The 72,089-nt window shown below is 37.9% G+C and overlaps 1 non-coding gene and 1 pseudogene across 1 annotated transcript; both read left to right on the top strand.

The window, feature by feature from the left end:
- The first annotated feature begins 39,485 nt into the window (after positions 1–39,485).
- Positions 39,486–39,591, top strand: LOC145637671 (small nucleolar RNA R71). Its single transcript, XR_014114414.1, has one exon. It is a non-coding gene; the product is annotated as a small nucleolar RNA R71 (small nucleolar RNA).
- Positions 39,592–41,570: 1,979 nt separating this feature from the next.
- On the top strand, positions 41,571–67,628 carry LOC145636846 (uncharacterized; annotated as a pseudogene).
- Positions 67,629–72,089: the final 4,461 nt, after the last annotated feature.

Genomic DNA, 72,089 nt, shown 5'->3' with positions numbered 1-72,089 from the left:
TCATACGGGAAACATTCCCGGGACACGGTGTATAGCTGTGTGACGCGGGAAATATTTAGTGAATGGGGGAGAAAACGCGTTAAGGGTTTACGCGGAAAGGACACGGGGAATTTACCTTCCCCTAAATTCGTCAAGGAAATTTACCTTCTTAAAAGGGAAAGAGGGCATACCTAGGTGTAGATACCATAATGTGTCTCCCCAAAACCAAACCCATTGATTAATACATTTCATGTCATTTGACTATCGAACAAAGCGAAAGTGTGAAAAGTCTAGTGATGAGGATGTTTTTATTAAAATATCACTTCTTTCTGTTTTTGAAAATATTTCTTTTCTTACCTTATTTATGAAAAACGTGCATTCCAGTTTATTTTGGTCCAAGATAAGGGTCCAATAATAGTGTAGTTGGATGGGGTTTGAAATGACCTTTCCAACGATATATTATAATCCCAATTTTGATGAATAATGAGGAAGTTATGGCCAAAATACTAAACTGGGCTCAAACCGGATTTTACCTACGACCCAATGATCATGTGGAGGGTCCAAAGGTTTAATCCTATTCCTAAACTAATTAGGATTAATTATAACCTTCTATAAGTTTCTAAAAGATCTTAATTATCCTTTTTGAAAAGATATGATTAAAGAATTTGAGTCAAATAAAAACTTTCCATTTTTAAAACCTTCCTTTTTCTTAAATCCTAATTCTATTCGAATTTAAAGATGTTCAAAGACAGTCAGATTTTATTTTTGTGCCTCATAATCTTTATCCAAATTTTATATGGTTGATATATCTTGAAATTATCTTTCTAATGATATATTATAATATTAAATCCGAGCTATAACGAAAAAGATATGAAAGAGATACAAAACTCTATCCAAAACTGACACACTTCCACTATTTCAGCCTTATTTTTAATCTACAAAAGATTTTAATCTGATTTTAATTTTGTTATAAAGTAGACTTCAATATCTTTCCAACAACATATTAAATGCTTTATTTGGACTTCCGAAACAAAAGATATGATAAACATAAAAAACGCGTGAAATTGATTATTAGCGCCTGACGACAAGCATTAGCACATGGCGCAAACCTTCAGCGCCTGGCGCTAATGACCAGCGTCTGGCGCTAATCGAGTTTTATTCTCATTGAAACTTTGATTCGTTTTTTTATCCATTCGACTGATTTTCTCTATAAATAGCCTCTTAAAACTGCCGTTTTTTGTCATCAATTTCCATCAATTCTTCTCATCAAATATCATCAATTCTTTTTCTTTCTAATTCTTTCTTCTCAACAACTCTCATCAAGAATTTCTTTATTCTCTCTCCCTCTTTCTAGCCTAGCCTTTTACAAATACAATTCTTCATACATTAGCACTAGACACACCTAGCCAAGTTTGAAGTGGCCTTCGCCCTAGACGTGAAAGGTTTTAATTTCTAAGGGTTTGGTCCCAAATATCTCTTTCTATTATTTAATTTAATTGTTTTGATTTATTATTTTCCTTGAAGTTACTAACGCGTGTATTTTGTTATTAGAAAGAGATACGAGGCATCCAAGTAAGTGCTTTAATTGTTTGCATTGTTATTATGACATAGAATCATGTCTAGGTTGTTATTATGATTCCTAGTGTCATGTTAGGATGTTTTGATCTTCCTAGTATCATGTTTAGGGTAATAACTATAATTTCTAATATCAAATATGACAATTGTGATTTCTGCGATGCTTCTTATTCTTTCCTAATAGCATGTTAATAGCATGTTAGGGTTAAAGATTTGATTTTTATTGTTTAGTAACATGCTAGGGTTTGTTATTAATCTTGTTAGTATCATGTCTAGGATCTTGCTATTATTATGCTTTAACATGAACATGTTTATTTTTATGATTATTATTATTATTACAATTATTGTGATTATTATTATGTTGCTTGATATTATTATTTATTGTTATTGCTTGATCACACCTTTTATGCATGTTTAAAGGGAATTGGTACTTGTAATCATGCGTAATAAGATAATTAATGATATTGTTTAGGGTTAATTTGATTATAATTCAAGTGATCGCCAATAATAGTTTTATTTGTTCATTAAATTCAACCAACATAGATAAACAGGTTTAGGGTTAAACCTATTGATTGCATGTTAGTCAGAAAGCGCACATGAATACGATCAGAATAAAGTAGAGGCCTATTATTAGGGCAGGTTCAATCTCTTTTAGGTTGGATTTGTACCTTCATCCTTGAACCACCACTCATGGTTCCAGACTTATTGGAGTTGACAATCACCTGGATCGTTAAGGGGTGTCACCTTCACCTCGTGAAGGGTTTACAAGTTCCTAAAACTTGTTGGCGACTTTTTTGCTCTATCTTCTTTCCCTTTGGACGCCACCGTACTTTAGTGTATGATCACAGTGGGGTTCAAGCTAGGGATAATGCTTGAAATATTCCCTACAGTTTCTTGGCAACTCCACTAGGGAGGATTTCTATTTTAATTCCTGAAATTTATTTCGGCTATGATTTAGAATGAGTGGATGAGACTCGAAAAGTTCTAAATATTTCATGTGCGTAATATTGATTAACATTATTATCATATGCATAAAAAAGATCTCATCGGAAAGACCATCCGTAATTAGTTAAAAACATAGGATTTTTACACGTAGGAAATTTGAGGAATATATTTCACAACTAGGATCGAAATAATGTTGCGTGATACTGGAAAATTTTATCGAGCACAGAAAGCAGCTGAGGCATGTAGGAACTAGCGTTAGGGAAAAAAGTCTAGCGCCAATTATTTGACTTTAGCGCCAGGCGACAGATTCTGTAGCAGGCGCTAAAGCCAAATTGTGGCGTCGGCCTCTGTTTGATGGCGCCAAGTTCTTCCAATACCGAGCCAGAAATATGGGTTCTAATTTTGACTAGTTTTTAGCACTGTTTTCTAGATCCTACTTCCTGATTGAGTTTTTCTCACTTTCTGAAACCCATATGTGTTTTACATATGGACATAACCTCTGGGAATCCATCTACCTGGTTGAACGCTGTAGGGAATAATTTCAAGCCTTTAAATCCCACTAGCTTGAACCCCACTGTGATCATACACTAAAGTACGGTGGCGTCCAAAAGGGAAGAAGATAGAGCAAAAGAGTCGCCAACAAGTTTTTAAGGAACTTGTAAACCGTTCACGAGGTGAAGGTTACACCCCTTAACGATCCAAGAGATCGTCAACTCCACAAGGTCATGAACCAAATAAGGGTCCGGGGATGAAGGTACAAATCCAATCTAAAAGAGATTGAATCTGCCCTAATAATAGGCCTCTACTTTATTCTGATCGTATTCATGTGCGCTTTCTGACTAACATGCAATCAATAGGATTACCCCTAAACCTGTTTATCTATGTTGGTTGAATTTAATGCACAAACAAATCTATTATTGGCGATCACTTGAAATTATAATCACAATTAACCCTAAACAAGATTATTAATTATCTTATTAAGCGTGATTGCAAGTACAAAATTCCCTTTAAACATGCAATAAAAGGTGTGATCAAGCAATATAATATCAAGCAACAATAATAATAATCAAAAATAATTATAATCATCATAAAATTATAATCATAATCAAAACAATAATAATCATAAATAAAATAATCATTATCAAAATAATAATAACAATAATATTCACAATCATCATAAATTATAACAATTATAATCATAATCATGTTCATGTTAATATTAAAGCATAATAAAAATAGCAAGATCTTAGGCATGATATTAACAAGATTAATAACAAACCCTAGCATGTCACTAAGCGATAAAAATCAAATCTTTAGCCCTAACATGATACTAACAATCATAAATATTAGGAAGAACATAGGAAGCATCGTAACAATCAACTTTAATATATTTGATATTATAACCTTTTCCCTAAACATGATACTAGGAACATCATAACAATATAAGCATGATTTATATATCATAATATCAATTAATCAATTAAAGTACTTACTTTGATGCTTCGTACCTCTTTCTAATAACAAAATACACACGTTAGTAACTTCAAGGAAAATAATAATCAAAACAATTAAATTAAATATTTGAAATAGAGATTTGGGACCAAACCCTCGGAATTAAAACCTTTCACGTCTAGGACGAAGGCAACTTCGAATATGGCTAGGTGTTTCTAGATCTTGCGAATGCGGAATTTTGTATGAAAAAACAAAGTTAAGAAAAGAGAGAGAATAATCAAGAAAATCTTGATGAGAGTTGGTGATTTAAAAAGGGGAGATATGACCTCTATTTATAGGAAAAAAGAGGGTCGAAGAATTAAGAAAAGAATCCAAATTCGAATCGAAATAAAACTCGTAGAGAGCAGTTTTTGCGGATTTTGTTTTTATCATATCTTTTGATCCAGGAATTGGAATAAGTTGAATAAGATGTCGTTAGAAAGATCTTGAAGTCTAATTTCTAAAACAATTAGAATCAGATTAAAATATGTTGTAGAATAAAAGATATGAACGAAATAGTGAGATGGTGTCAGTTTTGGATAGAGTTTGATATCTTATTCATTTCTTTTCCGTTATAGCTTGGAATTATTATTATAATATATCATTGGAAAGATAATTTCAAGATCTATCCAACCATATAAAATTTGGATAAAAAATATGAGGCACGAAAATAATATCTGACTGTCTTTGAACATGTTTAAATCCGAATAGAATTAGGACTTTAAAAAAGGAAAGTTTTATAAAAAAGGAAAGTTTATATTTAAATCAAATTCCTTAATCTTATCTTTTCAAAAAAGGATAATTAAGATATTTTAGAAACTTATAGAAGATTCTAATCAATCCTAATTAGTTTAGGAATAGGATTAAACCTTTGGACCCTCCTCATGATCATTGGGTCGTAGGTAAAATCCGGTTTGGGCCCAGTTTAGTATTTTGGCCATAACTTCCTCATTATCCATCGGAATTGGGCTTATAATATATCGTTGGAAAGGTCTTTTCAAGCCCCATCCAACTACACCATTATTGGACCCTTATCATGGACCAAACTAAACTGAAATGGACGTTTTCATAAAATAGAGTGGGTTTTCGAAAACAGAAAGAAAGAATTTTAACAAAAACTAACCGCAACACTAGACTTTTCACACTTTCACCTCATTCGATTATGGTTCGACGTGAAAGGTATTCATCACTGGGTTTGGTTTTGGGGAGACACAAATGGGTGTCTACAGAAGCCCCCACTTTGACTGTGGAGAAACGCAAGTTTCGAAAACAAAAGTCAAAGTATCGATAGGGACGGAGAATGATTCAGAACGTTCTGCGATCCTAAATAAATCTTGTAACGCCGATACCTGCAAAACTAGCATTAGTTAAACAGATAAAAGAGTTAAGAAACGCGTATCTTGCATCGTCGAGCACACGTCTCTGGAAGTAACCGATTGTTTTGATGACCTCCTGCAAGCTAGAGAATGTCATCCCGCTTGAAAACCGCTACGCCCGTAACTGCTTCCAAATTAGAAGATTGCTTCGCCTGAAACTATCCTCCTCCGCAATGATAATATTCCACATCCTAGGGAACATTATCGAAAATTATTTCTCTCGAAACAATCCTCATCCGCATTGATAATATTCCGCGTCCAAGGGAATACTATCGAAGATTACTTCTCTCGAAACAATCTTCAGCTGTTTGTGACAACTCTCCATAATCCAGGGAACGCCACCTTGCTGTTTCGATGTTCACTCGGCTCTGAACAAAGAGCTTCTTTTTGATATGATCTTCTGAATGATGTGTCCACGCGTCTCTGAACGAAGAGCTTGATAATAGGATGCCCACGCGTCTCTGAGCAAAAGAGCTTGTAGGAAATTTCCACGCGTCTCTGAACAAAAGAGCTTGAAAAGGATTGTCCACGCGTCTCTGAACAAAAGAGCTTTTGAATGATATGCCCACGCGTCTCTGGAGCAAAAGAGCTTGAAAATAGGAACTGTCCACGCGTCTCTGAACAAAAGAGCTTGAATGAAATGTCCACGCGTCTCTGGAGCAAAAGAGCTTGAATGAAATGTCCACGCGTCTCTGGAGCAAAAGAGCTTGAATGAAATGTCCACGCGTCTCTGAACAAAAGAGCTTTGATGATATGCCCACGCGTCTCTGGAGCAAAAGAGCTTCTGATGGAAATGTTCACGCGTCTCTGAACAATAGAGCTTCGGTGCTTGAATGTTTGTTGCGATAATGTTCTGAAGAAAAATTTCGGAAGACCAACGTTTGTCGATCTCTAAAGCTCGCCTGAACTTTGCTTTCGCTAAAACCAGTATGTCGGTGTTTCCATAATGAGCCATATCTTAGGCGCTTTAAGTTAAGCGAGACGATCTTTCATCAGGTCGACCCCTTATTGTGATTGTAATCAAACTGACTACTTAATCATGTCAAATTACTTATAGGGGCTAACTGGCGCACCAAGGAACCCAAAATTGCTGTATGAAGTCGAAATCACCTTTCTGAGAGGCTTCGAGCTCTGTTGTTGTTGAGATATTTCTGGCGCCAAGAATTGATTCTGTCGCCGAACGCTGTGATAGGGTCTTCCCTGTTCTGCTACACCTGTATTTATTTTTGACTATATAACTTTGGCAATTTCTTTTATTATCTTAGGGTTGACCTAAGGCTTAATGTAGCTTGACTCATCGACTTGACACGACTCAAGGTATAAACTTGACTCGATATGTTTGACTGACTCGAGGTTGACTCGACTCGAAGTAACATGACACATGTGACTCGTGACCCGTGTGTGCATTGTAATGTGATCGTGCGACTCGAAAATGCAAAAAGCAAAAATTTTCCGTCATTTTTGTGGAGGGTACCGACTTTCTCCCGGGAAAAAAAAAAAAGGAAGCGAAGTTTGAAGATGCATGTTGAATGAGCTTAGTCAAATGTCATTTGATACTATCTCTCAAGGTGCAAGGATTAATCCATCCTAGGCTATCTCAATGGTTGACTCAATGATGAAAGTATTTGGGTATCTTAGGCACGGATGCTAAGCACTTCATACTTCGTGATGCAATGACAATTATGGGTGATGTTGATATGATAAGGTATGCTTCAACGTTGTGTTAAGATTTCATGACAAAGGGTTCCTAAAGGGAAGTATATTTGGTCATGTATCTGTGCAGTGTGTGATAGTGACACTAAAGCTAGGCCACAAGAGCTCAGTGTGTGGAAAAACATATTGTTAGAAGAGCCAAATAATGGTGACTCTTAGGCTAGGTAAGCTAATGATGTAAGGACCAAGCCCCCAAGTCTAGCGCTAAGTGAAAAGGGATAAGCATTGGAGATTCCTTGATATGATCATGGTGCAAGTGTGTGAATGTGAATATGAATGCATGTTTATTACGGCCGCACCTCGATGTGAGGTTGCCTACGTATCCGTTAGGAATCAGGCCGAACGTAGCTCTAGCCGAACCTCGCACAAGTGTGTGTACCTCAAAAAGGTCTTTTAAGGGTTGTAACGCGGTTAGGCTAAAGGTTATAGAAGAAGGGGATAAAGGCTCAAGACCCTAGACAAGCCCCCAAGGTGTGCAACCTTGCTTCTGAATCTTTGTATTTTCATGCTTGAGTTTCTACTGTTTTTTTTTTTTTAGCTCTCTTTGATTTAGCATTTATTTTTATTTTTATAAGTGTGAGCAATCTCGATCATGCGGTCTATCACTCACTTGGCATTCATGTTTCTCAGGCACGGTACCGAGCACTTGATAAGAGACGCAATCTGAGACGTGTTCTTATCGAAGATATTTTCATATCAAAGACATTGGAACACTTGCCCTTTTGTACACTTTTTTTTTTTTTTTTTTTTGCTTATTTTAATTTTCTGAATTCACTCATGCTTTTTAGAATTGCATAAGTTGCACACCATCCCATCCCAAGGTTAGGTAGATGTAGGTTGAAAAAAAGAAAGGTCTATCGTTAGACGAGGCTCAAAGTGGTTTATGAAGAAAGAATGTATAATTGAAAGGTGAAAGAAGATATGATGTGGCTACAAGGGGTGCCTTAAGTCATTGGTATACCTTGTGCTTAAGTCGACATAGCTTTTTTTTATTATTTTTTTTATTTTTTTATTTTTATTTATTTTTTTAATGCAATGCAATGTGATGATCATATGCAAGGAAATAAATGCTCATTTTTATTAAAGGAAAAGGAAAAAAGACTACAAAAATAATCTAAAGGAAAAGAAAAGGTGCCTATGCTAGACTTATTGAGGAAAGGGTAGATAAAAAAAAGAAATAGAAAAAAGAGGTCACAAAATCTTGTCGTTGAAGCTCGCCTCTTGTCTTGTGTTGTTTCCCTTATCATCACTCGCTCTTCTTGTTAACTAGAGGTATGGGAAGCTTGTTGTTATCAATCAAATGTTGGATAGCCTCCTTTAGCTTCCAACAGCTCTCAGTAGCATGACCTTACCTTGGTGGTACTTGCAGTGCTCGTTTGGATTCCAACTAGGCAATATTTTCTTGAGTGGGGGATCTTTAATAAGTCCAATGGGAGTAATGATTCCCTTGGCATGGAGTCGATCGAAAGCATCATCGTAGCTAATTCCAATAGGGGTAAATTCCCTTTTCGGTTGCTTTCGATTACCCATGGCTAGGATCTCACTAAGGTCGAAAGTACCAACACTATTACTAGAGTAGGTGTTTTCGGAAGAAGAAGGATAGTCGTTCTTCTTCCCTTTACAGCCACTGATACTATTGTTACTAATCTTCGCCTTCTTGTCGCGTGGAGGAACATGAAGGAGATTTGAATCAATGAGATCTTGAACACGATCTTTGAGGGCGAGACATACTTCGGTGGTGTGACCACGACCTCTATGGTATCGATAATAAGAATTTGGATCCCAATCAGGAAACCGCTGTTCAGGTGGAGGGTCTTGACTGGGAGCAACGGGGTGGATAAGATCTTGATTGTGAAGACAATCAAAAGCTTCATTGTAAGTCATTCCGATTGGTGTGTATTCTTCAATGGTCCGTTTTGCTTGTGGCTTAGGAGCATTGAGTTCTTCATTAAACCCTTGGCGAGAACTTTGTTCAATGGCCATCACCCGATTTGCTAATCCTTCTACCACATTCAAGAGCATGGCAATGACATCTTGCAGTTTTCGAATTTCCTCTTTTAGACTTGACGAGTCTTCCTTGGTATTATCTAAGAAAAGACTTTCATCCTCCTCAATTATGGCCACTTCATCGAGAGAGGTCATATAAGCTGTCTTGATCATAGGCTCTCCTACAGGGGTGATAAGAAGTGATGGATCAAAGGATGCTTGGTCATCTTCGATGGCTAGAATCTCGGGAATTTCATTGTTATCGATCAGATCTTGAATAGCTTCTTTGAGTTTCCAACACTCTTCAGTGTCGTGACCCTTTCCTTGATGATATTTGCAGTGCTTATTAGGGTCCCACTTAGGTGGCCTAGCTTCTGGAACTGGATCTTTAATGGGCCCTATGGGCATGACTAGTCCTTTGTGATGTAGCTTCTCGAAAGCCGTTTCATAACTCATACCAAGTGGAGTGAACACTCTTTTTGATCTCTGGATTCGTGGTTTAGAGGCGTTCATGGCATGTACTTCATTAATGGGAGAGGAAGAAGAAGGATGGTCGTTCTTCTTTCCTCTCGCACCATTGTCTTTCAGAAGGTCATCTTCAATGTCAATGCCTATATTATAGACAGCTTTGAAAGTATCTAAATTGTGTTGGTACTTTAAGTGCTTTGAATACTTCCCTTGGAGATTCTTGATAAACATCCTCACAGATTCTTTTTCGGTAGGAGCCTTGACCATATTAGCAGAAGTTTCCCTCCATTTAGTGAAGAAAGAAGTGAACCCTTCGTTTTCCTTTTGTTTTAACATCTCAAGTTGTCTGTAGTCTGTTTCGTCTTGGATGTTGCACTTATATATATCTATGAAAGCGTTTGTGATCGACTCCCAAGAAGAGGTTTTTTCTTTCTCGAGAGAAAAGAACCATTGTTGACAAACGGTCTCGAGAGATAGTGGGAACAGAGAGGGGAAAACCTTCTTATCGATACCCTTAATGCTCATTATAGTTTCAAAAGCTCTTAGATGGAAGTAAGGGTTATCTGTTGCCTTGAATTTTGGGATGTCGTTGGCATTGAACTTCTGCGGAAGAAGATCTTTATCCACCGAGACCCCTTGTGATGTAAGTTCTTGAAACTTGTAGTCGCTAGACAACTTGCTTAAACTCTCTTGCATGAGGTCCATTTGTTGTTGCTTCACGGGATCATCAATCCTGAGTGCGAGAAGCTTCAGTGTCTCAGTCACAGTAGCCAGCTGATTCTTAAGATCATTGACTTCTTCTTGAGTTGCCATTATCCTTTTAGCCTTCCTCTTTTGACGAATCGGTTTATCAAAAAGCGAGACTTGAATAAAGCGGTTGTCCTTGATTAATCGCCCTTCTCTCCTCGACTAAATACTGTGGGAAAAGAATTTGGGGATACTTATTGTTAATTATTTGACTCAGACTTTATTCAACATGCGATTGATGGAGGAAGTGAAGAAAGATGGAAGAATGCGAAAGAAGATTTAGATGGAGAAATGTGAAGAATTAGGAATAGAATGTACCCCCAACTTAAACGACGGAAAAGACCGACTCATGCATGAACCTAAGACATGGCCATGGTGATGTGTACTCAAAGTGTGTGCTAAGACTAGTGAGTGTAGGTGACATGTTGAGACTTTTGTCATGACCATGTGGCTAGACTATGTGACTAGACTCAAGTAAAGACTAACTAAAGACTTCACGTATATGTATTAAACTGGACAGACTGTGGTATTTTAGTCATAACTTTTGATCTGCGACTTTGATTGGGATGAAACCAACGCCAAATTAAAGAAACAACTCGGGGCTACAGATCCATATGTTGTAAGACTCGCAGTTCTTTCTAGAACTCCAGATATGACCAAAACAAGTTGACGTTTGTGCAGTATACGGGAATAAAAATCCGGGTTGACTTAAAGGAACTATGACTCGATTTTATGTTTATTTATTAGCTCAAATTAATTAATTAATTAATTAAACAAAGTCCTTTAGTCATTAATCAGTTTATTTAGTCTTAACACAAGTCAAACAAACGGTTAGGAAAAATCACATAGAGTATGCACAACAAATAATGCACAATTAGTCAAGTAGGCACAATATGATGCAATGAGTTTGCAACCTAACCATGGCTCTAGTTCTCTAAAATTCGGGATATGGGTTAGTCAATAGAGGGTCCATGGTTAATTGTCCGGATGCACCGCGCGGAAGCCTAACCGTGCAGGGTTGGCGCGAGTGGATGGGACACCGCGAGTTTTAGAAAAAAAACTCGCTTCCATGGTTTGGTGAATTCAACATCTCGGATGTACCCTTTGTTGCACGGAGCGTTCAATCGGGTAGATGGAGCATGAATTCCAAGAGGGTTATGTCCATATGTAGAACACATATGGCACTAGTAGAAAAATACAAATAGGCAACCCCCAATTGGCACCGGTTCAGACCAAACCGGTGCCAAAAACCGGCCTAAAATTGGGCGGGGATTTAGACCAAGAACAATGGAACCGGTTCAGTTCAAACCGGTGCCAAAAATAACAAGGCCACCGGTTTGAACCGGTGCACAAAAAAAAAAAAAAAAACGGGTTTGTTCATTTATAAACCTTAACGTCCTTATCTCTCCTCTTAGCTTCTCTCTCCTCTCTTTCTCCTCCAACTGAGCGCCTCTCCTCCTTCTCCTCCAACTGAGCGCCTCTCCTCCTTCTCTCTCCTCTCTTTCTCCTCTCAGCTTTCCGACCTCTCTTGTCTGTCTCTCTCCCCTTTCTGTCCTCTTCTTCTGACCTGAAAACTACATCTAAGCCCGGCCTTAAGACGCAAGGCGCCCCTCTCGCAGTAGGTGCTTCTTGCTCGCCTCGCTCTTGTGACATGCATGCTTTGTTTCCCGGTTAACCGCCTCGCCTCGCCTCGCCTCGGATCTCTTTCTAGAACCACCTCCTTAGAAAGAGCTTGTTTTTGCGACTTTATCTTCTAAGTGAATTGGCGAGTTATAGGCGACGAACTCAATGGAGTGAGTTATAGGCGACGAACTCAATGTTTCTGGGTTTAATAATTCGGGGTAAGGGTTTCTGGGTTTAATTATTTATTGTATGTGCCTTAATTTTTTTGGGTTTGATTGTTGTAATATTGTTCGAAATTGATTGGTGTAATTGATCTTGGAATTATTTGGGTTAATTGATTTTGTCATTTTTTGCACTTAATTGATTTTTCGAAATTTCTGGGTTTAATTGATTTTCGAAAGTTTTGGGGTTAATTGATTTTCTGGGTTTGCTGGGTTTAATTGATTGCTGGGTTTGATTTTGGGTTAATTGATTTTGTCATTATAATTCATTGTTTGTGCGGTTTTTCTGGGTTTTCTGAATTGATTTTCTCTTTCTCGTTCATGCATTAGTTTTCTGGGTTTACTTCTCGTTTTTTTTTTAGTTTTAATAATTTCTGGGTTTTAATTGATGCAGGTGTTAATTCATGCAACAAGGATTTAAGATTTTGATTTTGGAATATTATTTTGATGTTGTAATTTTTTTTTTTATTGTTTTACAATTTCAATTTCTAAATTAAATTTCATTGTAATTTTTTTTTTGTATGGTACAATAACAATTTACTTGTTGAATATAATGTGATTTACCATTGTTTTGAAATTGAATATAATAATTTCAAGAATCCGTATTTCACCATTTATTTTTGTTTGGTTCGTATTTCATGTTTGTTTGTATATTATTTTTATTATTATTGCAAGAAAAAAGTAAAAAAAAAAAAAAAAAAAAAAAAAAAAAAAAAAAAAAAAAAAAAAAAAAAAAAACCAAAAAGGCACCGGTTAACCGGTGCCTAAAACAACTTCCACTAACAAAAAATATTCCGCGAAATTATTTAAGGCACCGGTTAACCGGTGCCAAAACCGGTTTATGGCACCGATTTTGAACCGGTGCCAAAAAGGGGTGTAATTGGCACCCCCCACATAGGCACGGGTTCAAACCGGTGCCTTAAGCCGGGTTTGAACCGGTGCCATTTGCTATTTTTCTACTAGTGTGGGTTTCAGAAAAGTGAGAAAAAATTCAATCAGGAAGTAGGATCGAGCAAACAATACGAAAAACTGTTCGAAATTAGAACGCATATTTCTGGCTAGGTATTGGGGGAAATTGGCGCCAACAATCATAGACTGGCGCTAGCTTTTAACTGTAGCGTCTGGCGCCAATACTGGCGTCTGGCGCTACGACTAAAATGCTGGCGCTAAGCTCTGGCCCCTGACGCTACTTCCCACATGCCTCAGCAGCTTTCTGTCCTCGATAAAATTTTCCAGTTTCGCGCGGTGTTATTTCAGTCCTAGTTGTGAAAGATATTCCTCAAATTTCCTACATGTAAAATCCTATGTTTTTAACTCATTACGGATGGTCTTTCCAATGAGATCTTTTTTATGCATATGACAATAATGTTAATCAAAATTACGCACATGAAATACTTAGAACTTTTCGAGTCTCATCCACTCATTCTAAATCATTGCCTAAACAAATTCAGGAATTAAAATAGAAATCCTCCCCAGCGGAGTCGCCAAAAACTGTAGGGAATAATTTCAAGCCTTTAAATCCCACTAGCTTGAACCCCACTGTGATCATACACTAAAGTACGGTGGCGTCCAAAAGGGAAGAAGATAGAGCAAAAGAGTCGCCAACAAGTTTTTAATGAACTTGTAAATCGTTCACGAGGTGAAGGTTACACCCCTTAACGATCCAAGAGATCGTCAACTCCATAAGGTCATGAACCAAATAAGGGTCCGGAGATGAAGGTACAAATCAAACCTAAAAGAGATTGAATCTGCCCTTATAATAGGCCTCTACTTTATTCTGATCGTATTCATGTGCGCTTTCTGACTAACATGCAATCAATAGGATTACCCCTAAACCTGTTTATCTATGTTGGTTGAATTTAATGCACAAACAAATCTATTATTGGCGATCACTTGAAATTATAATCACAATTAACCCTAAACAAGATTATTAATTATCTTATTAAGCGTGGTTGCAAGTACAAAATTCCCTTTAAACATGCAATAAAAGGTGTGATCAAGCAATATAATATCAAGCAACAATAATAATAATCAATAATAATTATAATCATCATAAAATTATAATCATAATCAAAAAAATAATAATCATAAATAAAATAATCATTATCAAAATAATAATAACAATAATATTCACAATCATCATAAATTATAACAATTATAATCATAATCATGTTCATGTTAATATTAAAGCATAATAAAAATAGCAAGATCCTAGGCATGATACTAACAAGATTAATAACAAACCCTAGCATGTCACTAAGCGATAAAAATCAAATCTTTAGCCCTAACATGATACTAACAATCATAAATATTAGGAAGAACATAGGAAGCATCGTAACAATCATATTTAATATATTTGATATTATAACCTTTTCCCTAAACATGATACTAGGAACATCATAACAATATAAGCATGATTTCTATATCATAATATCAATTAATCAATTAAAGTACTTACTTTGATGCTTCGTACCTCTTTCTAATAACAAAATACACACGTTAGTAACTTCAAGGAAAATAATAATCAAAAAAATTAAATTAAATAATTGAAATAGAGATTTGGGACCAAACCCTCAGAAATTAAAACCTTTCACGTCTAGGACGAAGGCAACTTCGAATATGGCTAGGTGTTTCTAGATCTTGCGAATGCGGAATTTTGTATGAAAAACCAAAGTTTAGAAAAGAGAGAGAATAATCAAGAAAATCTTGATGAGAGTTGGTGATTGAAAAAGGGGAGATATGACCTCTATTTATAGGAAAAAAGAGGGTCGAAGAATTAAGAAAAGAATCCAAATTCGAATCGAAATAAAACTCGTAGACAGCAGTTTTTGCGGATTTTGTTTTTATCATATCTTTTGATCTAGGAATCGGAATAAGATGAATAAGATGTCGTTGGAAAGATCTTGAAGTCTACTTTCTAACCCAGTTGGAATCAGATTAAAATATGTTGTAGAATAAAATATATGAACGAAATAGTGAGACGGTGTCAGTTTTGGATAGAGTTTGATATCTTATTCATATCTTTTCCGTTATAGCTCGGAATTATTATTATAATATATCATTGGAAATATAATTTCAAGATCTATCCAACCATATAAAATTTGGATAAAAAATATGAGGCAAAAAAATAATATCTGACTGTCTTTGAACATGTTTAAATCCGAATAGAATTAGGACTTTAAAAAAGGAAAGTTTTATAAAAAAGGAAAGTTTATATTTAAATCAAATTCCTTAATCTTATCTTTTCAAAAAAGGATAATTAAGATATTTTAGAAACTTATAGAAGATTCTAATCAATCCTAATTAGTTTAGGAATAGGATTAAACCTTTGGACCCTCCTCATGATCATTGGGTCGTAGGTAAAATCCGGTTTGGGCCAAGTTTAGTATTTTGGCCATAACTTCCTCATTATCCATCGGAATTGGGCTTATAATATATCGTTGGAAAGGTCTTTTCAAGCCCAATCCAACTACACCATTATTGGACCCTTATCATGGACCAAACTAAACTGGAATGGACGTTTTCATAAAATAGAGTGGGTTTTCGAAAACAGAAAGAAAGAATTTTAACAAAAACTAACCGCAATACTAGACTTTTCACACTTTCACCTCATTCGATTATGGTTCGACGTGAAAGGTATTCATCACTGGGTTTGGTTTTGGGGAGACACAAATGGGTGTCTACAAACGCTCTGTGCAACAAAGGGTACATCCGAGAATGTTGAATTCACCAAACCATGGAAGCGAGTTTTTTTTAAACTCGCGGTGTCCCATCCACTCGCGCCAACCCTTCACGGTTAGGATTCCACGCGGTGCATCCGGACAATTAACCATGGACCCTCTTTGACTAAACCATATCCCGAACTTTAGACAACTAGAGCCATGGTTAGGCTGCAAACTCATTGCATAATGTTGTGACTACTTGACTACTTGTGCATCTCTTACTTATGCATACTTATTATGTGACTAAACTAACTGTTTGGGTTGAATTGTGTTTGTAAATAAGTCTTAATAAACTAATTAATGAGTAAAGGACTTTTCTTAATTAATTAATTAATTTGATCTAATAAATATGTCTAAAATCGAGTCATAGTCCCTTTAAGTCAACCCGGATTTTTAATCCCGTATACTGCACAAGCGTCAACTTATTTTGGTCATAGCCGGAGTTCTATGAAGAACTAGGAGTCGTAAAACCTATGGATCTGTAGCCCCGAGGTTTATCTTTAATTTGGCGTTGGTTTAATCCCAATCAGAGTCATAGATAAAAAGTTATGGCTAAAATACCACAGCCTGTCCAGTTTAATGCATATACGTGAGTTCTTAACTTAGTCTTTGTTCGAGTCTAGTCACATAGTCTAGCCACATGGTCATGACACGAGTCTTAGCATGTTACCTACACTCACTAGTCTTAGCACACACTTTGAGTATATGTCACCATGACCATGTCTTAGGTTCATGCATGAGTCGGTTTTTTTTCCGTCATTTGAGTTGGGGTACATTCTATTCCTAATTTTTTCACATCTCTCCACCCACATTACCTTTCCATTTTCTACATGATCCCTTCATATCACAACCTTCATTCTTCTTGCCTTCTTCCATCTGTGCATGTTGAATAGAGTTGAGTCAAATAATTAACAATGAATATCCCTAATTTCCCTTTCCACAGTACTTGGTCAAGAAAGAAGGGCGATCAATCAAGGACAACATATTTGTTCAAGTTCTACTTTTTGATAAACCAGCGAGTCGGAAAAGAGGAAAGCTAAGAAGGTAATGGCAACTCAAGAAGAAGTCAACAAACTTAGGAATCAATTGACTGGTGTGACTGAGGTGTTGAAGGCTTTAACCCTCAAAATCAATGACCCTATGAAGCAACAACAATGGAGATCATGTAAGAGAGCTTGAGCAAGCTATCTAGTGACTACAAATTCCAAGGCATTAGTTCACAAGGGGTCTCGCTGGACAAGGAACTTCTTCCGCATAAGTTCAATACCACTGACATCCCTAAATTCAAGGCAACAGGTAATCCTTATCTTCACTTAAGAGCCTTTGAAACTATAATGAACATTAAGGGAATTGATAAGAAAGTCTTACATTCCTTATTTTCTTTATCACTTGAAACAATTTGTCAACAATGGTTCTTTTCTCTTGATAAAGAAAAAACCTCTACTTGGGATGCTATTGTAAACGCTTTCATTAATAGATATAAGTGTAATATTCAAGTTAAAACCGATTATAGACAACTCGAGATGCTAAGACAAAAAGAGAATGAAGGCTCTACTTCTTTCTTCAATAAGTGGAGGGAAACCTCCGCTAAGATGGTTGAGGTGCCCAATGAGAAGTATTCAAAGCATTTAAAGTATCAACATAATTTGAATACTTTCAAAGACGTTTATGACATCGGAATTGAAATCAAAGATGACCTCGTAAAGCAAAAAGCTACTAACAATAATAACCACGGTGGCTGGAAAGGAAAGAAGAACGACAATCCTTCTTCTTGTGAAAATGCCCACTCTAGTAATAATGTTAGTTTCTTTGACCATAATGGTGTCTTAGCCAGGGACAATCAAGGATATAAACAGAAACCTAGGAGAGAACTCATACCCATTCGAATGACCTACGATGCTGCTTTCGACCGTCTCTACGATCGAGGATTAATCAAACCTATTGGCCCTACCGAGGATCCAACACCAGAAAATCGATCTTCGAGATGGAATCCCAACTCCTATTGCAAGTACCATCGAGGAAACGGTCATACCACTAATGAATGCTACAGGTTTCAAAATCTCATTCAAGATCTCATAGAAGCAAACAAGATCCCATTGCCTCTAGCTAGCGAGAAGATTGGGTGATGATGAAGCAAACAACACAAGACAAGAGGCGAGCTTCAACGACAAGATTTCATGACCTATTTTTTCCTTTTATTTTTCTTTTTTTTTTTCCTTTCCTCAATAAGTCTAGCATAAGCACCTTTCTTTTCCATTAGATTAATTTTGTAGATTCTTTCTTTCCCCTTTTAACGAAATGAGCATTTATTTCTTTGCATATGATCCTTTCATAACATTACATATAAAAAAAAAAAGAAAAAAGAAAAAAAAATAATAATAAAAAAAATCATTGTCGAATTAAGCACAAGGTATACCAATGATTTGAGGCACCCCTTGTAGCGACATCATATTGCCTTTCACCCTTCCAATTTACAATCCTTTCTTCATAAACCACTTTGAGCCTTGTCTAATGATAGACCTTTCATTTTTCAACCTAAATCTACCAAACTTTGGGATGGGATGGTGCGCAACTTATGCAATTTTCAATTTCATAAAAGCTTGAGTGATTCAAAAGATTAAAATAGCAAATATAAGCAATAAATAAAAGTGTACAAAAGGGCAAGTGTTCCAAATGTCTTTGATATGAACACGTCTCAGATTGCGTCTCTTATTGAGTGCTCGGTACCGTGCCTGAGAAACATGAATGCCAAGTGAGTGATAGACCGCATGATCGAAATTGCCCACTCTTATAAAAATAAAAAAATGCAAAAGCAAAAAAAGAAGAGAGCAAAATTAAATAAAGCAAAAAAAAAAAAAAAAAAAAAGAGAGCTAAACCTCAAGCATAAAAATACAAAGATTCAAAAGCAAGGTTGGACACCTTAGGGGCTTATCTAGGGTCTTGAGCCTTTATCCCCTTCTTCTTCAAACCTTTAGCCTTACCACGTTACAACCCTTCAAAAGACCTTTTTGAGGTATACACACTTGTGCGAGGTTCGACTAGAGCTACGTTCGGCCTGATTCCTAACGGATACGTAGGCAATCTCATATCGAGGTGCGACCGTAATAATCATGCATTCATATAAAAATTCACACACTCACACCATGATAATATCAAGAGATCTCCAATGCTCATTCTTATCTACTTAGAGCTAGACTTGGGGGCTTGATCCTTACATCATTAACCTACCTAGCCTAAAGAGTCACCAACATTTGACTCTTCTTGAAATAATATTTTCCCACACACTTAGCCCTTGCGGCCTAGCTTTAGTGTCACTATCACACACACCACATATACATGACCAAATATACTTTCCCTTAGGAACCCTTTGTCATGAAATCTTAACATAATGCTGAAGCATGCCTTGTCATGTCGAAATCGCTTATCAATCATTATTGCAATACAAAGTATGAATTACTTAGCCTCCGCGCCTAAGTTACCTAAATACTTTCATTATCGAGTCAACTAGGATAGTCTAAGATGTTACAATCCTTGTACTGTGATGGACAATGTTAACGGATTAAGCTCATTCAACATGCCTCTTCAAAAAACTTCACTTCGATTCTTTTTCGTGTCTTTCTTTTTCGGGGTACCCTCCACAAAAATGACGGAAAATTTTTGCTTTTTTGCATTTTCGAGTCCCACGATCACGTTACGATGCACACACGAGTCATGTAAACATTGAGTCATGTAAGTCGGTACCCTCCACAAAAATGACGGAAAATTTTTGCTTTTTTGCATTTTCGAGTCCCACGATCATATTACGATGCACACACGGGTCATGTACACATTGAGTCATGTCGTGTTATCACATTGAGTCAACACTATGCACACACGAGTCACATAAAGCGTGTCATAATGAGTCAAGTTTATACCTTGAGTCATGTCAAGTCAATGAGTCAAGCAACACTAAGTCTTAGGTCAACCCTAAAGAAAGATAAGCAAAGTCCTATGGTCAAAGATATAAATGCAGGTGTATCCCAGCAAGCGAGGAGATTCCCAGATTTTTTTTCGAAAAAAACCGCGAATATGATATTGGAGATTCCTCCAAGATAAGAGGAGTTAGATGGATCAGTAAATTAGAGATAAAGAGCTTTAATTTACAAAAGATTTGAGCGGATTTGGTTGAAAGGAAACGACCAAGCTCAAATTTTGGAGCAAAACCAAGCAACAACGGCAGCAAGAGTAGAATAAGGAAGACCCGACTCCAACGCCAGACGACAAGGCTGTCGCCTGGTGACAACATCTGTCGTCTGGCGACAAAGTTCAGCGTCTGGCGCTAGATCCCAGCGTCTGGCTACAGAGCCAATTCTTGGCGCCAGCGATATTTCAGCAGCGACAGAGCTCGAAGCCTCTTAATGGTTATTTCAACCTCATACAGCAATTTCGGGTTCCTTGGTACACCAGTTAGCCCCTATAAGCAAATTGACATGATTAATAGTCGGCTCGATGATAATCGTAGTAAGGGATTGACCTGACAAAAAAAATAGTCTCACTTAGCTTAAGCGCCTAAAACACTGGCTCATAACTAGCACCAACGTATCGGTTTAAAAGCAAGCACTTAAACGACAATATTTCCAAATATGGATTGTCGCGCATTCTTCTTAAACTACAATATTTCCAAAATATGGATTGTCGCGCATCTTTTTCAACTGACAATATTTCCAAAATATGGATTGTCACGCATCTTCTTCAACGACAGTTTTTCCAAGATTGGATTGTCATCCTTAACTGACAATATTTCCAAATATGGATTATCACGCATCTTCTTCAAACGACAATTTTTCCCAGACTGGATTGTGATCTCTGGCAAAGTTTCTAAGCGTGGATTGCCGTGCTCCTTCTTTGTTTAGCAAGTTTTTCCAAGTTCGGATTGTCATACATTCATCGACTCATTGGCAAGTTTTCTGAGATTGGATTGTCATACACCCAGTTCCCTATCGCAAAATTTCCCAAAGGAGTGTTGTAGGTCTGTACTCATAATAAGTTTTGGCAAAGGTTCTTCAACGTGGATTGTCATTCATTTTAGTAAGTGGCAGATTTTCCCAAAGTGGATTGTTGGTCGACTCTTTGTTTGCAAATGTTCCAAGACACAGATTGTTAATTGTGGCAATATTTTCCTAAAAGGATTTTCGCATAGCACTGGCAAATTTCCAAGGTGGATTGCTTTCAAGAGTTATATTCCAAGATGTGGATTGTCGATCGTACCAAAGTTCTTATGACAGATTGTTACGAAGCATTGGCAACTTTTCCCAAAAATGGATTTTGGCAAATTTTCCGAGATACGGATTGTCGCTTCATCGTGGTAACATTTCTAGGGATGGATTGTTACGTAGCTTTGACAAATTTCCCTAAATCGGATTGTCATACATCATACAAGAGTTGTGTTGGAAACTATTCCCAAAGAAAAGAGGATTGTCATCACTGCAAAAGCACCGACATACTAGTTCACAAGCAGCAAAGCGCCGACGTACTGGCATAGCAGCATTAAGGATCAACAAGCAGTGATCTTTTCGAAGACTATCACAGCGGAAATTTGAGGCAGTTGCAGGCGTATCAGTCTTCAAGCGGTATTCTCTAGCTTGCGGAAGATCATCATAACAAATCGGTTACCTTCAGAGACGTGTGCTCGACGGTGCAAGATACACGTTTCTTAACTCTCTTATCTATTTAATTAACGCTAGTTTTTAGGTATCGGCGTTACAAGAGTGATTTAGGATCGTAGAACGTTCTGAGTTATTCTCCGTCCCTATCGATACTTTGACTTTTGTTTTCAAAACTTGCGTTTCTCCAAACTCAGTCAAACTGGGGGCTTCTGTAGACTCCCAAAAGTGTCTCCACAAAACCAAACCCAGTGATGAATACCTTTCATGTGATTTTATTATCGAACAAAGCAATAGTGTGAAAATTTTAGTGATGAGGATGTTTTTATTAAAATATCTCTTCTTTCTGTTTTTTAAAATATTTCTTTTCTTACCTTATTTATGAAAAACGTGCATTAAAGTTTAGTTTTGTCCATGATAAGGGACCAATAATAGTGTAGTTGGATGAGGTTTGAAAAGACCTTTTCAACGATATATTATAAGCCTAATTCCGATGAATAATGAGGATGTGATGGCCAAAATACTAAACTGGGCTCAAACCGGATTTTACCTACTACCTAATGATCATGTGGAGGGTCCAAAGGTTTAATCCTATTCCTAAACTAATTAGGATTAATTAGAACCTTATATAAGTTTCTAAAATATCTTAATTATCCTTTTTGAAAAGATAAGATTAAAGAATTTGAGTTAAATAAAAACTTTCCTTTTTTAAAACTTTCCTTTTTCTTAAATCCTAATTCTATTCGAATTTAAAGATGTTCAAAGACAGTCAGATTTTATTTTCGTGCCTCATAATCTTTATCCAAATTTGATATGGATGGATAGATCTTGAAATTATATTTCTAATGATATATTATAATATTAAATCTGAGCTATAACGAAAAAGATATGAATGAGATACAAAACACTATCCAAAACTGACACCCTACCACTATTTCGGCCATATCTTTTATCTACAAAATATTTTAATCTGATTCTAATTGGGTTGGAAATTAGACTTCAAGATATTTCCAAAAACATATTATATGCTTTATTTGGACTTCCGAAACAAAATATATGGTAAAAATAAAAAACGTGTTAAACTGACTATTAGCGCCTGACGACAAGCATTAGCGCCAGGCGCTAACCTTCAGCGCCTGACGCTAATGACCAGCGTCTGGTGCTAATCAAGTTTTATTCTCATTGAAACTCTGATTTGTTTTTTTATCCATCCGACTGATTTCTCTATAAATAGCCTCTTAAAACCGCCGTTTTCAATCATCAATTTCCATCAATTCTTCTCACCAAATATCATCAATTCTTATTCTTTCTTCTCATCAACTCTCATCAAGAATTTTTTGATTCTCTCTCACTCTTTCTATCCTAGCCTTTTACAAATACAATTCTTCATACATTAGCGCTAGACTCACCTAGCCAAGTTGTAAATTGCCTTCGCCCTAGACGTGAAAGGTTTTAATTTCTGAGGGTTTGGTCCAAAATCTCTCTTTCTATTATTTAATTTAATTGTTTTGATTTATTATTTTCCTTGAAGTTACTAACGCGTGTATTTTGTTATTAGAAAGAGATACGAGGCATCTAAGTAAGTGCTTTAATTGTTTGCATTGTTATTATGATATAGAATCATGTCTAGGTTGTTATTATGATTCCTAGTGTCATGTTATGGCGTTTTGATCTTCCTTGTATCATGTATAGGGTAATAACTATAATTTCTAATATCAAATATGACAATTGTGATTCTTGTGATGCTTCTTATTCTTTCCTAATAGCATGTTAGTATCATGTTAAGGTTAAAGCTTTGATTTTTATTGTTTAGTGACATGCTATGGTTTGTTATTAATCTTGTTAGTATCAGGTCTAGGATCTTGCTATTATTATGCTTTAACATGAACATGTTTATTTTTATGATTATTATTGTTATTATAATTATTGTTATAATTATTGTGATTATTATTATGTTGCTTGATATTATTTATTGGTATTGCTTGATCATGCCTTTTATGCATGTTTAAAGGGAATTGGTACTTGTAATCATGCGTAATAAGATAATTAATAGTCTTGTTTAGGGTTAATTTTATTATAATTCAAGTGATCGCCAATAATAGTTTTATTTGTGCATTAAATTCAACCAACATAGATAAACAGGTTTAGGGTTAAACCTATTGGTTGCATGTTAGTTAGAAAGCGCACATGAATATGATCAGAATAAAGTAGAGGCCTATTATTAGGGCAAGTTCAATCTCTTTTAGGTTTGATTTGTACCTTTATCCTCGAACCACCAGTCATGGTTCCAGGCCTATTGGAGTTGACGATCTCCTGGATCGTTAAGGGGTGTAACCTTCACCTGGTGAACGGTTTACAAGTTCCTAAAACTTGTTGGCGACTCTTTTGCTATATCTTCTTTCCTTTTGATCACAGTGGGGTTTAAGTTAGGGATAATGCTTGAAATATTCCCTACAATAGGCAAAAAGTCCACGGGTACTGTACACGGGGAATTTACGGTAATGTAGACGGGGAATTTACCTTCCCTTAAAGGACACGGGGAATTTACCTTCCCCTAAATATTTAGTGAGCAGGTGCCCTGTTTCACAGGGAATCTCACCGTCAGACAGGACAGTTTCCCGTGACACGGTAAACATATGCCGTGACGCGGGAGTCCTGGTCCGATTTTCCTTCTAAATTCATTTTTAAGCCTAATTTTGCTCAGCATTTTAAGTGTCGATTGATAATTTCGGGTTATTTATGATTTATTATTATCATTTGGGCTAAAATAAAATAAATAAAAGGTCTGGGCCAAAATAAATAATAAAACAATTAAATAGAATGGGTTTGGGCTGAAATAAAAAACTATGCTTTGACTAAACATCAAGACTGATCCATGGACTATTCAAAAATTAAATTTAATTAAATACGATTTTTTAAGCACTCTCGGGATTAAATACTGAACCCGACCAATGGTGACGGTGAAAGGTTATTCATCATCGGGTTTGGTTTTGGGGAGACATTTTTAGATGTATACAGTACCCTAAATTCATCAAGGAAATTTACCTTCATAAAAGGGAACGAGGGCATACCTAGGCAAAAAGTCCAGCCAAACTTAAAAATTATAAAGATATAACTTGAAATTTCCTGAGTATGTCCGAGCGACATAATTAATGGACGACTCACATAAGGCCAATATTACGGCCGCAATAGTAGTTTATTCGGCGTTACACCTAGTCCAAGGGCAATCATTATTATGATTTGATTAACTTGATAGCAGTCATACCCTTTGAGGTATAAAAACTACCAAGCCAATCAAACCATTTAGAATATGGACTAGGCGAACGCCGAATAAAGGGGCATACCCCTCAATCGTACGAAATCGCAAAACATGTAAAAATACGTAAAATTGGCTAATCACTAAATAGATGAAAAGGAAAATCGCTCTCAAGGCGGCAGAAGTCGCATTAACTAAAACTGCTCAAAGGGCGGCAAAATATCTTACAAAAAAACCGCTCAAAAACGGCAGCACTTAATAAAAAGAAGAATTGTTCAACAAAAGCAGAAAAATAAAAAGATGAAATCAAGGGACGACATAGGCTCTAGTTAGCTGGGTCTTGGCCTTGGACGGGCTCCTCGGAGGCAAGACGGGATGTAATCAGTGGGCTCTTCTTTCCTTTCCTCTTCGCCCTCAGCTCTGTCCTCCCCTCCTTATTTTCCTCATCTTCTGAGGTAGCTGGTGTAACATCTAGCTCGGGAGAAGGCTGGCCAACATTCTTAGCCTCTTCCATGAAGCAGACGAAGTTGAGGCGTTTGGTGAAGCGCTCCTGATAGTAGGCGGCCTCACCTTCATCCACCATGAGCTCGAATGACTCGAAGAAGTGGCTTTTCAACCTATCCTCAACATTCTGCTCGATGCGGACAACCTCGTCTGCACTAGGGGACCGAGGTGTTTTCAACTGTTGAGTTAAGTCCTCAACGGACTTCTTTAAAGTCTCCACCTCGGCCCGTAGAGCGTCCGCCTCATCCAAGGCCTCTTTCAGAATCTTTTGGGCTAAGGCCACATTTCTTTTAAGCTTCTCAGAGGCCTCGAACCCTTCTTTCTAGCGCTGGCCGTTCAGGACAGCCTGATCCCTCTCCTGTCTCATGGTATCCCTAGCTAAGGTCTCTTCTTTGAGAGCCTTGCCAAGCTTGACCAGATCTTCAGCTTTCCATGTTGCCTTGTCAGACAGCGCGTTGATCTTGGTATCAAAGTATTGGCGCTGGACGACAACCTCCCTAGTAACGGCGTCCTGGGCCTCTTGGACCTTATCCCAAGTTTGCTTTAGCTTCTCGTTTTCTTTATCCTTCCGCTCAAGGAAGTCGGTCAGCCGCCAGAAGAGCTGCATACAAGACAAAACAAGTTAGCAAAATAACAATGAAAAAATTTCCTAAGTATGAAAGCTGGGAAAGCTACCTCAGCGCTGCAGTTAATCATAGGGCCGAGGAAGCCCTCATGAATCCCCCGCAGCCTATCTCGCTGCTAAGCAAGAACGGCCCTTGCCATGGCTTCCCTCATGGCCATCCTGTCCGCCCAGTAAGAGACTGGTCGGGCAGCTTCATATTCAGCTCCTCCTTAATATCTGCACATGGTCGCAAAGAGTTTAGCTTGAGTAAGCAGATTTAAAAAGAAAGGGAGTGCAAAGCAGTTTAAGCTGGCCGTCTAAGAATCTTGGAGGAGAAAGAGGTTTAAAGGTGAATGGAGGAGGCGGTGCAGGTTCGTCACCCTCCTCATCTGTGAGGCCAGTTTGGTCACTGGCCGACTGAGAGGCCTCAAGCCAATCAGATTTTTGGACTCTTTGGATGGGCGGAGTCACTTGGGGCCTGGTCGGTTTTGCTGGGGTTGACTTACCCCTATCATTCGATTTCTCGGACTCATCATGGACCGGCGTGGTGGCCGGATCCATGGACTTAAAGACCCCGCTATCACCCAACCGGGGTTGCTCTCCTTTGGACTGCTTAGAAGCAGTTCGCGACGTAGTCTCTACCGCGATGGTGGAAGTGGTCTTAGTTGAGAGCGTCTTCCTTTGCTTGGACGCCTTCCCGTCCTTGTCATTGTTTGCAGCCGAGGACGGTTGCTTTCCTTTGGCCCTTGGGGTTGGAGTTGACAGCTGTGAAGAGCAAGCAAAAGTTAAACACAAATAAAACTTTGTCAACGTCTGTGTAGATACAGCTCGGATCCAGCTCCCATCATACCATCTCGGACAAAAAATAAAAAAAAATGCACATATACATATTCGAAGCAACGTCTTTGTAGGCTCAGGAAGAAGCCTCCTTCCAACCTATCAACACGAACGCTAGACTTGGAAAGGTTTTATACCTCCTTGGTTTGCTCGTACATCCTTTGATGTGCCTTGTAACGGACCAAGGCATTTTTGGACATGTCAACCTCCCCACTTCGTTCAGATTCCAACATAGCGTACGCCTCCGCTGCAAAATAGTAAAGGGAAAAAGATTTAGAAAATTTTTCAAACAAAACAATAAGCGTACAAGAGAAACCAAGACATCCCACCTTGGGGCAAGTTCTTGTAGAGGCCGCAGGCTGACATTGGCAGCCACCTAGTGGCAGCCACCAAGTGGCAGCGTGCCACGTGGCAGCGCCATGGTGGCGGCGTGCCACGGTGGCGAAACATGTGGCAATGGCCGTGGACCCGGGTTGATGGGTCATGGACACGGGCCTAAATAAAATGGGCCAACCGAACCCAACTTGGGGCTCAAGGTTGGGTGACACATGGTTAGTTCACATTGCATGTGAAATGCCTTGGGGACCAAGTGAGAAAGTGGTCCACACCTAACCATGTGACACTTGTTACTTGTTCCTTTGTTTATTTAACTAAGGGTTGAATTCACCAATCTTTCCATGTGGGATCTTTTTGTGAAAAGTCCCACATTGAAAGATGAGTGAAATTCACAAGGCATACTTCCTTATAAATAGTCATGGCATGGCTTGAGAATTCTTTGCTTGAGTGGGAGTTAAAAAGAGCATTCCATAATTTTTGGGAAAACTCTTAAACTCATATAACACTCGGGTTTTGGTCGGACCTTGCTAACCCCAAGGTAGCGGACCTTAAAGTTGTGTTCGCCTTTTGTGGGTGGATACCGTCGGAGGCGCGGCGCTTAACGTGCTCGTAGCTTTCAAGTAAGAGCCCCGGTTTTGGGCGAAGCTCGCTTCGAGGGTAAGATTCGTTATCTTTTCTTAATTTGTGATTATTTATTTATGCTTTATGATTTTAATTATTGCAAGTGGTTCCTCGGGTCGGGGTTGTTTCCGCGGTGAGTCGGACTCACCAAACCCCAACAGCGGTATCGGAGCCCCGCTCGTTTATTTTTATAATCATGTTTTTCAAGGTTTATTTTGGCTTAATTTTCTGGTTGAAGTTGCTAATTAGATTAGTAACTCGGTTTTATTTATTTTAATCCCGTTTTTAATGTCGAGTTTGGCGCAGAACCCAGATTTTCGCCCAAGACTAGTGAATTTTGGGTGGAAAACGTGTTCTGGTAAGGTTTTTAGCCCAAGGGGACTGTGATTTTAGCCAAATTCTGACCAAAAATGCCTTTTTCGAGGGGTTTTTCGTTTTTGACGAAAAATTTTAAGTCTTTTCTAACCTTGAAATTAATGGCATAAATTGTTGATTATATGGTTGATTATTTGCATTATTTTCTGCATTTTTATGTCCCCTTAAAGCACACTTACTTTGTAGTATTTGATGCTTAAAGGTTGATTTATTTTCACATAATTGCAAACTAATTGCTTTTTAGTGTGAAAGTTTTAATTTTGAGGCTTCCTAAGTGTTAAAGATTCAATCTTTATTTGTGATAAGTGATTGAAACTTTAAAAACCACTAAATTCCATGTTATTTTGTGTTAAACTTTGTTGTTTTAATAATTTTGAGTTGATTGAAAACATAAAGTTTCGATTTTTGTGATAGAAATTTGGTTATCTTCATGTTGGAAGAGATAATTTTCAAGGATTCACAAAATTTAGATGTTGGAATTTTCATTTGAACATTAAAGTTCATATTTTTCGAACTTCCCTTTACTTTGTCAAATTCTCAAGTTTAATTTAAATTGATTAAATTGAAAGTGAGAAATTGCCTCAATTTTATGTTACACCAAGCTAAACCAATTTAATTAAGAATGGTTCTTGGAATTATTTTGGTTATTTGCACTTTGAAAATTTTATTAAGTTAGACTTGTTTAAAATTTTATTTTGCTCTCTAAATTAGTTCTAAAATTAATTTAGAATTAATTATTTTTGTCTCGCGAAAAGGGATCAAATCCCGAGGCTGTCGCACGCAAAACGAGGCAATGCACCACCTTAGCGAGCCGGGCTGCATAGCAGCCCATATGTGGCTGCCAAGGTGGCAGAGCCGCCTTGCTTGCGGCCACACGCGCGGGAGCAGACACGCACGACAGCAGCACACGCGCGGCAGCAGCACGCGGGCTGCAGCAGCCACGCGCGGTTGTGCCGTGGCAGCAGCTCGCGGCCGTGTGCCGTGGGTCGTGTGTTCGTTTTTTGGCGTGTGCGTATGCTTGGTGCGGTGAGATGAATAGCCGTAGTAAGGCTTGATTTTAATTTTTTGCCGTTTTACTTATTTTAATTAATTTTGTTTATTTTAATTAAAATTTAGGGAGGCTAGGCCTCGGTTTTGAGCGGCATTGGGAAAATTTCATTTTGACAAGTTTGGGTGCTACCGACTTAATTAATTAGATTAATTAAGGAAATGCGGAATTTAGTGGGAGCTTCAATTATTAATGACGTAAATTATATAATCGGTTAAACAACTTTGACTAGTTTTAATTAGGCGTGTTAATCGGATTAACCACCTAGATTAGTTACTAGTGCGCGCGTTGTTTAAATGCATTTTACTTGTTTGATTTTGTAAATTGCATGGGCCATTCACAAATAGTGAATGGATGAATGGAATGTATAATCTCTCTCACAGGTTTTATGAAATGGCAACTAGTGAGACCCGACTAGGATAGAAAATACGGACTACGTGCCGTTATGTATTTTTGTAAATCTAAATACAGTCTACGCACCGTTAAGTATTTTTTGTACATTAATATTTAGATTATTCCTAGTTGTAGACACTAGTTTTTGCATAGTTTGGTTAAGTCTTGAAGACGGCGTATCTTGGAAGACAAAGCCTTGAATTGCAAATGAAGACCTTTTGAAGATATGAAGATTTCAAGGGGTCATGCTAGTTGCCAATATGCATCTATAATTTCGCTCTATATTTTATGCTTATATATATATGTGTGTGAATTATTCGTTAGATGCATGTTTAGGTTTTCTTGATGTTGCGATGATTAGTTAAGTTCACTTAAATCAACCAACATAGAAATCCTAGGTCCCTAATAATATTGAGTCAAACTTGCCTTTCCAAAACGACACTTATTGACCGGACGAGGATGATGGTAGGCTACGCCAAAGCGAGGTGCCATCACTTCTCCAAGGCGCGTAAGGCACACCGGGTGTGCACGTTGGTTTTGGTTTAACTCATCGGTATGAGTGAGGAGTCCTCACATGCCGTGGCAAAAGAGATACATCGTCAAAGATGCATTAGATGCGACGATTGTCTAACCAAGAGTGCCTTAGAGCCATTAGCAAGGCAATGCTTACCCTAGAAGATTGAGTGTTTAAGACAAGCCAAAGCATGCTTAACCACTCTTTGTTTCTTCGGATCTTGGAATCACCTTATTTTCACCAAATAGGGACAATTATTATGCGTAAATAAGACGTTTAATAAGATTGAAGTTTGCATGAATGCTATTAAATTTCAAAATTATTATGTTCTTGATAAATGGTTATACTTAGCACTTATATTTATAGTATTCTAAATCAAATAATATTGTTTCCATGATTGATAAAGGAAATCCTTGAGAATAGATCTCAAAGACAGGAAAAGCATTTCTAAAATACAATTCTCATAAATGACTTTTATAACTAAGTCCGAAAGGACGGTTGGACATCATGTATTCAAAATACTAGGTAGTTTTGATAAAACATGAGGAATTGAGTTGCAATCTCAAGATTGACAACCAACGTATCCTTTCGCATCATACATAATTGAGTAGGACTCATTGATGTAGTAATTCGAGTAAGAATTAATGGAAAAGATGGAACTTTGTTTTACGGCGCACTAGGTGCTTGATTATGCCTAACAAAGTATAAGAGTCAAGGTACTTAAAGAAATGATTCTTAAAGTAAGATTATGAGATATTGTATGATAAGAAATATAGGAAAGAAGGAACGAAGAAAAGGAATTAGATTTCATTTCAACTCATGAGTTCATGTTATTGTAGTTAACTTAGCAATTCGTTATCTTCACAAGTATCGGATACTGCTTGAGTGTTCCACTATGATAGTGACCTCAAACTATTGAAGTTAAGCTAAGTTATCGACTTACAAGCTTAGAATGAAGCAAGAAGAGCTACATCAGTTGTAAGGTCGTATGTTTTGTTTAAAGACCTATTAAGCCAAAGGCTGGAACAAGTAATGGTTATTATGTCCCATAATCAGCAATTGATCCGTTTACACACGGAAAGACTCACATTCAAAGTAATGAGCAATAGTTGCGAGATTTATTTGAATGGCATGGTTATCCAAGCATTGAGTCAAGAATGCCTGATTATAAACAAACATTTCCCTAAACATGATAAACTCACTAAGTTCAAGTCATGGGCTTGATTTGCATTCCGAACATCTTTAGCAATGTCACATCGACAAGAACGTACTCAAAGGCTCTATTAGATAGACTCTTGATAGTTGCTCGATTTGGAATCGTTCTAAGACAAGCAAGTCTTACTTGTTGAAACCGACAAAACAGAGAGCTATTGTTCTTGGTATAGACAGTTGACTCCGAAGGCTAAAGAGGATTCAATTACTTCAACGTTTCACGAAGAATTTGAAAGGATATAGCTATATTCATCAAATGTGAACAACTTGACTTGAGTAGCTCAAGAGTTCAGTGAAGTACAGAATCGACTTGGCAAGATATCAAAACGTCTAGATTAGATCGAGCGATGTTTGCTTGAGCCAAGCGTGACTATCTCAAAGTTATGAATGGAAATTTTCATAAATAACTCCACAAAGAACATAGTGTGTCTTCATGGAGACCTCGGTGTCATTTGAAAATGACTCGAACAATGATGGTTCACAACCCTTCCTATAAAGTTCTTAAAGATTTCCACAAATGACTAATGTTACACTAAACAATGTGTCGAAGCTAAGAAAGGACGCCATATTCAGTTATGGATAGAAATAACTTCTAAAAGTCTTTTCAAGTATATGTCTAAGGCTCTTAGTCTTAGTGGGAGTTCACTAGCTCAGTGGGAGCAAAGTGGCTCAGTGGGAGCTAGGTGACTCAGTGGGAGCTGAATGGCTCAATAAAGACTAAGATAGCTCAAGTAGGAGCTAACTGTTTGTTTCACAACGAACTTTTACCCAAAGACAATATACATGTCTCTTTGTAAGCATTCAAGTGAGACTACGGGTATTACCTCCACATCCTAATTGAGAACAAAAATTGTTTGTTGCTCTAAGTAGTGTCTTTCTGGAAAGTAACACGTTTCCAAAATGACAAGTGGGAGACAAATGAACTCGATGACCATCGAACTTAGCAACAAACTAGAACTGAGAATCTCGGAAGACCTTAAAGGACTTCATGAGAATGCTTGATCAAGAATACTCAAAAGGACTTTACAAGTGCCTTAAAAGAGAATTCATTACTCACAAAACATTAAAAATGTTGGAGTAAGATCAACATAATAAAAGGGCTTTGAAAGCGCCTTAAAACTCAGTGTTTGATGCAATTGCCCCGTATAGGTATAGAATTCACCAAAGGCTTGGATTGAATCCTATAAATTTTCTATTAAGTTAGAAACAAACCTACGACTTACAAGCATACTATTTACTATTAGATAGTAAAGGAATAATGTCTTGTAAGATAGCTACGACAAATCAAAATTCCGAATAATGGTTAAAGACCATGAAAATCCGAAATAGACTCCATGTTTGAAAATCATGTTTGAAACTTGATTATTTTGCATGAAAGGTGAAAGACCCATCGATTGTAAATAAGTTTTCAAGGAGAAAACTAACAAATGTGGAAATATATATGCATACATAGCTAGATTGGTTGTAAAGGATATAATTAATATCAAGGAGTTGATTTTAATAAAATCCCATTCACCAATCGGAATGCTCAAGTCTTTTCGTGATTGATCTAGCAAAATTGCACATATGAAATATGGCAAAATAGATACAAAAACCGCCTACCCAAAATAGGATTTTGGAAGTGACTATGGAATAGTCTAAGGGTTTTGAAAATCTAAATAATGCTAGATTTGAAAGCAAGCACATGGAATCCGTCATAGGATTAAAGGAAGCATTGCATGAAGGAATTGGAACGTGTTTTCTCATAAAGTTAATAAGAGGATTGACTTATGGAGAAACATAGAAATTCTGATGAACAAGAAGTTTAGTGGGAGCAAAAGTAATGGTCCAACAAGAAGTTTACGAACTCTATTGTGAAACAACCATCAAATGCTAAATGTTTAGATTTGAAAGTATTTTTGACAATGGACCGAGCTAAAGACGATACTTAGTACATGTTGGGAATTAAGTTTTATGGTATAGACTTAATTAAATGTTTAAATGAGTAAAATAAATTACCATGTTAAACATGAAGGACTTTGAAAGGCTTTCGACCCATATGTATGAAGCTAAGTAAATGTTTGACGTATGTATAAGCTAGGCTAAGTACTAAGTCAAACGAGAAAGACTCTAGTAGGAGACTTTCAACCACATCATATAGCGAACAATTTGGCAAGACTCAGTGTAACTGTATGAGCTAAATGTTACATGGATGGAATAAAATTGAGAATAATTCTAGAATTAAATCCATCATGTAAAGCTATGATATGGAATCGTCAGATGACTTAAATTCTTAGAGCATGTGAAGTACGTATATAATACCAATCAACATTAATCTAAGTATTAGATCATTAGATTATAGTCAAGAACATCCAAAGAACTTAGATAAGTAGTTTGATGAGTTCTTGACGCATGGAAACAAATATAATTTGAGTTTTGATGTTGCAAGCACAAACCTTAACAAGGATTAGATCCTTAGCAAGGAAGCCATTTATAAGCACGAGGCAAGAAGTGTCGTGGCTTGAGAATGGTAACATGGATGTGCATCCATGTATAATGTGCGGGAATTTAAGGAAAATTTCCATGCTCACAAGTGATTAGGGTATCCCAAATCGTTGTGAGTCGCTTGGAGTGAAACCCAAGCAAGGCATCATCAGGGAGTCTACTAAAATATATGTTGAGAATATTGTTGCCTTAAAGGCAATAATAAGGAAAGATGTTAAATGGAAAAGTTCGTTGTTGAACGTTGATGATTGTAGGTTGTCAAGTAGAAGGTCTCGAATCATAAAAATGAGTGGGAGCCATTGCTTGGACAATAAATCCTGAATCACATGTAATCCATTAACACTCTCAAAATTTTATTATCTTACTATGGAAATGGTGGATAATGAAGATGCTAAGGTTTGCAAAGTAATTATAACTAAACCTATGCAATAAGTGAACGACAACATTCATAATTGCATGAAAGAAATCAAGCATATCAAATATGAGTGTGATTTTTATGAATGTTTTATGAAGAGTACTACTCTTAAAACATTTGGGAAAAACCATTTATCATAAGATGAAACATTGTGAAGTTTCATAGTGGAATAAAATATTTCTAAATATTCCACAAAACTATTTAATTGTGGTTTAGAATTAAATAATGAGTCCATTCGATTTTAATAAATATTCAAAATAGGGTATCAAGTCAATAGCTTGGATAAAGAAACACCTATTAAGTGAACATTGAATATTTTAATCGAAAATTATCCCTAATCAAGGTCATATTTTGTGGACGATTGATGACCATCAGAGATTAGTGTGTAGTATGATTTATAGCACCGTTTCTTGTGCTATGAGGATATAAATCATTTGCACAGGTATTGGTTTAGAACCATACTGGATCGACCTATGAGGATACTTTAAGAGATTTAAAAAATCGTCATAAGTATTTTCTCATTATTACTATCGGAACTCTTTTCCTTTGACCATGAGTAGTGGGAGATCTCTTGTTTGAGTACTGGTCCGCTTTGGTATCCGCCAAACGTCTGCCGTAACTGGGGATTATAAAGACAGATATCAGGCGGGTGAATCCTCTTAGTAAGAGAAGCTACATTACAAGACTGGAAATGTCCCCCTACTAACAATAGGGAACATGTCTTGTGTTTACAAGGCCTCTCGAAGAGCGAGACTGTGAAAAATGCATGGCCGTGCTCAGATGGATTTTAGAAATCATCTGCTTATTGACAGTCAAACTCGGATTTCGAGAAACACTTCTGGACGTAACAGAGATGACTAGTAATCTTACTCTGTAGTTCATGAAGAGACATGAAGAGACATAGGATAAGGGCTATACACTAAATGCACACTTGTCAGGAAGGACAAGTCAGAGATTGAAAGGAATGGTGTCCTTCGAACAAGTGTATTATTCTGATAGCGGGTTCAGAATTATTAGAAAGCTAATATATTCAGTAAGGTCAAGTGATCGGAATGCCTGGGTGGAGGCCGCTTCCGATCAGTAATATTAATATAATTAATATTATAGCTTAATCTTGACTGAACCCTTCGGGTCACACCCAAGCAAGATATACGAACTGACTCGACGAATTAATTCGGAAGAAATTAATTCGTCGCCCGAGTGTTAAACATTTAGACGTCGGAAATTCGAGCTTGGAGCGTCAAAATCGAGCGTCGGAGAATCTCAAATGTCGAGCCAAAATTTAGGATTTGGCGAAACGGGAAAATGCATCAAGTAACAAGTAAAATCCTATCCACGCAAAAGGATAGGAATGCATGCCCAATAGGAGCATGCCACGTGGCAGCACACGTGGCCGCCACGTTGGCAGCCGCCAAGTGGCAGCAGCCACGTTGGCAGCCGCCACATTGGCAGCCACCAAGTGGCAGCGTGCCACGTTGGCAGCGTGCCACGTGGCAGCGCGCCACGGTGGCAACACATGTGGCAATGGCCGTGGACCCGGGTTGATGGGTCATGGACACGGGCCAAAATAAAATGGGCCAACCGAACCTAACTTGGGGCTCAAGGTTGGGTGACACATGGTTAGTTCACATTGCATGTGAAATGCCTTGGGGATCAAGTGAGAAAGTGGTCCACACCTAACCATGTGACACTTGTTACTTGTTCCTTTGTTTATTTAACTAAGGGTTGAATTCACCAATCTTTCCATGTGGGATCTTTTTGTGAAAAGTCCCACATCGAAAGATGAGTGAAATTCACAAGGCATACTTCCTTATAAATAGTCATGGCATGGCTTGAGAATTCTTTGCTTGAGTGGGAGTTAAAAAGAGCATTCCATAATTTTTGGGAAAACTCTTAAACTCATATAACACTCGGGTTTTTGTCGGACCTTGCTAACCCCGAGGTAGCGGACCTTAAAGTTGTGTTCGCCTTTTGTGGGTGGATACCGTCGGAGGCGCGGCGCTTGACGTGCTCGTAGCTTTCAAGTAAGAGCCCCGGTTTTTGGGCGAAGCTCGCTTCGAGGGTAAGATTCGTTATCTTTTCTTTGTGATTATTTATTTATGCTTTATGATTTTAATTATTGCGAGTGGTTCCTCGGGTCAGGGTTGTTTCCGCGGTGAGTCGGACTCACCAAACCCCAACACGACCACCATCTAAACATCCTTGTTCACCTTCTTGACCTCAAAGTATTCAAGTTGGTACGCTTAGCTGAGGTGGACGGGTGGCTTATACGGCATATGGACCCCGCGACCAAGCTAGATTGGCTTGGCATTAAATCGATTCATCCTAAGGTTGAACTACACATCTTTAATCTTGATGCGGTAGAACCAATTCTTCCAGTCTCGTCACTTGGGGACACGGTCGACCACCACCATATAGTCTTTGGTGGTACTAAGGATGAACTAGCCGTCCGTATGCTTCTCCAACTTGGTCATGGAGTGCATCTCGTAAAAAACCGGAAAGTCCGGCTTGAAGCCCTTGCGTATGCACGTCACCAAGTACCCGAACACGTTCAACCAGCTGTTTGGCATCACCTGGAAGAGGGATATGTTGTATTCATCTAGAACAGTGCGGACGAAAGGGTGAAGGGGGAAACGGAGCCCAACATCAAAGGTGGCCCTATAGACGCAGAAGGCTTTGCGTCGTGGCCGCTCATCCTCCTACGCGGGCACGGAGTGAGATTTTCGTGGTGCCGAAAATTCAAAGCCCTCACCTAAATGGAGGAACTCCTTATACTCTTCGAATCCGTCATTAAGGTATCCCTACGATGTGCTACCCACTGTACAGGCGTACGGATTTTTGAAGTTGTCTATAATGGCGACCGCAACATCGGCAGTCGCCTCTCCTTCGGCCATTTCGCCTTCGGCCTTGACCTCTTCTTAAACCTCCTCATTCTGTTGGTGAGGGGCAGTATCAAATTCGAAGGACAGCACTCTGTCCAAGTCAACTGCCTCGTCCGAGCTTCGGCTTCTAGAGACATGGCTGCCACAAGCTAAAGGAGGCTCTTCTGAAACTAAGGGACTTTTACACTTGTCTTTAGCAGCGGCCGCCCTGGTTACCGAAGAAGGGCCACTGCAAGGGGGCAGGTCGGACGGTTCGTTGATAGAAATCCCAACTCTTGTCTTGTCCGACCTGCTATGTTGAAAATGGAGTGGTAATGGAGCTGATGAGGACGGCCCAGTAACGGCCGCCCTAAAAGAAGAAGGAGGTCTCTCACGAGATCGCAACCCGGCCGATTGTTTGGCCGAGTTGGCTCGTTGTGAGGAACTAGGCTTAGGGGTCGGCCCGGACACCCCAGTTGCAGAAGAGATGCCCGGTGCACGTTAGCGCTCCTCAAAAGATGAAGTTACTTCCACGGCCGAGCAATGAGTACCCGTGGAAGCGGTCGTAGAAGTAGTCGAAAGAGTTTCTAAGTCAGTATTATTTGGGTCATATGGAGTCTTATGATTCACCAGACTACCGTCTGGGTTTCTTGCCACACGACAATCATGCGTCTGCATTGTTCTTGCCATGTTCGACTGCAGAGACAAAGAAGAATAGGTGAAGGTGAGTTGGTACACACTAGAAATGGACCCACTCCATGAAGGAGACAACTCGTCCTCGTTCATTCTAGACTCCTCAGTCCCAGGCGAACAGTCGGCCTCATGAGGAGAAATGGACGAAGCCGAGTGTTGAGCCAGATTTAATAATGAAAAGTAAAAAATAATATAATTAAAGAAGTGAAATAAAATAGGCGGTCTACCTCTGTACGTGTAGAAAACATGAAAAGTCTTTAGGGTAGACCGGAAAACTAAAAAATGCGCCCGGAAAATTCAAATGCACGGCGGAGCTCTTGAAGATTCAAAGAAAATAGCACTTTCTCTCTCTAAAAGTTCTGACCTCTCTCTAAAAAACACAAAGTTCCAAAGTGTGAAAATGAGGTCAAAACCCTTATATATATAGGCAAAATTTATGGGGGCAGGATGGTAAATTAACCTTTCCCGCCTAAAGATGCTGAACAGTTATAATTTGAAAAATTAACCTAGAATTTGAGGGGGCAAAAGGACAATGCTGTTGGAATGAACGGAAAAAGAGACAGTCGAATAACGGCGCGTCCAAAATGACGGGCAAAATAGACGGAACCAAACTTCCATCTCAATAGATAGACGTCCGCTTTTTCCTGAAACTCGAGACGGCTTACCCTGTCCGCTTTTTTCTCAAAGATAGGCATCCGCTAGGAATTCTTAGGCGCACGAAAGTAGTATGTCAGCCAAATACGGCTAACTTCTAATGGGACGGACAGACCCAAGCACCTCAGCAGTCTGTAAAATCCATATATATTCGTACGAATCAGGGCAAGTAAAGATCAGAAGAGGCGGCCGTTATCGTACGAGCCACCCCCCTCTGAGTGGCAAATGTTCAGGGTGAAATTACCCCATGTACTTGGACCAATCCTGTAGCGACACGTGGCCCAATGAAAGGGTGACACATGTCACTATGGGAAGATGCCACGAGTTTAAGGCATACAAAACCCTTGAAATCAGCATTAAAAAGGCCTTGTTACGTCATGACTCAAATCTCGAGAGATATTCATGAAAGCCGCAAAACGGTGCCACCATATTACACGTGGCATCGTGTGATTGCGTAGCCAATGACGTCACCGAATTTTAGGGTACAAACCCTAAAGGGGCACAAACTCCCACCCCTATAAATACCCTAATCATTTATGATGCGATGGGTGGATTACGACATTACAAGCAAGAGAAATAAATAGCTTTAACTTCTCTCTACTTTCTCTCTCTAGCCTTTTCCGTTTCAGATCTCTATTTTGATCATTGGAGGCGAATATTCCGGTAAAGGAATATTCGTTATTTTTGTAGGTGTCCCGGTCTCATTGCCAGCAGGCATGACCAGTATCCAAGGAATACCAAAAAACACCCGAAACAAGCATTGATTTTAAAATTTCCCCTATTTTGATTGTTCCAATTACCTTTACTTTGATTTTGACCATAACCTTTGTTATGATTACCATAATTTTGGTTTTAATTTTTGCTACTATAACCTTGGTTGTTATAGTTACCTCGAAAATTTTAGTTCCCTTGATAGCAGACATTTCCTTCCCCAAGTTTGTCATTTGTGAGGATAAGTTGTTTATGGTATTAAGATGATCAACCGAATACACTGAATATCTACTCTTGCTAGTTGACTCCCTTTCACCATCTTGCCAATATCTATAGTACCTCACTACGTTTTCAATTATGTCTACCACTTCCTCCTTTATTTTATTCGTGATGGGACCTCAGGCTCCTCCATCAAGACATGACTTTCCTTGAGGACTTAGGCCACCATAGCAGATTTGAATAATTTTGTAAAGTAGGAATCCCGTGGTGAGGACATTCTCTTTGATACTCCTTGTACCTTTCCCATGCTTCTTAGAGGCTTTCACTAGACTTTTGCTTGAAACCAAGAATCAAAGCTCTAGCCTCCACCGTTTTCTTTTTGTAGATTTCAACGGGATAGAAATTCCTTGGTCACTTCGTCCCATGTCCTTAGAGAATTGGGTTTGCCCTCCTTGTCTAGCCATTCCAAGGAATTCCCTATAAGAGAAAAGGGAAAAAGCTTGAGGCGAATAAATTCTTGGAAAATTCCATTCACTTTGATAGTGTTGCAACACTTTTCGAACTCTTTGAGATTGTTTAGCGGGCTTTCATGTTTGGCCCCACTTAATTGTTGCTTCTCTATCAAAGTGATCATTGTCGTCTTTATTTCAAAGTCATTTTCCAGTGTTGTAGGTGGAGCAATCCCCTTTTCAAACCTATATGCACCCGGAATCCCCAATTCCTTCAATTCCACCCTTAGATTTTCTCCTATCCTTGCTTTGTCTTCTTGTTGTGGTTCTTCTTCACTTGAAGGGCTAGAACACAAAGAACGTTTAGCAACTCTTATCTTTGCAATTGTCCTCTCAATTTCCGGATCAACTGGCACTAGTGAACGACCACGTGCTCTACGCAAACAATCTCAAAAGAAACAATTAGTATCACGGCGACAAATGTAGCCAAAAATAGAAAAGCCTTTTTGTATTATCCAATTAAAATTTAGTAGACTCAACAACTATAACAAATCACTAATATCATCCGCTGGCAACGACGCCATTTTGACGTAGGGAAAATGTAGGTCGTTTTCTAATCTCCCCTAGAGCCAAAAATATTTATAATCACGTAACAAACCTAATATGAGTATAAAGGTATGTCAAGGGTTAAACCCTATGGAATGAGTAGGAGAAAGTTATACCCTAGGGTTTAGCTACTTCAAAGATTGTAAGATGTGTTTGAATTATAACTAAGGTATCAAATAGCTAAACAAATAAAAGAAAATCAATATGCTAAACACTAGGGATATAGGTTCCACATGCAAGCTCAATGATCTTGCTAATCGATGGTTAACTCGATTGATTCAAACATTGCAAAGGACAAACAATAGTTGCAATTAATAGAATCCAAAAGCTATCTCCTACAATCCAAGCTAGGGTTCACTGAGAATGATAACAAGGAAAATCACAATCAAATTTAACAAATTAAAGCAATTCTCAAATCAAGGCCGGGTTCATGTCATTGAAATTCACTATGCAATCTAAATTAATCATGTAGGTTAATCACTCCTAATCATTAATCACATGCACAATTATGTCAACCAATTCAATTGCAACAATTCAATCAACCAAGAATCTTCAACTAGCAATAATCATCAATCAAGCATGCTTCCACTTCTCCCTAGCTACTAATCTACTTAAAAATCATGGTGGAATTGAAAAATAAAGCAAATCGAATCACAAACATCATCATTTCAAGCTTAATCAAAGAGAAAATCAAACATTCAACAAATTCTCAAACCAAAGATTAACAATCAAATCAAACATTCAAGAATTAAAGGAAATACCAAGCAAAAGTAAATTCAAAGGAGATAAATTCTCACAAATTTTCATTGATTGAAGATGAAATCCAAGCTCAAAGATGAAATTGAAGTACAAAATAGGTAATCTCAAGTTTCTCTCTCTACTAATTCTCGAAATAAGTCTCAAGTACATATAAAATCGTCATCCCCTGAAAAAGGAAAAGTCAAGGGTATTTATAATAAATCAAGTAAAGGGGATCGAAGCAGGCTCGTGCACACGCACAGCAGGGTCCGTGCGCACGCACACGCACAACAGGGTCCCTATTTCATTTATCTTTGTGATTTTGTGATAGGTTTATCCTTATTTGTTGATTGAACTTGTTGTTACTTTATTTCTCCTCCCTTTTTCTTATGTTTTCTTGGTTATTTCATATCATTTGGTATCAGAGCCTAGGTTATTATCCTAGAAAGATCCTACCTTTTTGAATTTCTCTTTCCCCCTCTCAAAAGATCTCATCTTTTCCCACAAAAATTTGAAGTTTCTCTCAAAATACAAGCTTTCTATCTTGAAACATGGGTGATAGGTACTATTATGAAGATGATGAAGGTTACAATGAAAACTCTAGATTGGATACTGTAGAAAAGAAGTTTGATAGACTTCTTGAGGTCTTGGATAATAAAAGGAGTCCTAGAAGGAGGAGGATCCCTAGTGAAGAAGATGACTATCACTCTCCTCGCCGGAGAAGGGAATACCACCAACGAGACCATGAGGACAACCGTGACCGAGACATCAAGTTGGAATTTCCGGACTTTGAAGGTAATCTTGATCCTAATGAATTTCTTGATTGGGTTAGGAGTATGGAGAATGTGTTTGAATATAAGGGTTATAATGATGAAAAACATTTCAAATTGGCCATCCTTAAACTAAAAAAACATGCTTCTTTGTGGTATGAGAACTTAAAGAATCGTAGGAAGAAAGATGGAAAATCAAAAATCAATTCTTGGGAGAAATTGAAAAAACATATGAACAAGGCCTTTGTGCCTAAAGATTATTTGCAAGATGCTTATCTTAAATTGAACTCTCTTAAGCAAGGAACTATATCGGTAGAGAAGTATACTAGGTAGTTTGAGAAACTTTCTATCATGAGTGGAATTGAAGAAGCACCGGAGCATAAGATTGCTAGGTATATTGGTGGTCTTGAAAGAAAGCTTGGGGGAAAGGTTGATGTGTATGCCCATGGAAGTTTTGATCAAGTGGTGCAAAAAACTTTGAAGTTTGAGAAGTATGACAAGGTGAGTAGTGCTAGTGGGTATACTAAGCCTACCTTCAAGAGTTCTTTTGCTCCAAAGGGTGAGACAAGCAAGACCATTGCCAAGGATGACAAAGGCAAGGCTCCCATGCTCTCTTCTAGCAAAGATGATCACAATAAGATGAGCAATCGGAAGACTTGCTACAAGTGTAGGGGTTATGGACATTTTGCTAATGAGTGTCCAAATAGTAGAGCTATGATGATTCGTGAAATGGATGATGATTATTACGAAGATGAGAAGAGGGATTTCGGAGACCCTATATGTGATGAAGAGGATGAGATTCAAGTTGAAGCCGATGAGGGTCAAATCCTTGTTGTGAGGAGGGCACTTCACTCCATTTCTACTCCTTTGGCAGAAGAGCAAAGGGAAAACATCTTCCAAACTCGTTGCACCATCAAGGATCGAGTTTGCAACCTTATCATTGATAGTGGCTCTTGCACTAATGTGGCTTCAACAACATTGGTGAGCAAGCTCAATCTTGAAACTACCAATAATCCTAATCCCTACAAGCTTCAATGGCTTAACAATCACAATAAGGTGAAGGTAACGAAACAAACTCTTCTTTCTTTCTCAATTAGCAAGCTATATAAGGATGAGGTACTTTGTGATGTATTGCCTATGGATGCTTGTCCTGTATTGCTTGGTAGACCTTGGCAATTTGATAGAGATGTAATGCATGATGGAAGAAAGAACACTTATTCATTCATGATGGATAAGAAGAAGATTGTACTCAACCCCTTGTACCCCACCATCAAACACAAAGAACCCTTGGGTACGGGAAACACAATCAAAGAGAACCTTCTCATTGGGGAAAATGAGATGGGAAAGGAGATAGATCAAGGAAACCTTTTATTTATTTGTCTTCTTAGGGAAACACAAGAGAGTGAGAGAGAAAACCCAATCCACCCCCTTGTCAAGGAAGTATTGTTTGAGTACCATGATGTTTTTCCCGATGATCTCCCCCCGGTTTTCCACCTAATAGAGGAATTGAACATCAAATCGATCTTATTCCCGGATAACAACTCCTTAATAGACCGGCTTAAAGGTGTACCCCCGATGAAGCAAGAGAGCTTCAAAGACAAGTTGGTGAGTTGATTGATGAGTGACATTTATGTCACTCTTAGGGAGTAGTTTTAGAGTCATTTTCGTGTTTATTTTATCTTATTTTCCCTTTCTTTCTCTTGTTTTCTCTTTAATAAAGTTTCTTGTTTATTTGGTAATTTTGGGGTGTTTTAGTTTATTTTCTTTATTTTATTAGCTTTAGTTTATTTTCGTATTTTATTTCACTTTCTATGCTTGTATAGTTTTTGTTTAGTTTTTATTAGTTTTAAGTTTATTTTGTTATTTATTTGATTTTATTTACTTGTATAGTTTTATTTAATTTTTATTAGTTTAGTGTTTTTTCTCTTTTTCTATTTTACTTTATTTTATTCCTAATTTATTTATTTCATTCTTACATGTCTTGATTTCTCCTCGGTTTTGTGTGTAGGGGTTCGGGTTTTATGTCAAGTGGGTTCGGGTTCCAAGTTGAGTCAAACGCCAAAAAAAAAACCTGATGCCCCTTATCCATCACCGCACACCTCCCTTATTCTCCACCACACACCACAACAGCCTCTGCTTCACCCCTCCACCACACACACACCAACAACACAAGCACTTCGCTGCCCCTGCTTCACCCCGCAACAGCACCAACACAAACAAACCACACCACCAGCCTGCAACCCCACAACCAACACCAACAGCAACACAACCTGACCACCGCAACCCAGCCTGCAACCCCGCAAGCACCACCTTCACGTGCAGCCTTAACCCCAAAACTAGAGCAGCCCGCATCTCCCGTTCCCCAGCCACCGCTGCTGCCTCCAATCGTCACCAATAACCCCTCACTTCCAGTTGCCAGCAACAACAACCACAATCACCCACCAATTCACGCACCCAACAACCAGAACCACCTGACCACCAATGACATCCCCTGCTCCCCCAACACACAAAAGCAGCCGCACCACCACAACCCAAACCAAACCCGTATCAACCACGCAGCCACATCAACCAAACCCACACCAATCACCCACCAATTTCACACCTGACCCGCAACTAATTAAACCACCAATCGACCCAAAAATTAGAACAATTAGCAATTTAATCAAGTTCGAGCATACCGTTGGTGGTTCGACCGAACTTCGAGTCAGAGACTTTGGGGGTTTTTTTATTCGAAGAGGAGTGGTCGAACATACCCATGGTTCGACCGAACCAACCCCGTAGTTCGGCCGCACCAACCCATGGTTCGACCGAACCATTTCACGAGCTATGCACATGATTTTTAATGAGGATCAACGATGATGATGCAATTAGTGTTGATAGCCATTGATTTGGAGCATTGATTTAATGATAATGGTTGATGATGGTGGTAGGAGAATCGAAAAATCAGAGCAGCCATGAAGATGGATGAAACCGTCTGATTGTTTTGCTTTTTGGATTTAATTTTGTTTTTCTTTTATTTTTATTTTCTTTGTTTTCTTTTCTCTTTTTCTTATTTTCTTTCTTTTATTTTTTTATTCTTATTTTAGTTTTCTATTTTTACTTTTCCTTTTAATTTATTTTATTTTATTTTATTTTTCTATTTTTCCTAGTTTTATTAAGTTAGTATAAATACCCATTTTTGGGGTAATGAGACATTCAATAACTATCTATCCTTCTCTCTAATTAGTTTTAGGTTAGGTTAGGATTAGTCTTCATTGGCAGAGAGAGAAAGTGAGGTTTTCTTCATTAATGAACTTGGATTTTGAAGAAGAAGCTTGTTCAATCCTTTGTAGACCTTCATCTTCAATTAATGAGCAATCTCTTACTCTGTCTCTTTACCTTTGTTTTTTATTTTGTTTATTTGCTTTTATTTTTCTTCTTTGCTTATTAATCATGTGGATGCTTATTGATTTTATGATTGATATTGTTTTCAACATGATTTGTGAGTAGTCACCTAGCCAAGGGTGTGGGGATGGTGTAGTTGCTAATTGTTCATGCTTTTAATGTTGGGGTTATGTTAATGGTGATTAAAGTCTTTGCATGCTTGAGATTCTTTGGTCTTTCTTGCAAGTGCACATTGTTAGTTGATCAAAGATGAGTCTTTACTAACAAGTAACGGAAGTTGACTTAGTTGAGATTCATTACTATCGATTGTTATTTAATAGTACCTCCTAGTATATGGTTCTAATGTGGAAACATAGAGGCTATGTTAGGAGAAGCCAATTGACCCCGGAAGGCGGCTAGATTGGACCCTTTACTTCGATATTCATGCATGTTTAGTTTACCATTGATATGCTACTTTGTTATTGTATGGTCAAACGTCAACTTCACCTACCCATTTCCCTAGGTGCCTTAATGTTTTATTTCTTGTTTTAGCATCTTTAGACTTTAGTTTATTTATCTCCTATTCCGGACTAGCTTAATTGCCGATAACATTTGGTGGTGTTTACCGTTCTCTGTGGTTCGACCCCTATGCTTGCCTTATACTCGTATTAGGTTTGTTTAGGTTGTATAAATTGTATTTGATCTAGGGATAGACAATTGACGACGCGTTTATTCCCTTGTCAAATTGGCGCCGTTGCCGGGGAACGGCTTCCATTACCGTTATGTTATCTTATTGAGACTAGTCCATTGTATATATTTTCTTTTGATTTGTTTTTGTTCTCTTTGTTTTGTTTTTGAAAAATGGCACATTTTTCTTTTCCTCAATATGATGATGAGCCTTTTTATGTCTACTTCCATAGACTTGTGGGGTTTTTGAACTATAATGGTTATAATCCTTATGAAGCTTGTGAGATTTGTTACTATGGCATGAATGAACAAACGAGATATGAAGTTGAAATTAGGTTTAATGGAGAATTTCAAGCATTATCGGTTCATAGTGCTTGGAGCTTTTTTGTACGGTTTGCTAAGAAAGTACGCAATAGGGCATGTAATGTTGCTAATTTTGATTCTCAATGTGATAATAGTTTTATTAGTGGCATGCATCCCCATGATTTGTCTTGTGATCCTATTTGTAAACCTAGTACAAGTGATTTCAACTCTCTATCTCCTATTGTTGATGATGAATCTCGTTTGCTTGATTATGCCCCCTCTCCCCAATATGATGATGCTCATGTTTATAATGTGAATGATCCTTCCTCCTCATCTTCTTGTTCTTACATGGCTTCAAATGATTTCCCTTATGCTTCTAATGAGTCCTTTTATGAGGGTAATTCTATGGAAAGTTTGAAGGAAGAGAAGATAATGAGGATAATGGAGATGATGGAGAAGTATAACAAGATGAGGGAAGTTGAGAATAGGGAGACGGAAGCTAGAATGAAGATGCTTGAGAGCCAAATTCTCCAACTAGCCAACTCTCAAGAAAATGCCCTTCCTTCTTCTTCTCTTCCCCATATGAGTGAGGATCCCATTAGAGAGCATTCGAGTGATGGTGAAGGAGTTGAAAACGAAAAGAGTGTTGATTTTGAAAATCCTACTCCTTCTCCCCATCTTGATGAGTCTCAAGTGTATGTTTGTGACCCTTCAATCTATGAGTATATAGACTCTTTTGAGGTAATGTCCCACATATTTTTAGAGAGTCATATGAGGACTTATAGATTATTGGATGATTTCATCGAGAACGCTTCTTGGGACTTAGATGAGTTTGAGATGAATCTACCTCCATTCATGCACGATTTTGGGACCTTGGGTTTTGAGATAGTTGAAGGAAAGGTTGTCTATTGTGGTGAAAAGGAGGATAAGGTTGACTCCCTTGGAGTTTTTGAGCTTGAGGGAGGTGTAGATCGTGAGTGCCCTTCATTTGAGGATGCTATGATTGATTTTCATGCCCTCATTGGCGATGTGAGACCTTGTGGTGAGGGAGTAGCTACCCCTTTTCCCGTTTCTCATACCCCTTTTTCTCTAAGGTTCGACCACATCCTTCCTTACCCTACTTCTCTCCCTTCCTATCTCAAACAACCTATTGGGAAGCCGCCCTCTATGGATGATTTTCATGTCCCTCATTCCATCATCATTGAGGAAGAGAGGAATTTTGTCAACAAAAAAATATGTGATGAGGATTTGCCTTTTTCCTTTTCTTTCCACTATTCTTTTCCTTCTTCTACTTCTTACTTTCTTGAGTTTCTTTTCGATCCTTCTTCTTCTTTATTTTGGCATCTCCCTCTTCACTTGCGTGCAATGATTTTGTTGCACGTTCTTATTCCGTCATTTGCCTATTTACACCCCCATGAAATGTGTAGTAGTGCATTTGACAAGCTCTTGCGTGCGTTGAATTATTATTTCCTAGAGCGGTCTCGCTTGGACGTTAAACAAGCCTTTGCGGGAAGTAACCCGTGTTTTATTGCTTTCATTTTCTTTTGTTTTTAGATTAGATTTTCTCACATGGACGTGTTTGTGTTCCTTGCTAGGTACACAACTTGATATACTCTTGCGCATTGGTGATGATCAAGAATCAAGGAAATGCGCCTCAACTTACCTATCATGTGGAATTCAGGCCTTATTTGTAGAGATTATGGCTTATATGAGGTTATTTCGGGTTTTTTTTGTGTGATCTTGCATTTATCCCATATCCGGTAATATCCTTCTTTTCCCTCTCTCTCTTACTTATTGTGACTTGAAGATCATGTGTTGGTAATGTTGGATTAATTTGTCCTTGTATTCCCCTCCTTGGTTTCATTGTTTATGATTTGAAAGCTTGGTTTCTTTCAAGCTTGGGGGAGGGTATTCTATCATGTTTGGTGGGATGTTGATTCATATATGCCATGCACGTGAGTATATGCATTTCCATGTTTTTCATGCTTTTGGAAAATCCAAAAAGATTTTTGTTTACTTCAAGGCAAGTTTAGCAAAATTGTGTTTTGTTTGTTCTTAATTGGACATTATATCTTTTGGATTTGTTTACTCTTGAATGCCTTTCTTCCTAAGTGGTTAATGTGTGTACGATTTGAGAGTGTCATTGGTTGACTCTAGGATATTACATGCTAAGGTAGCCGGGTTAAGAACTTTTAGGAATCCATGAAGCCCTAGTTCACGGGTATGTGGTAAGATGGTGTTGCTCTCTATAGTGGATTTGGTACCCTTAGTTGGTATTTGCTTAGTTATAATCCCGTGTGAGGTAACATTGTTTTAGCCTTCATCACTTTGTTGTGTGGCGCATTTGGATCCTTAGCTATGCATGTCTTGATCCTTGTTTTGACTTATAGCGCCCAAGATCGTGAACGAAGCACTCTAGGGGAGGAAAAGGGCACTTCTTTCTCATTTTTTTTTCTTTATCTTCTTTTTGTTTTGTTACAAATTTGATTTTCTATTTTGCATAAACCTACTTGCTAACCAATTTGAGCCTTATGTTTCCCGCTCTTGTTTAAACCACATTAAAAACCTAATGTCCTATGTTTACCAACCTTTTAGTTAGTGAAGCATTAGCATGTGAGGTTTAAGTTTTGAGTTGTTGATTATAAACAAGAAGCACTTTGAGATTTGGTTAGAATTGAGCTTGTAAAGAAATATGCAAATTTATGAAAATCAAGTGAAATTTCAAGAAAAAGCCGTCCAAAATTTAAAAAAGGCAAGGACAATGAATAAAGTTAAAAAAAAAAAGAGAAAAAAAATTGGAAAAGAAACAAAACCAACAAAAATATTTTAGATGGATTCATTTTCTTCCTTAGTTTAAGCATTGAGGACAATGCTTTGTTCAAGCTTGGGGGGAATATTGTGTGTTGATGTTGAATAAGCTTGGGGGAACGGCATTAGTAGTATTTTTGCTTGATATTTAGTGAATTCTTGAGTTATTTTTGAGTGTCGGCCGCACTTTTTGCTTCACTTAGGAATTATCACCAAATTTTAAATTTTTACCCCGCCTTAACCCTTAGCCTGACGTTACAACCAATAAAAAGACCCTTACACTTTAGTGGTTTAGGTCAAAAGAACGATGGAGGGAGATAGACTTCAAACCTATGGAAAGAGTATGCATAGTTGAGACGTCGGGATTACCTTCTCAAAGTTTTTCATTTCTTTATCTTTTTCCGGTTCCTTCGTGGAATCTTGAGAAGCTAGTTTAAGGGTTGATTTGAAGCTGGTGGAGAGAACGTGGCCCGATTGGTTAGGGCTAGGGTGGATTGAGTCCTAAGTAGTTCTCTATGCTTAGCATGTGTTATGTTTCAATCAACCATTGACATCTTGGAACGTGCATACATTTTTCCATTTAGAAAGGTTTGCATTCATTAGTACTCGTTCTTATTTCTTGTCCATGCATGAGCTTGTGTTCGCTTTTTCTCTTAGTGTTCCTTTTCCTTTTTCCTTTTTCCTTTTGTTACCTTGCCTTGGTTTTTGTCGAGAGTTGTGGGTTAAACCTCTTAGGAAACCCTCACGAGAGCTTACTCGTCCTCTTAGGCGACATAGGGGTTTAAAGGGCTTGATGCATACGCTAAATGCATCCGTGATTCCTACGACAGTGAGTTAGTGTACATTCTTTCTCTTTGTTTCTATTTTGTTTCTTTTGCCTTTAATAATTCCATCTTGTTCTCTTTTGCCTTAGCTTTGCTCGAGGACGAGCAAAGGTTTAGCTTGGGGGAATTTGATGAGTGACATTTATGTCACTCTTAGGGAGTAGTTTTAGAGTCATTTTCGTGTTTATTTTATCTTATTTTCCCTTTCTTTCTCTTGTTTTCTCTTTAATAAAGTTTCTTGTTTATTTGGTAATTTTGGGGCTTTTTAGTTTATTTTCTTTATTTTATTAGCTTTAGTTTATTTTCGTATTTTATTTCACTTTCTATGCTTGTATAGTTTTTGTTTAGTTTTTATTAGTTTTAAGTTTATTTTGTTGTTTATTTGATTTTATTTACTTGTATAGTTTTATTTAATTTTTTTTAGTTTAGTGTTTTTTCTCTTTTTCTATTTTACTTTATTTTATTCCTAATTTATTTATTTCATTCTTACATGTCTTGATTTCTCCTCGGTTTTGTGTGTAGGGGTTCGGGTTTTATGTCAAGTGGGTTCGGGTTCCAAGTTGAGTCAAACGCCAAAAAAAAAAAACTTGCTGCCCCTTATCCATCACCGCACACCTCCCTTATCCTCCACCACACACCACAACAGCCTCTGCTTCACCCCTCCACCACACACACACCAACAACACAAGCACTTCGCTGCCCCTGCTTCACCCCGTAGCAGCACCAACACAAACAAACCGCACCACCAGCCTGCAACCCCACAACCAACACCAACAGCAACACAACCTGACCACCGCAACCCAGCCTGCAACCCCGCAAGCACCACCTTCACGTGCAGCCCTAACCCCAAAACTAGAGCAGCCCGCATCTCCCGTTCCCCAGCCACCGCTGCTGCCTCCAATCGCCACCAATAACCCCTCACTTCCAGTTGCCAGCAACAACAACCACAATCACCCACCAATTCACGCACCCAACAACCAGAACCACCTGACCACCAATGACATCCCCTGCTCCCCCAACACACAAAAGCAGCCGCACCACCACAACCCAAACCAAACCCGTATCAACCACGCAGCCACATCAACCAAACCCACACCAATCACCCACCAATTTTACACCTGACCCGCAACTAATTAAACCACCAATCGACCCAAAAATCAGAACAATTAGCAATTTAATCAAGTTCGAGCATACCGTTGGTGGTTCGACCGAACTTCGAGTCAGAGACTTTGGGGGTTTTTTTATTCGAAGAGGAGTGATCGAACATACCCATGGTTCGACCGAACCAACCCCGTAGTTCGGCCGCACCAACCCATGGTTCGACCGAACCATTTCACGAGCTATGCACATGATTTTTAATGAGGATCAACGATGATGATGCAATTGGTGTTGATAGCCATTGATTTGGAGCATTGATTTAATGATAATGGTTGATGATGGTGGTAGGAGAATCGAAAAATCAGAGCAGCCATGAAGATGGATGAAACCGTCTGATTGTTTTGCTTTTTGGATTTAATTTTGTTTTTCTTTTATTTTTATTTTCTTTGTTTTCTTTTCTCTTTTTCTTATTTTCTTTCTTTTTTTTTTATATTCTTATTTTAGTTTTCTATTTTTACTTTTCCTTTTAATTTATTTTATTTTATTTTCTTTTTCTATTTTTCCTAGTTTTATTAAGTTAGTATAAATACCCATTTTTGGGGTAATGAGACATTCAATAACTATCTATCCTTCTCTCTAATTAGTTTTAGGTTAGGTTAGGATTAGTCTTCATTGGTAGAGAGAGAAAGTGAGGTTTTCTTCATTAATGAACTTGGATTTTGAAGAAGGAGCTTGTTCAATCCTTTGTAGACCTTCATCTTCAATTAATGGGCAATCTCTTACTCTGTCTCTTTACCTTTGTTTTTGATTTTGTTTATTTGCTTTTATTTTTCTTCTTTGCTTATTAATCATGTTGATGCTTATTGATTTGATGATTGATATTGTTTTCAACATGATTTGTGAGTAGTCACCTAGCCAAGGGTGTGGGGATGGTGTAGTTGCTAATTGTTCATGCTTTTAATGTTGGGGTTATGTTAATGGTGATTAAAGTCTTTGCATGGTTGATATTCTTTGGTCTTTCTTGCAAGTGCACATTGTTAGTTGATCAAAGATGAGTCTTTACTAACAAGTAACGGAAGTTGACTTAGTTGAGATTCATTACAATCGATTGTTATTTAATAGTACCTCCTAGTATATGGTTCTAATGTGGAAACATAGAGGCTATGTTAGGAGAAGCCAATTGACCCCGGAAGGCGGCTAGATTGGACCCTTTACTTCGATATTCATGCATGTTTAGTTTACCATTGATATGCTACTTTGTTATTGTATGGTCAAGCGTCAACTTCACCTACCCATTTCCCTTGGTGCCTTAATGTTTTATTTCTTGTTTTAGCATCTTTAGACTTTAGTTTATTTATCTCCTATTCCGGACTAGCTTAATTGTCGATAACATTTGGTGGTGTTTACCGTTCTCTGTGGTTCGACCCCTATGCTTGCCTTATACTCGTATTAGGTTTGTTTAGGTTGTATAAATTGTATTTGATCTAGGGATAGACAATTGACGACGCGTTTATTCCCTTGTCATTGATTGAAAGAGGATTTGTGAGGGAATCCCTTAGCCCTTGTTCGGTTCCGGCTCTTTTGGTTCCTAAAAAGGATGGTACATGGAGGATGTGTGTGGATAGTAGGGCCATCAATAACATCACCATCAAGTATCGCTTCCCTATTCCCCGACTTGATGATATGCTTGATGAGTTGTATGGTTCCAAGGTGTTTTCGAAGATTGACTTGAGGATGGGGTATTGTAGGCGTCGCTCGAAGTGCACCTACGTAAAAGCATGTGTGAATATGTTTGGCACTCATAGGAAGTGGAAATTGACATAATACGATAAGGGACACGATTAGGGACAAGGTAAGTAGGGAGCCGCCAACAAGTTTTTAAGGAGTTTGTAAACCGTTCACAGATCATAAAAGGCAACCACGAATAAGGGACAACGATAGGCAACAACGATTGACCCGTGAAGGTTACACCCCATTTATAATCCTTGTGATTACTAACTCCATATGGTTCGGAACCACGAAAGAAGGATCGGGGATGATGGTACGAAGTGAGTCATGGAGTCACATTTGCCCGTATTGGCCTCTACTCGATTCTTATAGTGAAAAGCATTCTTGCAATCTCAAAGGCATACAAACAGAGATTCAATTTGCTCCAAACTATTATTAAGCTAAATTGGTTAAATATTAATGTAACACATAATTCTAAAATATTTTTGATTATTTGATTAAACAATAAGATTAAAAAGGATCCTAAACCGGTTGTCCAAATTATCTTATATGGCATGATTTTCAATTAAATATTTCCTTTAAACATGCAATATAGTGATCAATAAACATAATAGAATAACTTCAATATTAGAAGCAATTTAAAAATAATTCCAACGATATAAAATCGTTAGAAAAATAATAGAAATAAAAGGAACATAATTCTTACTTTGATTCTGTTTGCTTGCAACTACAAAATAATAAACGAGTTAGTAACTTCAAGGAAATAATAATAAAACAATAATTAAATTAAGTAGAGTTGATTTGGGGCCAAACCCTTAAACAGTTCTACCTTTCACGCCTTAGCTTAAGGACAGAACCACAAGTAAAGTACTGACTCATTGGAGTGCTTGAAGAAGGAATTTTGAAAGAAGAAGGGTAGGCTAGTGTTTAGGCTAGAGCATAGAACAGAGAAAAATAGAAAATTAATTGATGCCCCGTACATCAGAAATGAGAGGGTATTTATAGAAAAAATGTGCAGAGGGAACACACGGAACCCTAAAAAGATAAAAACCCTAAAAAACTATGCCACAACATGGCAAAGTATATCGTGACACGGGAAACCCCACCGTCAGACGGTAAACATTCCCGTGACACGGTGTACTTGTTGTGTGACACGGGAAATATTTAGTAAACGGGGGAGAAAACGCGTTAAGGGTTTACGTGAAAAGGACACGATAACTCCAGTGTCATAGCAGGTGTCCCGTGTCACGGGGATTCCCACCATCTGACGGGAAAGGTTCCCATGACACGGTGGACAGCTCTCGTGACGCGGGAGTCTGTGGTCCATTTTTCCGTCTAAATTCATATTTAACCCTAATTTTGTTCAGCATTTAAGTGCCGATTGATAATTTTGGGCCATTTCTGATTTATTATTATTATTTGGGCTAAAAAAAGTAAATAAGTAAATAAAATAAATAAAAGGTTTGGGCCAAAATAAATAATAAAACAATAAAATAAAAAGGGTTTGGGCTGAAATTAAAAACTATGCTTTGACTAAACATCAAGACTGATCCATGGACTATTGAATTTAATTAAATACGATTTTTTAAGCACTCTCGGGATTAAATACTGAACCCGACCAATAGTGACAGTGAAAGGTTGTTCATCATCGGGTTTGGTTTAGGGGAGACATTTTTAGGTGTATACAGAAGCCCCCACTTTGACTGAGTTTGTAGAAACGTCAGTTTCAAAACCGATAGTCAAAGTAGCCGATAGTGACGGAGAATGATTTAAGATGTTCTGCGATCTTAAATCACTCTATATACGCTGATACCTGCAGAAAAATGTTAATTCCACAGATAAAAGAGTAAAAGGATAGAATACGTCTCTAGCACCAGTGTATCGGTGACAAATGAGTTTGGCTGGTTCCTATGCTTGAAGGAATCCACCGGATGACGTTCGTTGAAACACTTTCCATTCTTGAGGAAAGCCGACTGATGAATTCGGTAACTTTCTAAGCCTGAAGAAATATACCAGATGATACTTTCCATGGTTGAGGAAAGCCGACATAAGAATTTGGCGGTTTTCTATGCTTGAAGAAATTCATCGGATAATACTTTCCATGCTTGAGGAAAGTCGATAGATGATGAGAGTGCAAGTGTCTGTGTATCGAGAACCTTGCGCCGTGAAATGATGGTGGTTCGATTGTCCCCGAACGTGGGATGTAGATGGTCCGCTTGTCCCCGGACGTGGGCTGTATGTAACACCCCGTCTAAAACATAAGGCATGACGTTCGCGGAAATAACGTCAAGACGAAAATGTCACTCTAAAGGTTACCAAAAAAAAAAAAATTAAAGACAACGATTAAAATATCTGAGACAAATAAAATAAAGTGAAAGAAATCCCAAATGAACAATAAACAGTTCCAATGAGGGAAAACAACCTCAAATCTGATAATCCCAAAAGAGAAGGTCCAAAGAAACTAAAGCAAGTCTATAAAACTGCTAAGAAATAAAGTAAACACTCTACTCTCAGCCCAGACTCAACAGGAACTACTCTTCACCTGCAAATAACATTAAGGTTCCATAATCAGTAGGGAGTAACTAGCAGTCCTCCCAGTACTTGTAGAAATACAAAGCTAAGTACAGAAAAGCTTAGACACTAGCACAAAACTTAACAACATGTGGGAACATCAACTAAGATAATATTTACCAGTTAAACTTGAGGGAAAAATAAATAAATAAATAAAACATGGAATCATGATTATAATACAGATCAAGCATGTAAATATAACAACATAAGAAAAAAAATATATTACCACAAGAATTCTGAATTGAATATAGTAACTCAAAACAAATAGTAACTCATATAGAAGATAATTAACACTTGTAAAGGTCCCTTCCCAAAACAATAGTATCTTAAAAATAAATAAATTTTAACCCTTTTGAAAATAAGATTTATAATGAGGCAAGCATATAAAATATGAACGCTGGTGAATTCCGCAGCCCACCATCAAAGGTTTGTCAGGGCGAACCTACAGACGATTCCGCAGCCGTATGCGTCTGATAATGGCCAAACTCCCAGTTTTCCTACTCGAATTCCGCAGCCCGAGTAGTTCCGGACGACAACAATTAACCTAGAAAATACATCTTGAATTCCGCAGCCCAAGATGTTGGCATGTTCCAACCATTGAATTCCGCAGCCCAATGGTTGTCTTACACTCACAAAAATATATAAAATTCATAAACATACTTCTTAAAAATCATTTAAACACATTTAGGGATCATCAACCCCAATTTAAAGTAACTGCAGGTCTTTACTTCTAAGACCAAAATTCAATATAAATTCTTCAAAAGAGTTTAACTTCAAAATTCTTCAAAATATAAAATAACCCATATATCATACTAAGGTGTCACTCTTATTATCTGGATTTGGGTACGAAGCTAATTATAACAAAATATCACAATACGCTCCGTACACAACCCTTGGCGAAGCGGTGCTAAAAACAGTGTTATTCTACTTTAAAGCACAACGACGTCGACAACTTACTTGACACTTTAAAACCATTTTTTTTTACTATTTAAACACTCAGAATTTTAAATCAACACTCCTGCTTATTCAAAATTTCCATCACTACCTATTATTTAAATACATAGAAAAATCAACTATCTTTATACGACTAATTAAAATATAAAATAACATACATAAATAAAGTTAACCAATGTATAGTATTTAGTACTTCAATCAAATGATTAATCAAGATAAGTTACCACGAACAGCTTAGTATATAACCACGAATATTTGCCAAACCCACTATGCACAATCATCAGTTCATCCTTTTTTTTTTTTTTTTTTTTTTTTTTTTCTCAGTTAATACTACCCACAATTATACTAATAGGTAATAGCTACATGTGAAACCAACAATCAAGACATAAATAAATAGGCATAATATCATGGTAACTTGGTAAGATGTATGAACTTGCAGCAGCAACGATGACATAGCATGTGAATATATATATCAGATTGTGACTTAGACGAGATTATTATTATTTGAGCATGCTTACTTCAACTAGTTTAAATATAACAACACTTGCTTTTGGAGATTTAATTCATGAGATTCATGACAACAAGGCAAAGAAATGCACTTACAATTTCTAGCATACCTCACGCAGAGTAAATAAGTAGGCAGAAGGTATTTGAACCAAAAGCACACAACAACCATTATTACAATCGAAAGAAAACGAGACCAAGACAACTCCATTCAAGCCAATTTTCCTTTACACAAATAAACATGATAAAAACCCCAATAATAGACATGATAATGTAAAGAGGAAAAAAAAAACATGAACCACAAGCAGCCATTTCACACGCAAAATACACCACAAAACAGATTATTACAAGTTTATTAGAAACCGCAACCGAAAACCCGAATAACAAATCCTAGACGCGTCTAATCCTATCTTAACCCAACCATGATTTCTAGAGTAATGAAATAATGCTAGTTACCTCGATACACTTCCGATAAAACCCAAGAACCAGAAGAACTCAATACAAACTAGTCCTCTTGATGAAGTTAAAAACCTATACAAAACAAGATTGAAATAGGAAGATGCATGTATAACAAACCATATAAGAGGGGGGACGAGAAGGGAAGGGTTAAATCCATTAAACTTACTTATTTTCACAGCCAAATTGAAAGGGAAAATATGATGATCCTTGCAACAATGAACCCAGCAACAAATCTCACAAGAATTGAGAAATAAGGAGATGTAATATGGAGGTGAAAGAAGGAAGAGTGCAAAAACTTTTGAGGATTGATTCCCACGGTCAATGGGAAAAGAAATGGATGATTATTTTCTTAATGAGGGTAGCAAATATAATGGGTTTGGGAGTTGTAAGAGGCAAGAGAATATAAATTGAAGGCAAGAATTAAGGGGAGCATTAACTTGGCAATTAAAGAGTCAAATGAAAGAATCCAATATCTAACTTCCAAAAACCAATTCAAATACTTGTATACTACTCCAATCCTATGCCAAATCAGCCCAACACCTCCTAGGTTATAGCCCAAACACCGAAAATTGGTTCAGTCCATAAAAGTAACCTCGGTATAATTCGCCTCATCCGGCTCAACTAAAAACCGTAAATAAATAATTAACAATTAATATTTTAAATTAGGTTTACACTCTTATCAATCATAAATTAAAAGTGTTATGATTTGAATAGAAAACAACATTATACACATAATAATTCAAAATTTATTAGTTCAACAGTATAGGGCGTTACATTGTAAATGGTCCGCTTGTCCCCGGACGTGGGCTGTAGATGGTCCGCTTGTCCCCGGACGTGGGCTGGTTGTAAGTGGTCCGCTTGTCCCCGGACGTGGGCTGTAAATGGTCCGCTTGTCCTCGGACGTGGGTTGTAGATGGTCTGCTTGTCCCCGGACGTGGGTTGTAGATGGTCCGTTTGTCCCCGGACATGGGCTGTAATTGAGACCTGCAAAATAAAATTTGCATGGGGACTCGTATAGACTATGATTGACTTGACCAACTCACTTGACCAAGTTTGACTTGACACGACATGACATGACATGAGTATGACTTGTGATTGTGTGTGTATAGTTTGAGTGTGTATGTGCAGACATAAGCAACCGAAAATGCAAAAGCAAAAATTTTCCATCATTTTTGTCATGAGACGAGTGGAGGGTGCCGACTTTCTCCCGAAAAAAAAAGACGAGAAAAATGAAATTTTATTTTCGAACTTCCCTCGATAAAAATTTTGAAAAAGTTTTTGAACTTCCCCAAAATAAAATAATAAAAAAGGAAAGAAGGTTTGAACTTCCTATTTGAGCAAGGTGAAATGAATCGTATGGATTTAATTGCTTGTCCTGAAAATAATGTATGCATGATGCATGTTCTTAGGCCAGGAGGCTAAGGACAATTACATCATGTGACACGATGGATGAATGAACTTAAGTCATGGAGCTAAGCATCATATATGGTGTAAAGAAGCGATCTTGAACGTCACTTAAGTCTGGAAGCTAAGCATGTATATAGATGAAGTGATTATGAACGTTGCTTAGGTCAAGGAGCTAAGAACGATAGGCTTTCTATTATTACAAATCATTGATATAGAAATGTTACTCAGCACATTATGCAATGCATGAAACAATGAACATTGCTCAGGTCAAGAAGCTAAGCAAGTATACAACGTTTCTTCTGATGAATGTTGTCTTGAAAGATGCTGAAGCATGCGCGGTAGGGAAACAAGATTTCATGATAAAGGGTTCCTAAAGGAAAGACGATATGGATATGTATGTTTGAAAGAAGTGTGTGAAAGTGATACTAAGGTGAGGCTGGAAAGGTTATGGTGATGGAAATATATGTATGAAGAGTCAAAGATGATGACTCTTTAGGCTGGGTAAGCTAATGTGATGTGGGTTCAAGCCCCCAAGTATAGCTCTAAATGGGTAGGGATATAGAGATAAGCATTGGATATTCTTTGACTCGATCATACATAGATATGTGGCCGCACCTCGATGTGAGGTTGCCTACGTATCCGTTAGGAATCAGGCCGAACGTAGCTCTAACCGAACTTTGCACAAGTGTATGTACACCTCAAAGAGGTCTTTCAAGGGTTTTAATGTGGTTAAGTTGATGGTTTAAGGATGAAAGGGGTAAAAGGCTCAAGACCCGAGAGAAGCCCCTAAGATGTGTAATTGTGAATTTGAAAATTTTAAATTTTGCAAGTTTATTTTGAACACTTTTTTTTTTTTGTTTTGATTTTTTTTTTCATTCTTTTGAATCAATATAGGCAATCACAGATCATGCGGTCCATCACTCACTTAGCATTCATGTTTCTCAGGCATGGTACCGAGCACTCGATGAGAGACGCAATTTGAGACATGTTCATATCAAAGACATTGGAACACTTGCCTTTAGACATTGTTTTATTGTTGCTTTGCTGGTTTTTTTTTTATACTTGCTTTTTGAATGTTATACAATTACACATCTTCCAATCCCAAGGTTAAGTAAATGTGGGTTGAAGAAATGAAGGCCAAACGTTAGACGAGGCTCAAAATGGTTAATTAAGAAATGGAATGTGATTGAACGGTTAACAGGGAATGACAGGGTTGCAAAGGTGCCTTAAGTCATTGGTGTACCTTGGGTTTAGTTCGGTAATTGATTTTTTTTTTTTTGAGAATGAATGAATGAATGAAAAATTCTATGATCGAGATGTAAAGGAAATTTGCTCATTTTATTAATGGAAAAGGTGAATGAAACACATGTAACGTATAAAAATTCAAAATGGAAAACCTATGCTAGACACGAATGGGGGAATGGAGATAAATGATAAAGAAAGAAATCATGAAATCTTGCACGAAGGATCTGTTGTGCGCCTTGTGTTCATTACTTCTTGCCGCCTGGAGGGACAGGAAGTTTGTTTGCATCCACCAAGTCTTGAATGACGTCCTTCAAATTCCAACATTGTTCCGTAGTGTGGCCCTTTCCTTGATGGTACTTGCAATGGGCGTTGGGATTCCATTTGGCACTCCTTTCTTCAGGTTTTGGCTCTGGAAATGGCCCAATAGGTGTGATCAAGCCTTGACTGTAAAGGCGATCAAAGGTCGCATCATAAGTAATTCCTAAAGGAGTGTAAGTTCTTTACTTCTTGGGCAATGGAGTATCAAGGGCTAACACTTCATTGATATCAACTTGGCTTACATTGTTGGTAGTATTTTCATGCTTAGAAGACGAAGAAGAAGGATGGTCGTTCTTCTTGTTTTTCCAAGTGTTATTATTGTTACTACCAGCAGTCTTTATTAGCTCATCCTCAATATTAATGCTTATGTCGTATACAGCTTCGAAAGTGTTTAGTGGAAAAAATTTGATATGTTCCCTATATTTATGAGTCAGATTTTGCATAAAGAGGCAAACCATCTCTCTTTCTTTGGGAGGATCTACCAAGAGTGAAGCTGTTTCCCTCCACCTATTCAGGTAAGTGGTGAAGCCTTCCCCTCTTGAAAAACGTGTCTATCACTTTGCCAAGGTCGTCCAAGAAGCAAAGAACATGCGGTCATTGGCACGGCATCACACCAAATTTGATCCACATAGTCACCTACTTTAAAACCAATCAAAGCTTGTTTTTTAACCCACACACCATTGTCATCATTAAACCAACTCAATTTGTATGACTGAGGGTGCTTTCTTGTAGGTAATTGAAGTGAATCCACCATAGACAAAGCACAAGCATTTGTACAAGAGCCACTATCAATTATAAAAGAGCAAACTTTACCATTAATTAGGCACTTAGAATGGAAAAGATTAGACCTTTGCTCATCTTCTTTCTCATCAAGCGTGGCTAATAAAGACCTCCTTATAATCAAGCTCTTAGGCTCATTTTCTGCATAGAAAACCTGTTGATTTTCCCAAAAATAAGAATCCGTCACATCTTGCGATTTGTCTTTCACTAAGGCTTGTTGGTGTTGTTGTTCAAGCACATCCAATTCATCCACGTTTTGAGATAAAAACGTGTAGTATTCCTCCTTAGTAATAAGTGCCTTGTTTGGAAATTTCTTAGCAAGATGCCCCATGCCCTGACACTTAAAACAAACAATTTATTTCATCTTTTGTTGACTTTGAGGCAGAGAAGATTGTCCTTGCTTTAAGTTTTACACAAGTTTGTCATGCTTAGACGTGGCATCTAATGAACTTGGAGCAATATCATAATTTTCGGTTTGCGGCTTAATAGAAGGGTATGGCTTCTTTTGCTTCTCTAACTTGCAAGCAATCATACAAACATCATCAAAAGTAGTCAAGGGTAGTACTTTGACTTGATTACGTAGAGAAGTATTCAAACCAATCACAAATTTTGCAATCTTTTGTTCCTCTTCATCCTTGCAATCACAAGCAATATAAAGTCTTTCGAATTCTTTGATATAATTAGCAACCGACATATATCCTTGTGTCAAAGAATTTAATTTCAAATACAAGTCTTGCTTATAAGATCGTGGAACAAATCGTTTTTTCATCTTAGTCTTTAAATCTGTCCAAGTAGAGAGTTGTGGCTTACCTTCTCTTTCACGGTTATTTTGCATGGAATCAAACCAAAGGGAAGCATACCTTGTGATCTTGAGGATGGCGTGATTGAAACGTTTGTGATCGTCCAGATTTTTGTGTGCAAATATACGTTCCATTCTCCTCTCCCAATCCAAGTATAAGTCTGGATCACCATCACCGTCAAAGCTAGGCAAATCAGCAAGCTTTATCTCCTCAACTGTGTGATTGCGTATGAGCGGAGGTGGTTCACGGTTATGTAGTTCTTGCTGGAGTAAAGCAGTAACTTCTTCCGACTTATCCAACCGAGCATTAATCTTCTTGAGCTCATCCAACAATGCCGCAAATTCAGCTTGATTCACCATGTTTAAGTTAATGATTAAACACACAAAACCAGTCCAGAAATTGATCGGAAGTACGAGGACCAAAACCCAATGAAAATACCTCTAAAAATTCTGAAATTTTGTATACTGCTAGCCCTATCTGTCTAAAATACTAGACCAAAAATTCAGAAAAAAATTCCCAGCCAAGAAATCGCAGTTTATTTTTTTCTCAACAATGGCAGATTAATTTGATTTTTGACCAGGTGTAAAGAACGAACCCAGTTTAATAGCTATGCTTCTTGAAAAGTTCTAAAATTTTGCAGGTGAAAACTAGACAAAAATATAACCAATTTGAAAAAAAGAATCACCTCAAAATCTTTAGAAACGAAGGAGAACCAAGTCGATCAATATGACATTCAAAACTGAGTTTTTTGACACAAATTGTCAAACTCGTCCCTCGTCAAACAGCAGTCACACCAATTTGATATGAATTTTGATGGATATAACCTTCAATCGCAGTTGAAAGTTTTGGAATCTTGAGTCTCGGTCAAGAAACGCTAAGCAACACGAGCTTAAAACCTAAACTAGGCCAAGATTACACAAGCACAAGCTTACGTAAACCTTTATAAATTTCAATTTGACAAAAACTTATTTTTATTAAGAGCCTAAATGCCATTATATAGGCTACAAATAAGTACTAAGATTTCTAATTACATTAGAAGTCCTAGATAAAATCAACTAGTCAAATTCCTAAACACACTTCTAATAAAGATAGCACTATTTAAAAGATAAAATTTCCTAAACTTAATCTTAAACATAAAAACTAATCAAAATAAAAGATTAAAATAAGGAAATAAATCCTAACCGCTTAAAACAAGAAAAACCCTTTCAAGTGAAAGGTAAAAACTTGTAAGCAAAATCTAAAATAACAATTAAGCTACTAAATTACGAAGGTTCCAAGAGAGGTAGGATTTTTTCATTATTATTTCATATCAAAAGGAGTGGGAGATCGTTCCACATAAGTGAAATCCTCATAAATCTTAATCATTTGTTCCTTCAATTTGTCAAGGGTGGAAACTGTGACCTTGTTCTGTTCCATGGTAGTGACCCTTGTGGTAAGGGTTTGCATCATGGCAGAGAGTGCCTCGATGGATTTGTTGATGTTCTCAATATCTTCTTTAGTGGCCATTGAAAGGTGATAAGTAATGTGGAGATGGCAAAGTTCACTTTGATCGTCTATTAGATTTGAGAGATTGTTGCGGTAATGACTCGAACCGTATTAATCTATCCCTGCTCCTTGACCAAGTACTGTGAAATAAAATAATTCACTTAATTATTTAACTCATTGCTCAAGATAGGAAAGGAAGGAAAAAATAAACATTTGAAAACAGGTGAGAAAACTCCACTCATTTTTTATTATGAGGAAAAAACGGGTGCATGAACCTAGTATACGATCATAAACGACCTGGTGCACGACTCGAGTCGGAACATAAAGAAAGTGTGTGGACTATACTTGATTCGTGAGTGATTAAGTGATGTTATAAGACTCGTGGTATGATCGTATGGCAAGACATGTGAACAATAACCAAAATGACTGACACGAGGACCAAATTAACCCGGAAGACTTAAAATAAGCTGACTGGAGTTATTTCAAGGGCACCGTGACACGGAAAACTGTATCGTGTCACGGTACAAGCTGCTGTGACGCGGTGGTTTTTTTTTTTTGGAAATCCACCGTGCCACGGTGGAAATTGCCGTGACACGGTGAACTTTCCCGTGCCACGGTGGATGCTGACGTGGCACGAGATTTTTTTTTTGTGCTGGAAATCCACCGTGTCACGGTGGAAATTGCCGTGACACGGTGAACTTTCACGTGGAACGGTGGATGCTGACGTGGCACGACATTTTCTTTTTTTTGGAAATCCACCGTGCCACGGTGGAAATTGCCGTGACACGGTGAACTTTCCCGTGCTACGGTGGATGCTAACGTAGCACGTGATATTTTTTTTGTGCTAATTACTAAGTGAGTACGGTCCATTGGCAATCATTCGTCATAAAATAATCCACCATAGACAAAGAAAGATTGTTAAGGTTATGATCAAAATGACCAAACATAAAACACGTAGGCACAATGATGCAAAGAATAGTTCACAACCTAAGATCAAGTTCTATGTTCGACTATGGTCAATTTTATTTGGTGTCAATAGGGTACCATGTTTAAGAGTTTGGACGCGTTAGCAAGGCAGCCTCCCTTGAGGGTGTATGCCAGCGGGCGACTTCGTGAGTTCGTAATGAAATCGAACTCGACTCCATGGTTTGGGTGGATTTAATAACTCTGATGAGCCCTTATTTCCATGAGCATTTTTGGGTTGATAGAGCTTAAATCCCTCGGGGCTAAGACACATGTAGAACACACACGTTTTTTTTAAAAAAAAATCGAAGGAAGTTGACTGTGAGAAGAGAAAACAAGCCACCGGACTGATTTTAGGACTGTCGTGACACGACAAAGATTCCCGTGCCACGGTGGTGCACACTGTTAGACGGTGTACTACACAGTGACACGACAGATTCTACCGAGGCACCGCAGTCAGAAAATCTGACTAGTGCCCTGTTTTCCTTCGTACGCAATCAAGTTATTCAATTTTTTCGTACGGGACAAACCTAAATGCGATGTTAAAACACCTATGCTTATGCAAAAATGCCAAATTAATCACAGGAATATTTTTCAAGAATCTTTCAAGTCTCATCCACTCATATTAATTAAATACCGATCACTCAAATCGATAAATAATCAAGAATCCTCCCCAATGGAGTCGCCAAATTGTAGGTGTCGCTTGAAGTGTGCCTACGTATGCTTGGCACTCATAGGAAGCGGGAATTGACATTATACGATAAGGGACACGATTAGGGACAAGGAAAGTAGGGAGCCGCCAACAAGTTTTTAAAGAACTTGTAAACCGTTCACGGATCATAAAAGGCAACCACGAATAAGGGACAACGATAGGCAACAACGATTGACCCGTGAAGGTTACAACCCATTCATAATCCATGAGATTACTAACTCTATATGGTTTGGAACCACGAAAGGAGGATTGGGGATGATGGTACGAAGTGAGTCATGGAGTCACATTCGCCCGTATTGGCCTCTACTCGATTCTTATAGTGAAAAGCATTCCTGCAATCTCAAAGGCATACAAACAGAGATTCAATTTGCTCCAAACTATTATTAAGCTAAATTGGTTAAATATTAATGCAACACATAATTCTAAAATATTTGTGATCATTTGATTAAATAATAAGATTAAAAAGGATCCTAAACCGGTTGTCCAAATTATCTTATTAGGCGTGATTTTCAATTACATAATAGAATAACATCAATATTGGAAGCAATTTAACAATAATTCCAACAATACAAAATCGTTAGAAAAATAATGGAAATAAAAGGAACATAATTCTTACTTTGATTCTGTTTTCTTGCAACTACAAAATAATAAACGAGTTAGTAACTTCAAGGAAATAATAATAAAACAATAATTAAATTAAATTAAATTAAGTAGAGTTGATTTGGGGCCAAACGCTCAAACAGTTCTACCTTTCACGCCTTGGCTTAAGGACAAAACCACGAGTAAAGTACGGACTCCTTGGAGTGCTTGAAGAATGAATTTTGAAAGAAAAAGGATAGGCTAGTGTTTAGGCTAGAGCATAGAAGAGAGAAAAACAGAAAATTAATTGATGCCGCGTACATCAGAAATGAGGGGGTATTGATAGAAAAAATGTGTTGAGGGAACACACGGAACCCTAAAAAGAAAAAACCCTAAAAAACTATGTCGCGACACGGCAAAGTATATCGTGACACGGGAAACCCCACCATCAGACGGGAAACATTCCCGTGACACGGTGTACTTGTTGTGTGACGCGGGAAATATTTAGTAAACGGGGGAGAAAACACGTTAAGGGTTTACGCGGAAAGGACACGAAAACTCCCGTGTCATAGAAGGTGTCCCGTGTCACGGGGATACCCACCGTCTGACGGGACAGGTTCCCGTGACACGGTGGACAGCTCTTGTGACGCGGGAGTCTATGGTCCATTTTTCCGTATAAATTCATTTTTAACCCTAATTTTGTTTAGCATTTTAAGTGCCGATTGATAATTTCGGGCCTTTTCAGATTTATTATTATTATTTGGGCTAAAAAAAGAAAATAAGTAAATAAAATAAAAAAAAGTTTGGGCCAAAATAAATAATAAAACAATAAAATAAAAAGGGTTGGGGCTGAAATTAAAAACTATGCTTTGACTAAACATCAAGACTGATCCATGGACTATTGAATTTAATTAAATACGATTTTTTAAGCACTCTCGGGATTAAATACTGAACCCGACCAATAGTGACAGTGAAAGGTTGTTCATCATCGGGTTTGGTTTTGGGGAGACATTTTTAGGTGTTTACAGGTACGATCAAATTCGCATGCGTGAAGGAGATGAGTGGAAGACCGCTTTCAAGACCAAGCAAGGCTTGTATGAGTGGCTAGTCATGCCATTTGGGCTCTCTAATGCTCCTAGCACTTTCATGAGGCTTATGAATGAGTTACTTCGCCCCTTCATTGGTAAATTTGTTGTTGTTTATTTTAATGACATACTTGTTTATAGCAAATGTGAACTTTATCATTTTAAACATTTGAGGCAAGTATTTGATATATTAATAAGTAGGCGGCTTTTTGCCAAGTTGGAAAAGTGTACTTTTATGGTGGATAGTATTGTTTTTTCTTGGCTATGTGATTTCGAATGTAGGGATCTCAATGGACCCTAGTAAAGTGGAGGCCATTCAATCTTGGCCTACTCCTACTACTCTCACTCAAGTTAGGAGTTTCCACGGACTAGCTTCCTTCTATCGAAGGTTTGTGAAGAATTTTAGCACTATTTTGGCCCCGGTGACCGAATTTATGAAGAAGGGTACTTTTAAGTGGATACCATCGGCTCAAAGGGATTTTGATACCCTCAAGAATTAATTGTTTGAAGCTCCAATCTTAGCTCTTCCGAATTTTGATCAACCCTTTGAAGTTGAATGTGATGCTAGTGGGGTTGGAGTTGGAGCGATTCTTGTGCAAGGAGGGAGGTCGGTTGCCTATTTTAGTGAGAATCTCGGTGGAGCAATAATGAGGTATAATACCTATGACAAGGAGTTCTATGCTTTGGTGAGGGCTCTTGATCATTGGCCATATTACTTGAGGCCTTGACCATTTGTACTACACTCCGATCATGAATCTCTCAAGTACATCAATGGTTCTCATAAACTCAATTCAAGGCATGCCAAATGGGTTGAATTCCTCCAATCATTCACCTTCTCTTCTAAGTACAAGGAAGGGAAGAGCAATGTTGTTGCCGATACTCTTTCTAGGAGGCATTGTATGATCACTATTCTTGATGCAAAGTTTTTAGGGTTTGAGTTGCTAAAAGAGTTGTATCGCGATGATGAGAATTTTGGTGGGTTGATGAAGAAGTGTGAGGAAGGGGTCGATGGCTCTTTCATGGTGCAAGAGGGTTTCCTTTTCAAGGGAAACAAGCTTTGTGTTTCGAAATGCTCTCATCGACGATTGCTTGTTAAGGAAGCTCATCAAGGAGGACTAGCCGGACACTTTGGGGTTGCAAAAACATATGACATTCTTCGAGAGTAATTTTATTGGCCCAAGATGTTTGGTGATGTGCAAGATGTGATAGCTCGTTGTGGGGCTTGTCACAAGGCTAAGAGTCAATTCCGTGAAGGACTCTACTCGCCTCTTCCGTCCCTAGTCACCCTTGGGATGATCTTAGTATGGATTTTGTGGTTGCTCTCCCTCGCACTCAAAGGCAAAATGATTTTGTGTTTGTTGTGGTTGATCGTTTTAGCAAGATGGCTCACTTCATTCCTTGCCACAAGACCGATGACGCTTCTCATGTGGCTACCTTGTTCTTTAGAGAAGTGGTGAAGCTTCATGGAATTCCAAAAAGTATTGTGTCGGACCGTGATTCTAAGTAGTTGAGCTACTTTTGGAAGACTTTGTGGAATTTAGTGGGAACCAAGCTCTTGTTTAGTACCTCTAGTCACCCTCAAACCGATGGCTAAACCGAGGTGACTAATCGTACCATGTCCACCGTTCTCCGAGCTATCATTAGCAAACACATGAAAGATTGGGATCTTAAGCTACCTAAAGTTGAATTTGCTTACAACCGCTCTCATTGCATAGCTACCGAGAAAACACCATTTGCAGTTGTGTATGGTTTCAATCCCCGCCTTCCACTTGACTTGTTGCCTAGTATCCCTCAAGAGGAGTTGAGGTTTGAGGCGAAAGATAGAGTTGAAACGATGAAAAAGCTTCATGAAGATGTCAAGAAGAGAATTGAGAAGGCGAATGAGAGTAACAAGGCAAGGGCAAACAAATTCAAGAAGCCAAGGGAATTCAATGTAGGTGATCTTGTGTGGCTCCATCTTCGGAAGGAAAGATTCCCGTCAAAGAGAAAGAACAAGCTCATGCCAAGATCCGAAGGCCCCTTTGAAGTTGTGGAGAGATTTGGACCTAATGCTTACAAGCTCAAACTACCGGGAGACTTTGGTGTTCATGCTACCTTTAATGTTGGTGATCTTGCTCCTTTTCTCTTTGAAGATTATATTGGTGATGATGATCCGGAATTGAGGGCAATTCCTTTTGCAGAGGAGGGTTTTGATGCGGTTGAATGTAACTTAGTGGAAGACGTGCCACGTGTCATGACACGAAGTTGGTCCAAGCTCCTTGGAGGTCACCTTTCTGGGCTAACCATCATCACACTTGAAGACAAGAAGCTTATCAATATATGATGCAACTACTTCATTCAGCCATATATCCTTCGTTACAAAGGATTTTTAGGTGATTCAAGTTGGAGGTGAAAGTAGAGTTCAAGAGCTTTCAAACGACTGGTCACATGTCAAATTTGAGAAAGAAACGAAGAAGTTATGAACGTTTGAAGTTGAGCTGTCCAGAAGCAGGGGAGTTCAATCGAACCAAAGCTGGTTCGCCCGAACTTCCAGGCAGTTTCTGACCTGATTTTTGCCTCTTTGTATGAGTGGCAGAACTCCAAAAGTTTGACCGAACCTACCCACAAGTTCGACCGAACTTACCCTAAGTTTGGCCGAACCTTTTCCCGTTTTTTTTGTTAGTTTATGCGCACTATTTAAGTTGTTTTAAGACATTTTGCAAAAAATTAATGTTGAACTTTGCTTGATTTTGTAATCAAAAAGACTTTCTCTCTCTACCATAATCTTTGTGATTATCTTGCTTTCTTTGTGATTGCTACCTTGTAATCTTTGTGGTTACACCTTAATCCTAGCTTTACTTGGTGTTGGCTTTGATTATGACCCCTATTTCATTTATCTTTGTGATTTTGAGATAGGTTTATCCTTATTTGTTGATTGAACATGTTGTTACTTGATTTCTCCTCCCTTTTTCTTGAGTTTTCTTGGTTATTTCATATCACTTGAGGGCTACAAAAATATAGGTCTTACCTTGTAGACACCCAACTGTGTCTCCCCAAAACCAAACCCAATAATAAATACCTTTCATGTCATTTGATTATCGAACGAAGTGAAAGTGGGAAAAGTCTAGTGATGAGGATGTTTTTATTAATATATATCTCTTTCTGTTTTAAAAAAATATTTCTTTGCTTACCCTATTTATAAAAAATAGCCAGTCTAATTTTGTTTGGTCCATGATAAGGGTTAAATAATAGTGTTGTTAGATTGGGCTTGAAAAGAGCTTTCCAATGATATATTATAAGCCTAATTCCGATGAATTGTGAGGAAGTTATGGATTAAATTAAATAAGGCCTAATGATTTTATATGTGGCCCAATGATCTAGAAGAGGGCCTATTAATTATTATTCCTAAAGTGATTAGGATTTATTTAAATCTTCAGGATTATTTAGAAGGTTCCTTTTAATTCTAATGAGATTAGGATAAATAATTATATTTTTAAAGATGTTTTATTATGAATAAAATATATTATTTATCACAAATCTGATTTTAAATTTGCTTGGACACGAAATTACCTGTTAACCGGGTTAAAAGATGATTCCGCGTGTGAAAGTGTAAGGAGGGTGATGCCATCGTAGGGAGTCCTTCCTTAGATGTCCATGGCCGCTTAAAAGCCTAAGACTTTACACTTGTTAGGGTGTATTAGGATTTGAATTCCTAAATGTTTGGGAGACCTTGAATTAGAAATGATACTCTCATCACGCTTTTTTGTAAGAAACAAGAAGGAGTCGCCAATGAGTTTTAAGAAAACTCATAAACCACGTTCTATTCTTGATTTAAATCTTGTTTTATGTTAAATCACTGTTTAATGTGTTTATGGACTTTCTTTCTTCTTCGTACCTTCAAAGATTCAATGGATGAATTAGGGTTGAAGAGTAGCAGGGAAGAAAGAGGGAAAAGTAGTATGATAGTAAGAGAAGTAGAGAGATTAGGGTTTTGAGAATAATAGGGTTTTAATTTCGAATTTTCCAGTCCCTGTGATGCTGAACGAAGACCCCTATTTATAGGCGTAGGGATCTAGGTTTAGGGTTTAAGAGCTGCGCCGTCAGGTAGCGCGCGAAACTCTCTGAGTCACGCTGGGTGCCGCGCGCATCTCAATGAGTCGCACGCACAAGGCTCGCGCAACTGATTGAGTTGCGCTTGTTTACGGTTTGCCTTAAACGAAAACGCGTTTTTAAAACTTCCATAAATTTTGATCCATAACATATTTTAACATAATTCCAACGGCATTGGAAAGTAGACATTCAGAGCTTTCCAATGATATCCCTAGTGGAGTCGCCACTGTAAGGAGGGTGATCCCATCGTAAGGGGGTCCTTCCTTAAATGCCCACGGCCATTTAAAAGCCTAGGACTTTACACTTGTTACGGTGTAGTAGGATTTGAATTCCTGACTTTTTGGGGGACCTTGAATTAGAATTGATTCTATCATTACGCTTTTTTGTAAGAAACAAGTAGGGAGTCGCCAATATGTTTTAGGAAAACTCATAAACCTCGTTCATGCCTTCTTTCTTCCCTGTGGAGTTCATGGAATAATTGGCACAAATCATAAGTTTACCCATGCCCAAATTAGTCATAAACCAAAAATCAGTCTACGCAATCACATTAAACAAACTTTTAATTAATTAATTCACATAGTACTCTTTCGTTAATCAAGACTAGAATTTGAATAAATAATTGTTGTTTTATCACTTAAGACAAGGCGAATATTGTTTATTTATTATTCTTTCACGAATATTGATTAAAAAAGAATAACGACTATTGCAATGTAATTCCTACATGATTAATGCGTGTAAATAAAATCAACTAACTTAGTTTTAGGTATCGCGTTGCATATATTGTTTGGTAATTAAATTGTGAAAAAGGAAGAGAGTTAGCCCCCACTTTGATCGAGTCTAGAATAGACAATGATCAAAGTAGCCTAGGAAATAAATCCGAGACTCATTCTGCAAAGTTATCAAAGAATAGAGAATATTTCAGAAATGTTTAAGGATGTCGAAACAATCCTTGTACGCTAAGTGTTTGAAACAAGTATTTATTATGGCTAGAAAAAGTTTTTCCTAGTCTTAACGTGCTAAAGAATCTAGATTGATCCTTTGCAATTGTAGAACAGTTTTACAAGTAAAGGTGTTCTGGGTGATGTTAAGTCATGAGAAGAGAATGGTTTTAAAAGGATAAAAAGGGATGATTTCCTCTCAATTGTGTCATCGTTGGTCTAAAGTCCCTTTATATGTCATTGAAACTTTAGCCTGACTTTAACAAAGTAAAAAAGATGAAAAAGGGGTTTTCGGTAATCGAGTAGAAATGGTCCGGTATTCGAGTCGGGTCCGATATTCGAGCCGGATGTCCACAAGATAGAAATACATGTCTCAGGACTGGAGGCATATATCCAAATCTAGTGAGAGCGAAGAAAGTCAGCAACTCTCTTAGCAGTTTTGTCCACAAGATGAGTACACGTGTCTCAGGGCTGGGGGCACGTCACTACATAGGAGCGACATTGTCTCGTTGCTTCTTTATACAGGGGATGATTCGACACCCTAACTGTCCGGTAAGCTAGTAAGCGCACTAACTACCGTATTTGCTCCTATTCAAGAAG

This window comes from Chenopodium album, chromosome 6, assembly GCF_948465745.1.
Source record: "Chenopodium album chromosome 6, dcCheAlbu1.1, whole genome shotgun sequence".
Taxonomy (NCBI): domain Eukaryota; kingdom Viridiplantae; phylum Streptophyta; class Magnoliopsida; order Caryophyllales; family Amaranthaceae; genus Chenopodium; species Chenopodium album.
Note: the sequence above shows the minus strand (reverse complement) of the source record. Positions and strands in the feature narration are given on the sequence as shown.